Source organism: Geotrypetes seraphini, chromosome 6 (assembly GCF_902459505.1).
Source record: "Geotrypetes seraphini chromosome 6, aGeoSer1.1, whole genome shotgun sequence".
Classification (NCBI taxonomy): domain Eukaryota; kingdom Metazoa; phylum Chordata; class Amphibia; order Gymnophiona; family Dermophiidae; genus Geotrypetes; species Geotrypetes seraphini.
The window spans coordinates 197,734,937-197,807,025 of record NC_047089.1 but is presented as its reverse complement, the minus strand read 5'-3'; positions in this window follow the sequence as shown (position 1 = coordinate 197,807,025).

Below are 72,089 nucleotides of genomic sequence, written 5' to 3'. Positions count from 1 at the left end.
CCCCTCCCACTCCATTATTTAGCATCTCTTCTCCATCCTTTCTCTCCTTCCTTCCACCTGGTCTGGCATCTGCCTCCTCCCCCTCCCCCCTGGCATCTCTCCCCCCCCCTCCATGGTCTGGTAGCTCCTTTCCTTCCTTTACTCCCATGGTCTTGGCATCTCTTTCCTCTCCCTTCCCTGGTGTTCCTTCTCCCCACTCTCTCTTCCCCATTTCCCTTCAGCGTCCTCAGCCCACTCTCTCTCCACTTTCCTTCAGCGCACGCACATAAAAACAAGCAAGTAATTTTATATCATTTTCATTCTATTCATTCATAGAAATTAAAGTCTAAATAATGCCAGTCACATAACAAAACATGATTTTACAAAAATAATTCCCTGCACAGTCAAGCCTGCAAGAATTACTAGATGTCTTTCAGCAGCTCCCCTCCCTCCCTCCCCCTTACCTTTGTGGCCAAGTCAAAATGATCTATCAACAATAAAATTTTAAAAAACATAAAGCACACTGTACGCAGAGAAAATGTTAATTATCATTTATATTCCGTGGGTTTTCAAAGAGGTCAAGGCAGATGACTTTATGCAATGTCACCTCAGTAACAACTATACAAAAATAGACAAATATACCCCCTCCCTTTTTACTAAACTGCGATAGCGGTTTTTAGCGCAGGGAGCTGCACTGAATGCCCCACGCTGATCTCGAGCTCATAGGCTCCCTGCGCTAAAAAACACTATTGTGGTTTAGTAAAAGGGGGCCATAGTGCAAAATTTAGACAGCATATATAAATTCTCAAAATGGACACATTTTGATCACTAAATTGAAAATACAATCAATCATTTTTTTCTACCTTTGTTTGGTAATTTCATCAGTCTCTGGTTGCACTTTATTCTTCTGACTGTGCATCCAATATTTCTACTCTTCTTTCAGGCCTCCTGTATGCTTTCTCTCCTCCAGATCTCATTCCCTCCTCCAACTTTTTCTTTCTTTCACCCTGCCCCCCTTCTTTCTTTCTCTCTCCATGCCCCCTTTCTTTATCTATGTCTGTCTTTCTCTCTCTCCGTGCCCCATTTTTTCTTTCTTTCTTTGTTTCACCCTGCCCCCTTCTTTCTTTCTCTCTCCATGTCCCCTTTCTTTCTCTATGTCTGTTTTTCTCTCCGTGCCCCATTTTTTTTCTTTCTTTCTTTGTTTCACCCTGCCCCCTTTCTTTCTTTCTGGCTCTGTGTCCCCACCCCTCCTTTCTTTCTTTCTCCTTGCCCTCCACCATGCCACTGCCATTGGGAAACATGCTGCCACCGCCGCCGAGAATAGGATGCCACTGCCACCATCGGAAACAGACCGGCGCCGAGTTCTCCCTGTTTCTCTTCCCTGCGGGGCTGATCAACTCTCGCCACCCGATGTCAATTCTAATGTCGGAGAGGACGTTCCGGGCCAGCCAGGCAGCGATTGGCTGGCCCAGAATATCCTCTCCGACGTCAGAATTGACATCAGGTGGCGAGAGTTGGTCGGCCCTGCCGGGAAGAGAAGCAGGGAGATCTGGCCTGTTCTCCAATGGCGGCGGTGGCTTGGGGGAGGGAAGTGAGAAGGGAAGCAGGTTGGGCACCCCTGCTGTAGACGAGCTGCACTCAAGTGGCTAAAGAGCCGCATGTGGCTTGCGAGCCCGACCACTGCCCTAGGGAGAACACTGGAGGGTGGCCAGCTGTGCACCCCCTTGGGGCTTGCACCTGGAGTGGATCTCCCCCCCCGCCCCCCTTGGTACGCCACTGCTAGGTAGTTAATAGTTATCCCCTATTTTACTAACGCGTAGCGTGGGTTCTAGTGCCGGAAGCGACAGTAACTGCTCCGTCACTCATAGAATTCCTATGAGCGTCAGAGCAGTTACTGCTGCTGCCAGCACTAAAACCTGTGCTATGCATCAGTAAAAGAGGGGGTTACTTATTAAATATAACTATATAATCTATATGAACATTACAAGTACTTTATTTTCAAATGAGTTTCTTATTGGCTCTGTGCATTAAAAGCATTTCAAAATGCTCATCAGTTAAACTGTTCCTGCGTGGTGTAAGAATCTGTCTACCAATGCTGAAGAGTCTCTCCATTGGTGCACTTGATGGAAGGCTAATATTCTTTAGAATAAACACTTCCTTCACAGTTGGATAGCACTGAAGACTGGATATATCATGCGCAGCATCATTCAAGAAGAGGTCTAATTCCGACTACACAGTGTTGTTGTCCCCTTTATTTGATTCATAGAAGTAGAAGTTGGTGTCTTCACTGGAAGTTGGTGCTGCATTAGGAGTTGTGTTTGCAGCATCAGCCTGAGCCTGCGTTGCTTGCATCAGCAAGTATATGGCATGAGCTCTGGCAGCATCTGACTGGATCCAGCACAGCTTGAATTGTGGATGTGAAACACTTGCTACTATCAAATCATCCTTTGCTTCAAGTGAACCAAAGCACTTAATGATTCCATTAGAGCATCAACAAGTGGGCTGGCAAATTTGAGTGAAGGCCTGATGCACGCAGAGAAGAAATCAATGGCAGAAGAACTTCCATGAAACACTGGTCTTCAGCCTGTCCAAATTAAAAAAACAAACAAACCAAAAAGGGAATGTGTTGACTCAATGAGAATAAATAATTCCACTCCCTCCCCCCACCTCTGACTGCAAAATAAAAAAAATAATTATCTATTCACAGATTGATTTCGCACTATTTCACTGAGTTAAACAAAACACACATTGTGTACGCTCATGATGGTGTGTAACTGAGGACTGCAATAATGCAGTCTATGACTGTAACATATAAACCTCTGGATGTGGATTATGTCTGGGTTCTCATATCAAGGGTACACATTCACTTAAAATATTTTAGTTAGTCCAGTGAGACTTAAGAATTGTTGCCCAGTATATTAATTTTGCAGTCAGGGGGGAATTATGTATTCTCATTGAGATCTCTTCAACAAAGGTAGTTTATCATGTGCAGTGAGGTGGATGTTTTGCAGCTGCTTCTTAAGATTTGTCGTAGTATTGGTTGCACAGTTGTGAGTCTGCTTAGAAGCTGGCAGACAAAGTTTGCAATGTACATGGATATTTCTGCTGTCTGACCCTACTAGCGCAAAAAATTCAGTGAAGACTGAATACTCAAACTAGCTTGCTTTTTGATTATTATTTTTCTCCATTGTGGGCTTACTGAAGGTTAGGCCACAACCAGCATTCATCCCCTCAAGGGTTGCCCAGAGAGTTTCAGTTTCCCAGGATGCTGACAAGGTGCTTTTCCAGTCCACAGGTCTTTGTCACTGCCTCCTTTTAATCTCAGGGTGAGAGTATCTTATGTTCACAGTAGACCTCCTTGGAGGCTTCTTATGGAAGGGGGGGGACTCCCCCTCCCCTTCTGAGGTTCTTTCCCCAGTGTTTGGGGCCTCTTAGTCACTTCAGAGATCCTTTTTATTACTAATAACAGTACATGCAATGAGTTTGCAAATTAGTCCCTTTAAGTATTCAAAAACAGTCCAGCCCTTTATGAAACAATTCTTTCAGTTCAGTAGAGCCCATTTGGCTGGCTGTCACTATATATAGCCAGAACATGGGTAGTTACTGTAATGCACTGTGGCGAGTCAAGAGAAACGAGTTGAATTGGAGGCTTAATGGGTAAAATAGCATGAATGGAAATTTGTAGTTATTTTGTTCTATAAGCTATGCAAACAGTAACAAAAAGTAACTTGTAAATTTTGTTAATAGTTACTAAAATAAAGTATCTCCCCCAGAAGTATATGCGGCGATTGCAACTAGTTCAAAATGCAGCGGTTAGACTACTTTGTGGATCGAAGAAGTTTGATCATGTGACACCTTCCTACCGACTTCTGCACTGGCTGCCGATGGAAGCACTTGTGAAATTCAAGTTTGGTTGTTTTTGCTTCAAGGTACTTTATGGCTTAGCCCCTAAATACATAACAGACCTTTTCTCTTTCACAACCAACAGACACAAGCGAAGCTCACGCCCAAACTTTGTTTCTCCACTGGTTAGAGGTTATAAATTTAAAAGTCATCACCAACATCTTTTCGCACATCAAACAGCATTATGGGGTAAAGACCTTGAACAATTGCTTGTTCCTACTACCTATAGGGAATTCAGGAATCGCCTAAAAACACATCTGTTCCTGAAATACTTAGGAGACCAACCTATACAATCTTAGTCCTCAACAAACGATCGCTAGAACTGTCAATCATTAAGTCATTCAATCTGTAACATTTCTAATCATTGTAAACCGCATAGAACTTCACGGTCCTGCGTTATATAAACTGTTAATATTATTATTATTAATTTAGTTGATCTAATTAAAAAGTAACTAGTTACTTTGATAGTTGCCTAAAAATATAACTACCCCCCCTTTTACAAAATCACAATAGTGTTTTTTAGTGCAGGCCAGTGCGCTGAATGCTCTGTGCTACTCCCGACTCTCATAGAGATTTTGTAAAAGGGGGGAGTAATTGCAGTAACTAGTGTTACTGTAACTAGTTACTACCCAGCACTGGTGTTGAAGACTTTTCTTGGGTGGGATTAAGGTGGTCTTAGGATTTGGACATTTACAGTGATAATTGAACATTAACAAAATGTCCAGGGTACCATTTTGACATTTGGGGCTAGACATTTTTTAGAAACGAATAAGGGCCAAATAGGCCCAAACTGACCAGATGACCACTGGAGGGCATCACTAGCCGGGGTCCGCAGAAAAGTTGCAGCCCACCCGGCTAGGCAGCATAAACCTTTCTGAGGCATGCTTCCAATATAGGATAGCCCTACAGGGGGTGCTTGGCTCAGAAAACCCCCCACAGTACTGGACAGGAATGACACCCAGCACCCAGAACAGAATACAACTTGAGTCAAAATGGCTTGAATGCAAAAATAATGATTTATTGTCCAGGTCTTTCAAGACAAAGCAAAAGTATTTTTCAGAAAAAGAAAACACAAAAGCAAAACCATAAGCAACTGATAGCTGCAAACTTTCAATAAAAGAAAATGCTTTAAGCACACCACAGCAGGAGAGTTGCCACGCCTTGGCTGGAGTAAAGCCACAGCTGTTTCAAGGCTTTTCCCCCCAAACTCTCAAGCAATGTTCAATGTATTTATTAATGACCTGGAAACAGGGACAAAGTGCGAAGTTATAAAATTTGCGGATGACACCAAACTCTGTAGCAGGGTCCGAACTGTAGGGGAAGTGAAGAATTGCAAAGGGATCTGACCAAACTGGAGGAGTGGGCGAATAAATGGCAGATGAACTTCAATGTGGAGAAATGCAAGGTCATGCATATAGGGAAAAAGAACCCGATGTTCAGCTACACAATGGGGGGGGGGGGGGTTGGTACTGGGGGAAAGCAACCTTGAAAAGGACTTGGGAGTGTTGGTAGATACAACAATGAAACCGATGGCGCAATGCACAGCGGCCTCTTAAGAAAGCAAACAGAATGTTGGGTATTATCAAGAAGGGTATTACATCCAGAATGAAGGATGTTATCCTGCTGCTGTATCGGGCGATGGTGCGCCCGCATCTGGAGTACTGTGTCCAATATTGGTCACCGTACCTTAAGAAGGATATGGCGATACTTGAGAGGGTCCAGAGAAGAGCCACACGAATGATAAAGGGTATGGAAAATCTTTCATATGCTGAGAGGTTAGAGAAACTTGGGCTCTTCTCCTTGGAGAAGCGGAGACTCAGAGGAGACAGGATAGAGACATACAAGATTATGAAAGGCATAGAGAGGGACAGGTTCTTCAGCGTACTGGGAACTACAAGAAGAAGAGGACATCCAGAGAAATTGAAAGGGGGCAGGTTTAGAACCAATGCTAGGAAATTCTTCTTCACACAGAGGATGGTGGATACCTGGAATGCGCTTCCGGAGGATGTAATAGGTCAGACTATATTGTGGGGTTTCAAAGAGGGACTAGATAAATTCCTGAAGGATAAGGGGATTGAAGGTTACAGATAAAGGAAAAAGAAATGGTATAGATAAAAAAGAAAAGGGGTTTGAAGGATATAAAGGAATAGGGAAGAACAGGTTCTAGATAAAAGATCACTTTACAGGTCATGGACCTGATGGGCCGCCACGGGAGCGGACCACTAGGCGCGATGGACCTCTGGTCTGACCCAGCGGAGGCAAATTCTTATGTTCTTATGTTCTTAATAAAGAAAACTAAGTTGCAGTTGCTTCTGATGAGGAAAGAAAACAAATAATCCAAAATTAGTTCACAATAATGTCCCATAAGCTTAGTTCATTGTTCCTTCCAGTTCTCAAAATGGAGAGACAAAATAAACAACAAAAAGAAGCTTTTGAAGCAAAAAGAATAGGCTTCTTGCACAGTTCAAACAGTTCTTGATTCCCTTAATCACCACAGCCCTATGGTTGCTGGAAAAAAACACAGTTCCACTTCCTGATTTAAACTCCCCCCCCCCAAAAAAAAAAATCAACAACCCAACAACAGGTAAGTCCTTTTTAATAAGGCACCCTTTAGACAGCTGGACTAGACTGAGCATTGTTGTAGACCTCCATTTGTTCTGGAAGCTCATTCTCAGAGATAAACTCCTCTGCTATTTCCATACCTTCTATGGTATTAACCAGCTCCAGTTCCGGCCTATAAAAAAAACCTCCAGCTCGAGCATTTCCCAATCCTCACTAGGGTTCAGCTGGGCTCCACTATCAGGCAAAGTTCTCAGGCTCCAGTGTGCCTCTCTCCAAAGACTGGTCTGTTTGCTGTCTCCTCCCCTTCTCCCTCTGCTCAATAAGGAGCTCCTTTATATCGCTAGAAAACCCCTGCCCACACCTAGGTACTGCTGGAATGGGCCAAGTCTCTCTCTGGCTCCCCATCAGGTTAGTCCGAAAATTAGTACTAGTTTTATTCCAAGGGACATATGCCTGAGCTTTCCCTAACACTCCAGAAGGAGATGTGTGTTTGTGTCTCGGCTGTTTCAAAGCGTACAAGGGTTTACTTTGCCAGTGGCTAGATTCTGGCATGCCTGAACTCGGATAGGCAGACTCGCCTCTTTGTGAACCAGGGCCAAAACCCTGGTGAGACTTTTTAACCACTAAGTTCCTACTTTTCCTGCATTGAGCCTGTGACAAGCCAGCAGCGGTACTGGAATTGTTACAAGGAATTTAGGCATGATCCCGTTTACTTTCTCAGTGGCCACAGACCCCCCTCCCATCAGCCATAGATGTGAAAGAAACGGTACATTCTAGCCTGTATGTCAGCTTCAGATGGCCACATAGACACATCTGAGCAGAGCACAGGGGCAATCTAGGGAGTACTGCAGTGAATGGCCCATTAAAAAAAATCCCAGGTACATAACTCATGATAACCTGCTTGTATTGTATGGTGAGCCCTCCACAACCCACCCAGAACCTACTGTACCTACATAAAGATGACACCTGCAGGCATAAAGGTTATTGTTGTGGTGTACAGTTGAGTACAGTAAATTTTGGGTGAATTTTGGAGAGCTCACCATACAATATAAGCAGGTTATGATGAGATATGCACCTGGGATTCTAGTGACATTCACTGCAGTACTCCCTAGAGTGCCCTTCTGCTCTGCTCAGATAAGTCTATGTGGCCAGTCTACTTGCTAAGCATGCTGGCTGCTAATACTGTGTATCTCAATAGCTTATTTGTGTGCATTTTTCTTTTGAAGGGCTTTGTTTTCAAAAATGGTCCTAAAAGAAAAATGCACTGAGCACAAAAACATCTAGAAAATGGTCATTTTCTCTACAGGATACTTGGATGTGTTTCCTGAAACCTCCAAACTCAGATTTAGATGTCTTATCGAAAATGCCCCTGTTTGTGTAGTAAATTAGGGTGATTTTTCATAGGAAACTGATTGCCCAACTGGTGTTTCATAGGGGTCTGCATTATCTGCAATACTGTTCAACATCTTTTTGTTCCCTTTATGTTAATTATTAAGTTGTCTGTGAATGGGTATTTGTGTCTGTATTCTATGCAACAATGCATGAGAGGTAACCACTTGAAGCTAAATGTGACTGAAACTGTTGTTATTGAGCTATTTAGCTAATTATGGGGCCATTTTATTAAGGCACGCTAACCGAGGCATCCTTTATATTCTATGGGCACCTTAGCATTTAGCATGTGCTAATCTTTAGCGTGTGCTAAATTGGTTAGCCCCTCCCCTACCACCGGTTCCACAAAGCTTTACAGAATTTTGATAACACCCCTTTCTCTCCCCTTACCAGGAACATCTGCATCAGTGGATTGGGTGAAGCCAACAAAAGACCTAGCAAATTCCTTCAGAAAATGTTGCACCTGCGGCCACTGAAAGTGCAGAATAAATAACCTTCTATCTCTTCCTTCATCCAAAATCTGCCATTTGTCATTAAATTCCCTAGTCTTTGCACTTGTGCCTCCTGTACCTATCTAAAACTACTAGGATTAAAAATGCCAGGAATTAATTTCTCACTACAGAGCAATGGAGACAAGACACTGCTCCCTGGGGGACCTCCTCAAATGCTTCTCAATATGATCTCCCAAAAACTTAACTTATAAACAATAGCGCCAACTACTGTACAATCACATGAACTACTCTCATATCTGTATATATCAGAATAAGTGGCCACGTCAACAACCTCATATTAAATTGATTCTTAAAGAAATTATTCTTTTAACTTCTACATTCACAGTTTTCAGTGATTCTATCCAGACTTCCTCTTCCCATGATAATATTAATTCTAAGTAAAAACCAAAACTACCGACATATCAGTCTAAGCCAGTGGTCTCAAACTCGCGGTCTGGGGGCCACATGCGGCCTGCCAAGTCCTATTTTGAGGACCTCGGTATGTTTATCATAATCAGAAAAGTAAAATAAAACAGTTTCTTGATCATGTGTCTCTTTAGCTACAAATTACAATATTATTATTAAGACTTAGCCAAAAGGAAAGATTTATAAACTATAAAGAATTTTACCTCATGCAAAATTGTCATTTCTTTAATAAGACATTAACTATTTTTTCTACAGCCCTCCAAGTACCTACAGCTCTAAAATGTGGCCCTGCAAAGAGTTTGAGTTTGAGACCACTGGTCTAAGCTGTAGTCTTGTTAGGTGAAAGACATTAACTCTGGAATTATTAAGGGAATCCATTCCACTCATCCAATAATTGTAGCATATAACAATTTTGCATCCAAAGCAAATATTAGTCAAGATGCCAATAGCACACCATGATCATTTTTAAAAGGACTTTGCTGCCAATGTCTGACTGACAAACGTCATATACTCTGTTTACATTATACCTTATTTCCTGCTCCACTCTACCTGCACTATTTAGTAAACTCTTTTCCAAATTTAAATTATTACTAACTTATTGACACCATCCTTTCCAAGAAAAATCCCTACTTGTCCCATACTTGTATCATTACAATGATTATTGTCTATTGGGACTATTACTCCCTCCACATCAAGACTACATAGAATTACAGTAATCAAAAATGGTTCTTTATATGTTTGCTAAAGATTTCTTATTCCAAACCAGATACACCTTCTATTTCACTATAGTACCGATGCTGCGATTTTGAAATCTCCTTAGCTGAACTAGAAACATGAAATGATCAGTGTGAAAACAAGAGTGGACCAGATTGGTCTGTGGTAATGTGTGATGTTAACATTTGGTCCACTTAATTGCATGGAACTTAGCTACTAATGATATGCCTTAGGGCATTTATGTATTCAATTTTCTATACCGTTCTCCCAAGGGAGCTCAGAACGGTTTACATGAATTTATTCAGGTACTTAAGCATTTTTTCCCTGTCTGTCCCAGTTGACTTACAATCTATCTAATGTACCTGGGGCAATGGGAAATTAAGTGACTCACCCAGAGTCACAAGGAGCAGCATAGGTTTTAAAGGTTTTTTTCAGGATTTCTTGAGCTTTTTTTTCTTTACATTAGTGGAAGTAAATGAGGTTATCTGCTGGTGTGCTCAGGGTGCTGAGACTGTAGCTTTAACCACTGTGCCACACTCTCTGTGTGACCTTCTGTGTCAGAGAGATTGTGGATGGTTTTAGAGCCTTAGTTTCTGGGTTTCAAGATGCTGTTTTGACTGCCAGGCTACATTATCAGCTATGATACTGCATGTCATGCAGTAAGTGCATTTTTGTTCCACACATCTGTTGAGAATCAAATCTGCACTTGAGGGCTATCACCATGAAACTTATAGATATAATCTTCAGATAATCCTCTTTTCCTTTTGTAGGTTAAAAAAGGGACAAATTGAAAGATTTTGTGTAAATGACTGGTTCAACAAGGCAGTCTTAAACAGCAAGGAGACAAATCTGTCTGGAGCAATTTACGTTCATTTTCAATAAAACCTAAACAAGACATTACTGTGAACCACAGAAAGAGGATTAAAGCCACGTTAGAGAAAGATGGAGTGCAAAATGATGTGACTCACCCAGTTCAGCGTGTGTTAAGATAAACAAGCATAATACCCAGAGAAAATGTAATCTTACAGTTCATTTTTCAAAACAAGAATTTCCAAGTGATTTCAGGGCTTATCGTTCTTTTTGCTGTGATAGGAGAGAGTGATAAGGAGAAGGGAATAGAAGCAAACTAGACTAAAATCGATAGATCTGGAGCCGAAAGGTTATAAGTTCAAATCCTGAGATCTTTAGTTGGTGTACTATATAATAAAATTTTCAGGAAAAACATATTGTAATCATTTTTATTTGGAGTCCTGGGGACTAAGATTTCCTAAATTATCCTTTATGAAATATGTGAAACAAATTAAGTCTGGGGTTGTGTGCATGCAGTAAATTTGCCACACAGTTTCACTACTTTACTATCTACTTCCTGCAGTTAATTAAAAAAAAAAAAACTTTGTTAACTGGTTGCCATGGGCAAACTTTTTATCAGATTTTCTTGTATTTTAAGGCAACAGATAGAAAAGGGCATGGCTTATGAGGCATATTCTTTAGTTCTTAATCATCCAAAAAGAAAAGAAAGGAGAGAAGAAAACAATGTCACAGGTCCCCCCTTCTTAAGCCCCTCTGGGAATGGGCTTTTTCATAGGCTTCAGAAAACCAGGTCAGACATCTCGTCCGACCTCTGACCTCTTGCTTTCCTGCTCACCATAATTATGTGATATAGGCCTCTCTCCCTGGCAAATACAATTAAACAATTTGTCACTTCAATTATCTGTCAGTCAACATGGAGGCCCTTTCAACAGGCCAGCACATGTTTCTTGGGAGCTTGTGGGTAAGGGCTGTCTGGCCACATAACCCTGGAAAATAGAACCTTTGTTAAGTCTTTTAAAAAAAAAAAATTAAAGTGAATCCATTCAGTGTTCCCTCTCTCCCTCCAACCTTTAGTTTGGAATTTGCAAAAGGAGCTGAATTGGTCCTCATCCCTAAATAAGTGACCTTAGGATTTGCATGAGGAAGTGGAAATTAATTATTCTTTTCTGCTTTTTTTTCCATTTTTTAAAATTGTCTTTAATTGTGCATTTGCAGAACAGGTTGCTTGCTACGGTATTGTGAAGGTGGGTGGAATATGTTTGCATCCATTTGGCTTTTCAGTTCAACTCTTTTAAGGCTTTTTTTAAGGATTTCTTGAGCTTTTTTTTTTTTTTCTTTACATTAATGGAAGTAAATGAGGTTATCTGCTGGTGTGATGGACAACTTTTGACAGAGTACAATGAGCTTGATAGAAAGGGACTTGCAAAATGTTAATTTCACTTCCTTAGACTGTCAGTGGGCACTGAAGACATCCAAATCTAATTTAACTTAATACATTGTCAGCTCTTTATTGCATACAGGGTGGAGAGATGGGGCATTATTTCTGGTTTTAATATGGGGATGGGGTGTTCTTAACAGCTAATCACTATTGAAAGCATTAATGAAGGGCATTTAAAGAAAAAATACAATTCAGGCTACATCTTCTTTTTCAATAGCTTTGTATTGGAGCAGAAAGCTGTTTTTCAGTGGCAGAACAGAAAAATGGACAGTTTTATATTTCTTTAATAGGGAAGTTCAGTGCGGTAAAAAATTATCTAGTTTCAAAGAGATATTTGTGACTTTTCATTATCTATCCACTTAGGGTCACATGTGGACACATCAGAGAAACACTTCAGTGTATGGTTCGCCTGGTTTACTCTTTCATCTAGGGCACATGTTCATGGCTGACATGAACTAACAGAAATAATGTAGATGCATTTTGTAAACTGCAAAATGTCCACATGCTCTTTCTAGCTAGTAATACTCCTCTCGCCATCCTTTTCTAATCCAGAAAGGTTACATCCTAACAAGTATTTCTTGTTCATATTACAGAGCTTTTACTTTTGCGGTCGGCGATAAAAAAAAAGCCTAATGTGGCTTAAAAAAAAGGGGGGGGGTAGTTTGAGAGACACTGATCTAGAATATAGGTTTCAAAAATAGCAAATTGGAAGGGTTTGGCAAGAAAAACATTCATCTGCCCCTTTATGCCAGTTTTTGGATATTTTTCTTTTTGAAAATAAGTCCCATAGTCAAAGAAATCAAAATTATAAAACTTCATCTTAAATTAAATCAAACTTTTTATCAAGTCTAGTAAAATGTGTTTTTTTAAAGAAAGTTTATTTATCTTCCGATGGATTCAAATGAGTTATGTGAATTAAAAATAATGATATAAATATAATTATCATAATATAATATAAAAACAATGCAGCAAACTACAATACACAATCAATATATAAAAATGCATGATAGAAGTAAAAATAGGAATCATTCATTACACCAAATTTTTCAAACTAACAAAGGATTGCTGATTTGGCATACAAACCGGTACAAATTTAAAAGTCTACGCAATCATACTCAAATCCATATGGGATTCACATAGAGAATGACGTGGTGGCTGTTACCCACGGCTAGCCATGGGTAACCTGTCGAAACGGGGAGAGAAAAATAGTGGTCACCTGCGGGGATGGGGACAAGGCCATTCACCGCCCTGTGGAGCGGTGAATGGTCTTGTCTCTGCAGTGAAGTAAGGGATAGTGCGCGGTCACGGATCGCGTGGTCCAGCAGCCCCCTCCCACCCGATCACCACCGTCCTGCCATCTCCCTCTCTCCCTTCCCCTCAACTTAAGTGGCGAATTTCATTTTTCTTCTTCCAGCGGCACACTTTCAACAAGTCGCATGTGGTTGCTTGAGTTGAATCTTCTCCTCTGACACAACCGGAACAGGAAGTTGCTTCAGAGGAGAAGATTCAAATTAAGCAGCCACACGTGACTTGTTGAAAGCGTGCCGCTGGGAGAAAAAAGATGAAATTCGCCACATAAGGTGAGGGGAAGGGAGGGAGTGAGATGGCGGAACAGCGGCGATTGGGCGGGAGCGGTCTGCTGGACCATGCGATGATTACTAAACTCAGCAACAGTAGTGCACAATGAATAGATCTTAAACTTAAGAAGAAACTCTAGTTTAACTTTGGTAATTAAGTAAACATATTATGAGTCTTTATCCATTTGCAGTAGTAGTTGTGGAATTTGAAGGGAAGGTTTTGAATACAGACAGCTGAAAATCTCCTAATGTATAATTGTTCCACAGTGATATTTAAGAAAATGGAAATAAATACTAGGCATACTAGCCCTCTTGAATACTTAAAAATCAAGTTCAAGAATTGTGTTGCAGGTGATACTTGTGGACCAAATCTCTTGCCTGTTCTCTTGCCTTTACCTCCCTTCAGAGTTGGCAGCCATCAGTAAAAGTGAACACTGGCATATCCTTAAAGTCTGTAAAAATAATTTTCTGTTAATAAAAGGTAACAGAAACAGAGGGGAAATTATGTGCATGGGGGCATAGGGACAGAGACATAAAGGGGAGATACATGGGAATGGTATATGGACACCGGGGGTGGGGGGAAATGCCGGACACAGGACGGAGTATACAGATACAGAAGGAGATATTAGAAATGGGGAAAAAAAAAAACACAGAAGGGAGATGGTTTGTGCAGATGGGATCAGATGGCTCATGGGGACTTGGACCAATCTTGCGGGGACAGGACAGGGACCGATCTCGTGGGGACGGGACGGGGATGGGGACCGAGCTCGTGGGGACAGGACGGGGATGGGGACGAGCTCGCAGGGACGGGATGGGGATGGGGTGAAGACGGGGACAAATTTTTCCCCCGTGTCATTCTCTAGATTCACATATTGGCATAAGACACACAGATATCACAGCTTTTCCTTTTCTTCTCAAGTTAGCAAGAAGGATATGGTAGACTCCCTCTAATATCAATAGAGCAGATACTTAAGTGGCTTTCTGTCACTTGTGCCCTCCCAGTTCACTCCTTGCCCTCAACTTACTAGCATAGTACACGGACTCTGTCCCTGTATGTTTGCAGGGATCAATTTAGGCTCATAGACTAGTACGTAGTCTTCAGTCAGCCATGGATAGAACAGTGGTGGTACCTGACTTGCACCAGGTACATTTTATGGAGCCTACAGCTTGTTCATTCTTCATTGCTGCTCTGTAGCTTTGGAATAATTTACCAGAGTATCTCCATTTCAGTACATCATTGCAGCATTTCAGGAAAGCATTAAAAATGCATCTATTTCTACATGCTTTTCCTGGTGGCTGATTGCACAGCTTAGTAACTGTGTAGGTTGCAGTGGATACTGTGGATGTATGTGGATAGGATTATTTTTTTATTCTACGAGATATTTTAATTATGCATGTGCTTTGTGAGCCACTTTGATAAAAGTGGCATATAAATATGGTAAATAAATAAATGTCTAAGCTTTAGCTTGAAAGCTCTCCCCTGACAGATAAAGTCAGAAGCCAGGGAGGATCAAGCACGAAGGACAGTTAAATCGTAATGAAGATTTTATAGGCAGGGAAGTTTCTTCCTGAATGCAGCCTCTTCTAACTTCCCTTTCTTTCTGGAAAAGGCCAGACTAGTCATTAATGAAGTATTGCTTGACTTGCCTACTGCTGAGGTCAGACGAGGTGAAAATCCTACTGGTTAATGTAGTAGCTTTGGGAATATGTACAGGTTCCTACACTCTTTTTCAATTATGTCCAAAGTTGGTTTATTTCTTAGTTTTATATGTAAGTTTTTATATTTTATTTATTAAATTTTCTTTACTGTTCTCTCAAGGGAGCTCAGAACGATTTACATGAATTTATTCAGGTACTCAAGCATTTTTCCCTGTCTGTCCCAGTGGGCTCATAATCTATCTAATGTACCTGGGGCAATGGGGGATTAAGTCACTCACCTAGGGTCACAAGGAACAGCGTGGGTTTGAACCCACAACCTAAGGGTGCTGAGGCTGTAGCTTTAACTAATGTGCCATACACATTGTGCACTGATGTTTTGTAGGCACCTGAGGAAGGCCGCTTGGGGCCGACGTTGTACTTCTTTTTTCAAAAGCATGTTTGCTGAGCAAAGAAATCATAACTTTCAGATTTTTTCCACATGTAATAAAATGCTACACATTCTCCAACAGATCTTGTTCTAACCTTGTTAGCCTGAATCAAATGAAAATCCTTCCCATAAGCCTTGAGTCCTTGTTCAAAGTTCCTACATTCTTTCTCTGTCCAGACAGACTTCTCTCTAGCAGCTTTTACAAGGGATGTTCAAAAAGTATCAGACTTTAATTTTTCTTGCATAAACAAATAAAGCTAGGGAGGCATGGTTTGGTCCACGTATATAGGAGACCCTAATGCACATGCTTGAATATTTTTCCACCTACAGAAGCTGTCAGTCACCGGCAGACTGCTGATGAGTGAGGAAGTGTAAGTGAGCGCCATCTGATTTTCATTTTTGACAAAATGACAGAAAAAGTGGAACAACGCTACTGCATTAAATTTTATTTAAAGCTTGGTGATTCCCAAGTGGAAATGATCCGCAAGATTCAACAGGCCTCTGGGGACAAAACAATGGGCACCACACAGATAAAGGAGTGGTACAACCGCCCATCAGTGGCGAGTGAAGCTCGTTCTGGTAGGCCCTCAATGAGATCGTCATTGACCAAGTGAGGACCTGGTGATGCAGGATTGTTGAATCATGATCAGAGAACTTGCAGACGAGGCGAGCATCAACGTTCTATTCTGACTGAGGATTTGGGCTTCAGGAGAATTTCAGCAAAGTTTGTGCCAAAGCTGCTAACGATCAAGCAGAGGCAACTTCGTTTGGAGATTGCACAGGATATGCTGGAAACTGTGAATAGTGATGTCAACTTCCTCAGCACAGTGATTACTGGCGATGAGTCCTGGGTTTATGGGTATGACCCAGAAACCAAGTTGATGTCATCACAATGGAAACATTCAACATCCCTGAGGCCCAAAAAAGCAAGGCAAGTCCACAGCAATATCAAAGTCATTCTGACTGTCTTCTTTGACTCCAATGGTGTGGTTCATCACAAGTACGTACCACATGGCACAACCATCACCAAGAGGTACTACCAAGAGGTTCTGTGTCGCCTTTGTAATGCTGTGAGATGCAAACGGCTGGACCTGTGGGCAGCGGGAAATTGTCAGCTCCATCACGATAACACACCAGCCCATTCTTCACATTTGATACGGAGGATGTGATTCTTCAGGCTCCCTACTTTCCCAGCATGGCTCTGTGTGACTTCTGGCTTTTCCCCAAGCTGAAAATGCCCCTGCAAGGGACCAGATTTTAGTCAAGAGAAGACATCAGGCAGAATATGACAGACCAGTTGCAAGCAATCTCAAAAGAGGCATGCCAGCACTGCTTCCGACAGTGGCAGAACCGTTGGAAGAAGTGTGTGGCAGCCCAAGGGGACAACTTTGTTGTATCTGAATACGAGTATTTTTTATGAATAAAGGTCTGATATTTTTTGAACAGCCCTCATACATTAAATCTTAATCTTCTTAGTGCTTCTTCTATGTCAAAATTGCATTTAACCAACTCATATAAGGCCTGTTCATTGTCCTTTATGTAAAAATAAGACTACATCTTTTTTTTGAGATAAAGACCAGAACTGTTGGTCTTTTTATGTCAAAAAAATTGGTCTTTATCATTTTGATTGCTCTTCTTTGAATCTTTTCTAATTCAGGTTTTTGTGTGATAAAGGGGATGGGACTCCTCTCATATAAGGAAAGACTAAAGAGTTTGGGGCTCTAGCTTTGAAAAAAGATGGCTGATGGGGATATAATTGAGGTCTACAAAATCCTGAGTGGTGTAGATATAGAGGTGGTGGAGACAAAGACTGTGTCTGAATTCAAGTAAGTGGGAGACAGTCAAATAGGATCTCTTAGGGAGAGAAGAGGATAGTGGATGCTGCAGATGGTCTTTATCTGCTGTCATATTTCTATGTAGAACGCATTAGAGCAGGGGTGTCAAAGTCCCTCCTTGAGGGCCGCAATCCAGTCAGGTTTTCAGATTTCCCCAATGAATATGCTTGAGATCTATTTGCATGCACTGCTTTCATTGTATGCTAATAGATCTCATGTATTCATTGGGGAAATTCTGAAAACCCCACTGGATTGTGGCCCTTGAGGAGGGACTTTGACACCCCTGCATTAGAGGGATAAATTTTTTTCACCCTTTCAAAAGTACAAAAACCAGGGGACACTCAATGAAATTACATGGAAATACTTTTAAAACAAATAAGAGGAACTATTTTTTTAATTTAAAGAATAGTTAAGCTCCGGAACTCGTTGACAGAGGAGGTGGTTAGTGTGGCTGGGTTTAAGAAAAGTTTGGACAATTCCTGATGGAAAAATCCATAGTCTGCTATTGTGACAGACATGGGGAAGTCACTGCTTGTTCTGTATCAGTAGCATGGAATGTTGCTACTCTTTGGGTTTCTGCCAGGTACTGTGACCTGGATTGGCCACTGTTGGACACAGGAAACTGGGCTAGATGGACTACAGCAGGGGTAGGCAGTTCCGGTCCTCGAGAGCCATAGGCAGGTCAGGTTTTTCAGGATATCCAGAATAAATATGCATGAGATAGATTTGCATCTCAAGCAGGCAGTACATGCAAATCCATCTCATATATATTCATTGTGGATATCTCAAGGACCAGAATTGCCTACCCCTTGACTACAGGTTTGACCCAGTAGTGCTGTTCTTATACATTACCCAATAGGACAGCACTGCCCCTAGTCTGTGCAGTTTCAGTCATGAATTGGCAAAGGCTTTTAGGGGAAAGCATTTTATTGATTAAAACATTAATGTAAACAACCTCCCCGGGGGTAGCAAATTGGCATTGCTTAAGGCATTTTGTTCATTATTTTGAATGCTAAGATGAAAGAACAATTGAAATCACATTGCCTGCCACTTGATTACCAAATATTAAGAATGTTTGATTTGGATCAAGCTCTGTTGAATGTGGCTCTAAAACTTCCCTTTAATTATGCTGGAATTGATGTTGTGGAGTTAGTTAGATTTTGATTCATGGGTCTGAACATGTAAGTGATAAAATTTCTTGTTATCTGCTTACCCATTAAATCAGTGTCTGCCCTATCGTTCTTTTCTGTGTGTTGTTATCTTTTTCTTCACAGAAATAAAGAGGACGGAGAGCAAATTCCTGTTTTGAAAGCACTTGCTGTGGAGTTGCACAGTTTGCATTAAGACACAAAGCTAATATTAAACGTGACCTAATTTGGAAATTTAGGAAATTTAATGCAATCTGAACTATTAGCCTAGCAGAATGATGTGTGTAACGTATATGACACAGCTGATACAGTTTTAAAAGGTGACTAACTCTCCCCCCCCCACACACACTTTTATGAAGGGAATTTTATGAGCATCAGAGCTAACACCACCATGACTGGTGATAAAGCCTAACGTGCTTCATCAAGGGTGGAGGGAGGTAAATTAGCAGATCCAAAAGATTGCGACTGGCTGATTTTCTCAGGTCACGGGTCCAAATGCCGATAATCAAAACAGGTTTTAGATGTATCTAAAAGTAGCTTAGACCTTTTTACTGCTACTGTCTGCCCAGAGTGAAAAGGGGTGTTTTTGAAAGAGTGGTTAGGGTGGGAGGTAGGCGGGATGTGGGCCGACCTACACTTAGTCATCCTGCAGCGATAATCAAAAGTTTAATGAGACTGCCTAGATGGAACTTATACGTTATGAGTTAGGTGATCTAAAAACAGGTATAAGTGCCCAGAAGGTAGCCAAAATAACCAAATAACCACTGCAGGGATAGAGTACAGACCCCAAGTGATCACTGACACCCCTCCCCACCATAAAATTGGAATAAAAAAAAGTAAATACCTGCCTCCAGAACATCAGCACCTGGCATAGGAAAGCCTAGTAGAGCTGCACAGAGGTGGTTTAAATAGTTTGGGGGGTGGGCTAGTGAACCATACAGAGGAGGACCCAAGCCCATAAATCACTCTAACCACTGCATTCATGGTGAAAAATGTGAGTCCACCAATCCCCCCTTCAAACCCTACTGTACTGCCATATAGGTACCACCTGCAGCCATAAGGGCTATTGGGGTGGTAGACAGGTGGGTATAGTAGGTTTTGGGGGTCTCACCATGATCTATAAGGGAGTTGTGGTGAGATGTTTATGTGGCACCCTTTTTGTGAAGTTCACAGCAGTGCCTGTAATGTGCCCCACTACTGTGTTGCCATGTCTGGGTCCAGTCCATCACTTTGCTTACCACTCCCATGTCTAAAAGGTCTTTCTTTTTCTAGGCATTTTAGGCTTGAGTGATTTTTTGGATGAGAATTGATTATAAAGATAGATGACTTAGCAGTCTGGGCGATCAAACGGCTGGAGGTAGAAGTAGACGATTTTTGAAAAAAATATTTTGGACGTACTTTTGAGAATGGACTTTGTACACTGCTGACTTTGGACAACTAGCGACTTAGGCCCAAAACAGACTCTGATAGGGTTCAAGGCTCGTTTAAAAGCCCACCAAGCAAGGACTGTCTATAAATGTCAAAATGTACAATGCTATGTATGCCTTTCAGTGCTATATAAGTGATAAGTAGTAGTAGTAGAATGATATGGTAGAATTGATCTCCAGGTCCTGGGTGACCCTCCACTATCGAGAAAACTGAAGTCAAATTACTAAAGAATGCTACATATAAAATCAAGGTAGCAAAATACTTCAGTCACACATGGCAGGAATAGTGTTAGGGGATTGCAACTAGGGTATCTACTCCCTAGTCAGAGAGAGCCCTAAGCCAGCTGGAAGCTAAAGAAGCTCAACCTGGGTTTTGCAGTCCCCAGTTATGTCTAACACCAGCTCTAGCAGGATACATATTTCAAATCTGATATATTCTAATCACAAAATAGAAAATAATTGTTTTTCTACTTTTTGTTGTCTTCTTCACATCATATTGGTCTTAGGCTCTAGTTTCTGTTTCTGTCTTTCTACTCTTAACTCACTTTCCAGGGTTCCTGACCATTTGTCATGTCTTCTTTCTCCATGCTCACCATTCATCTTCCATCTTTGTGTATGTTTTTCCCCCCACGTTCAGCAAGCATCTCCCTTCTCTGTCTCCTATACTTCCCTTTCTAGTATTTCACTTGTGCTCATCTCCCTGCCTTCATCATCTCACCATTCTATGATCCCCTCCTCCTGTGTACAGAATCACTCCTCTATATCCCTTTGCGCTGCCTGCCCAGCATTTTCCTTCTGCATTCTTCTCCACATGTCTAGCCATTTTCTCCCTGTGTCCATATACCATTTCTAGCATTACCCCTCTGTGTCCATATACCTCCCCCATGCAGATGCAGCATTCCCCTTTTTGTCCCTGTTCCAATGCTCCCATCCATGCCCATCATCTCCCCTCTTTTTGTATATCTCTGTGTCCAGCTTCTCCCCTCTCTTACTCCCTTACACCAATGTAGCCAAACTACTACATGAATACTTCTGCTCAGTCTTTACCTGCGAGACGTCGGGATCCGGTCCACAGTTGCAGTCAAGGGAAAGCTCAGAAGACCCATTTTGAAATTTTGAGTTTACTCCCAGCAGCGTCTACTATGAACTATCCAGACTCAAAGTGAACAAAGCCATGGGACCAGACAAACTACACCCCAGGGTGCTTAGGGAGTTGAGTGATGTCCTGGCGGAACCGTTATCCGCGCTCTTCAATCTTTCCCTAAGTACAGGAAGAGTCCCGTTGGACTGGAAAACAGCTAACATCATTCTACTCCACAAAAAGGGATGCAGGACGGAAGCTGCGAATTACAGACCGGTGAGTCTCACATCGATAGTGAGTAAACTTATGGAAACACTAATCAAATACAAATTAGATACGATCCTGAACGATGAGAATCTACGAGATCCCCATCAAAATGGATTAACAAAGGGAGGGTCCTGCTAATCCAATCTAATCAGCTTCTTTGACTGGGTAACAAAAAAACTGGATATCGGGGAGTCCCTGGACGTCGTGTACTTGGATTTCAGGTTATTGAGCAAGATGATTTCGATGGGATTAGGTGAAACATTAACTGCATGGGTTAAAGACTGACTTAGAGGTAGACTTCAGAGGGTGGTGGTGAACGGTATCCTCTCCGAAACGTTGGAGGTGATCAGTGGAGTGCCGCAGGGCTCGGTCTTGGGCCCGATCCTATTTAACATCTTCGTAAAGGACCTGGCTCAGGGGCTTCAAGGTAAAATTACATTATTCACCGATGACACCAAACTATGCAACATAGTAGGCAAAAGCACAGTGCCCGACAGTATGACTCAGGACCTACTCTTACTGGAATATTGGTCCATGACTTGGCAACTAAGTTTCAATGCCAAAAAGTGTAAGGTCATGCACCTTGGCAGCATAAATCCATGCAGAATTTACACCCTAAATGGTGAGACCATAGCAAGGACTGCAGCAGAACGAGACTTGGGAGTGATCATTAGTGAAGACATGAAGACTGCCAATCAAGTGGAGAAAGCTTCATCCAAGGCTAGACAAATGATGGGTTGTATCCGAAGAAGTTTCGTCAGCCAAAAGCCCGAAGTTATAATGCCGTTGTATAGATCCATGGTGAGACCTCATCTGGAATATTGCGTACAATTCTGGAGGCCACATTATCAAAAAGATGTGCTGAGAGTTCAGTCGGTTCAGCGAATGGCCACCAGGATGGTCTCAGGACTCAAGGATCTCCCGTATGAGGAACGGCTGGGTAAGTTGCAGCTAGACTCACTCGAGGAACGCAGAGAGAGGGGAGACATGATTGAGACGTTCAAATATGTCAAGGGCCGTATCGAGATAGAAGAAGATATCTTTTTTCTTAAAGGACCCACGGCAACAAGAGGGCATCCGTTGAAAATCAGGGTTGGGAAATATTATAGCGACACCAGGAAGTATTTCTTCACCGAAAGGGTGGTTGATCATTGGAATGATCTTCCACTGCAAGTAATTGAGGCCAGCAGCGTGCCAGATAAAAAAAAAAAAAAAAAATGGGATCAGCATGTGGGATCTCTTCATGGAAGAAATTAGGGGGGTGGGTCATTAGAGTGGGCAGACTTGATGGGCCGTGGCCCTTTTCTGCCGTCATTTTCTATGTTTCTATGTTTCTATACTCTCTCTTTCCTCCCTCCAATATTCAATATTTCACTCACTCTTCCTTCATCCTCTTGGTTCAGCTTTTTTATTTATCTTTCTCTTTCCTTCTCTCTCTTTCTCCCTGTAGGTCCTGCACCTCTCTCCCTTCCCTTTAGCCCCCTTTTCATGAGACAAACACCTCTATCCCCTCCCTCCCCTTCAGAGCCCAGGTGTGGTTCTGGCACCTTGCCCTTCCCTCCAGCTTCACTCCACCCAACACAAAGCACCTGTTTCCTCTCCTCAAATCCCCAGACCAGATTCAGCAACTGTCTCCCTTCCCTTCAGCTCCAGCCGATCCACGTCCAGCAGCCCAAGCAACTCCCTCCCCCCTTTGTGGGTAAGCAGCAGCCCCCCTCATGCATCCAGCAGCCCCCCTCCTTGCTATTGTGGGTCCAAAGCTTCCCACCCTTGCACCGTTTCTCCCTCCCGATGGCGTGCAGCAAAAAACAAACAAACCCCAAAACAAAAACCTGTGACTCTCCTGGGTTGGCCCCTTCGTGCCTCCTGAGGTGGGCCTACCAGCCTTAGAAGCTTCCTGCACACAGGGCTGCTTTGACTGGAGCTTTCTTGCTGCCGAGTCCCTCCTGATGTAACTTGCAGCCAGATTGCGAGAGGGGGCTGCTGGATGCATGATCACAACGAGGAGGGCTGCTGACTGGGACGGGTGAGAAGGGAGGTAACTCGCAGCAGATACTTTACTGTGGGGACAAGACCATTCACTGCCCCGTGAGCAATGAATGGCCTTGTTCCCATACCAACCAGTCTTTTTCCCCCATTCCTGGGGATTATCCACCGGTAACAGTCATTGTGTCACTTTCTACCCCACACTCCTAATTTTGATCTCAAGCTTGCTCAGTAAACTGTGTTAAGGGAAAAGAATTGGGACTTGTATACTGTCTTTTTCTTGTTTTGGCATTTCAAAGCCAAGATTCAAAGCGGTGGGCACTGGAGGATTAACTGACTTGCCCACAAGGGTCACAAGGAGCAGCACTGAGATTTGATCTCACAACCTCTGGGTGCAGAGGCAACAGCTCTACCAGTGAGCCACACCTCCCTTCCTTTTTGCTTCAGGGGCATAACTGGGCAAATAGTAGGCATGGAATGCAAATTTCAGTTAGCCTTCTGTGCCTTGAACTAACCCCCAAATGCTGTAAATGGTGCCTAAAACTGTGCGTGTACATCAGTGAGCGTAGTTGATGCACATCCACAATTTAATGGATTAATTGGTCTAACCTGCTGTGATAATTGGCAATAAACACCTCATAATTGATGCTAATTTGGGACTAATTAAAAGTTACATGCAAAACTTGTAAAGCACAATTCTATAAAAAGTATGCACCAGTTGCGCTGCATGAATTTGAAAAAGGGGGCATGACCAAGGGCAGATCATTGGCATTACTAAAAGTTAGGTGCATTGTTATAGAATATGCCTGATGTGTGCACAACAACCAACAGCAGTTCTAAATGCCTGCACTAAATGGGCGTGCCTAAGTTATGTGTCGCACACAGGTGCTAAACGCAATTCTATAAAAAGCATGCACACCTTGTAGACTTGCGTTTAGCACCACACAAGTCAGTGATGGTTTATTAGACGTAATATATAGAATCCTAATGCAAAGCTAACGTGGGACCAGTTACTGCCTCCTAAATAGGAGACCGAGTGCTTCTTTGTTAATTGAGAGTATATACCGCACCTTAATACAAATGTTAATCCATGATCTGCAGAAGGAAATAATGGGAATGTCCTCAATAGGTGTCACGTTAAATTTGCAGCTAGCCATCTCATGGTAAAATCCTGTGTTAAGTCACAGTATCTGCAAATTTTACGGTTTAGTAAAAGGACAACTTAAAGTCATTACCACTTTTTTTTTTTTTCAAATAAATTATTTTTTTAAAATTTACTTCATTTATAGGTCGCCTACAACTAAGCGGCTTACAACAATTCCACATACACAAATATATTATTAAAGTTTCTCCTTTGCTTTATTGTAAGGATCTCTGAGAAAAGCAAAAGTAAAATAAAATACTGTAATAATCTTACTAAGAGACCACCCTCTCCCAAACCAAACCAAAGGCATTTGGCTACTGCAGGCCCTGTGTATCAATAACATCTTGTTTTGATTAAACAGTATAGCTCAACCCTGCCGTGGCTTTTGCAAGCAATGACTCTTCTCTACTAAGGACTTTCTTAAACCCGTGGCCACATGGCACTGATCCTATTATTCGAGCCTGTGCTGTTTCTAGGTCAAATCCATATATTTTGGAATAGGATATGTATATTGGACACTTGCTATTCCATGCTTGTTAAAACAATTGAAAAATAACTGTCAGATGCCCATAAAAGGAGCACAGTTAAAGATGTAAGTTATACGAGGGGTGTTCAATAATTTAACTACCTGAATATGAAAGAAAGTCACAAGCATGTTTAAACAAGTCTGTGCATGTTGTGTTCTGATCTCTCCTGGGAGAGTAGTATATAAAATTAAATAAATAAAATAAAATGTCTCAAGGTTACTCATGCACAGTTGCGGTTCAGTGCGTGTCTAACATTCCAAGAGACAGAATGTCAGGGGAGTCATACAAATCAAGTAAGAAACTGCTAGATTTGGAGCACTGTTCAGTGATAAAATTTCTCACAAAAGAAGGAAAAAGTCAAAGGAGATCCATGAATGCAAGACTGCAGTTTATGGTGAGTCTGTCCCATCATCCTACAAAGTAAACTTTTGAAGCAAGCATTTTAAGTGAGGCAGAGAGTCCATTGAAAATAGCCTCACACTGGATGGCCTGTGGAAGCAACTTCCACAAAAATGTACAAAAAAGTCAAGGATTTAACTTTATCAGACAGATGAATTAAGATTTCCCGAATAGCTGAAGAAATGGGCATCTTGGCAGTTACAATTTTGAAAATAATTAATGAAAAGTTGGGCATGTCCAAGATTAGTGCAAGATGGGATCCAAGAATGCTGACTCATGTCAGAAGGCCACAAGGCTCTAGTGCTGTCAGGAGAACTTAGAGATGCTCCATGAAGACTAAGTGAATTTTTTTTCATCATTTGATGACTGGAAATGAGACTTGGGTCTATCACAGAGATCCTGAGTTCAGATTGAAGTCAATGCAGTGGAAGCACAAGTATATAAAAAATGTTATATACAATTCCACCTCGGGTCCAATCCCTAGTCCTAGGACTTCTAAACTACTGCAACATCCTCTATCTCCCCTGCACCACAGTCATGATAAAACAACTAAAAACAGTACAAAACACAGCCCTGAGACTGATCTATTCGCTGAAGAAATATGACCACATCATCGCCGCATACCTAGACTCCCAATACAAGCAAGAATACAATTCAAATTTTACTGTCTACTATTTAAGGCAATGAATGGAGAAAGCCCAGCATACTTGAACAACCGTCTTATCCAAACTGCCACAACCAGGCTAAGGAGAGCCCAGACACCTTTCACGCACCCCCCAATCAGAGATGTCAAATGCAAAAAAATTTACGATGACCTACTGGCCACGCAGGCAGCGAAACTTGACCATCAACTATCCAATCTACTGATCACGATATCAGACTACAAAACTTTCAGAAAAGAAATAAAAACCCTGCTATTCAAGAAATCCATCAAGACAAACTAACTCCACAGGAAGCATTTCAATCCTCCAAAATAACCCGCTCAACTATGTAACTCTTCTGGAATTGTCCAGATAACATCTTTTGTAATCCTCCTTGAACCGCAAGGTAATGGTGGAATAATGTAATGTAATGTAATGTAATGTAACATTATAGAATGCTCTAGGGTGGCAATTAATTTATGTTAGATGTTCTCCAGATAAATCATGTTTAGTTAATGAAGTAGTTTCTACAACACTAGTCTATCGCTGAATGGAAAAACAACACTCTAGGATGGACATTCGACATATAATAGATTGTGTACAATTGGATGGGAAGAAGGGGATATTCAGCCATTGTTAAATTATAAGAAACAACACTGGATCTTCAGGTTAAATACAGTACAAGGAACAACACTGCATCTTCAGTTTAAATACTGAGCTCAATGTGGAGATTGAATGGTGGTCACTGATATGATGGGAATTCCCAGTGGGGATAACAGCTGAATTTTTCTCCAATCAAAGCCATGTAGTCAGTCACATGAACATTATATAGGTGTTAATGACGCCACCACCATATTTTGGACCATGAAGGATGCAAAAACACATTTAGAATGGAGTGTGAGTTTCTGGGATTTGTGAGACATTTTAATTGGTATTATTATATTTATGATGCTTTGAAACTTAGATATTTTGTATTACTTTATATTTTACAGTGGATTACTTCCCTAATGAAGATCTTGAAACACTGGCAATGTCTTATGAGATATAGATATATAAATATAAAAATAAAAGTATACAAAAAAGAAGACAAGCCCAAATTACAGAATAGTTTGTATGCAAAGTACTTGATGATTTTGAATGTTTTATGAACTTGAATAGGTAGCTGAGATTTAGAAGGCAGGCAACTAATGACAGTTAAGTATGTAAATAACCGTATTCTATAACACTGTGGGGAGTGTGTGGCGCAGTGGTTAAAGCTACAGCCTCAGCACTGTGAGGTTGGGGGTTCAAATGACCCTGGGCAAGTTACTTAATCTCCCCCATTGCCCCAGGTACATTAGATAGATTGTGAGCCCACCGGGACAGACAGGGAAAAATGCTTGAGTACCTGAATAAATTCATGTAAACCGTTCTGAGCTCCCTTGGAAGAATGGTATAGAAAATTGAATAAAAATATATATATATTTTGGGAATGTCCCTGATCCACCCATGCCCCTCCCCTGGTAATACTCCCTTTTTGTGTTATATGTGAGACAATTTAGGTGCACAGTGTTATAGAATAGTGCATCGGCAGAACTACATGTAAGTCCTAATTAGCATCAATTAAGGTCAATAATTGATTGTTAAAGACTTGGGATCTCTGTTAAATCTGTGTTAAAGATTTGGGATCTGTGCTTAAATTTGGGCAACAGTTCTGGAATCCAAGGGATAAGACCTTGAACACTAAGTGTGACAGTTGTAATAAAGTTTATGCTTTGAAATAAAGTGTGTGGCTCTTTCTTAATAAAGAATTTTTTTTATTGTGACTGAAAGTTCAATTTGTGACTCCTTTGTCCAAAAAACATTATTCTAGAAGTCATGTTGGTCATCTAAACACACTTTGGCAAACCTGATATGGCAAGCAATGTTTTGTTTATGGTTTTTTAAAAATAGAAGCAGTGCTTTCTTCCTAGTTATCCTCCCATGAACCCTGCTCTCATTCAGTTATTTCCTGATGGTTGACAAATGAGATGCATCAAGAGAGACCTGAAGATGTTAGTGTGGGGTTCTTTGTGACATTTTGGATGATTTTCCGGGTTGCTGTTCAGGTGGTCTTGACAGGATGTTGACTGGGTACAGTCAGGGAAAATGCAAAGATATTAAATTTCCTAAGCAAAACTTCATGCTCCCCTCCCCTCCTCATCCTTTGTACCAAAGGTGTCAGAATGGGAGGAGGGGCCCACAGGGGCCGTGGCCTCCCCATAAATTGGCACTGCCCCAGCCCCCTTCCCTCACTCCCCTGTCAGGCTCTTCACCCGCAGAATCGGATTTCTTCTGCCGCAGAGCGGCAATGAGCACTGCCCCAGCTCCCTTCCCTCCCAACCCCTGTCAGGCTCTTCATCTGCGGGATCGGGTTTCTTCTGCTGCTGAGCGGCAATGAGCAGGAGCACGCTTTGGCGCTCCTGCTCGGTACTGAGCGGCTTCTTGATTGAGCCCCTCCAAACAAAAAAGTGTTCCGCTGCCTATGCCTTGTACCTCCCATAACCCCCCCACCTCCTACAATGATCAATATTACTCCACCACCACCTTTCATAAAAACACATAATTTACCGTCATGGGGCCAACTTTACAACTGGGCACCTCCATTTAAGTGCCCTGAGGATGCGTGATAGAAGCCTATTCTATAATGACATCTCTTGTCCAAATTTCATTATGGAACATAGCATATAACATAATTCCTTCTCAGTTCAATGCAGTTAACAAAAGAGTATTGGTATTGGTTCAACTTACAATTACACACCTGGAGTTACAACAGACACTGATCTAGAATAACTGTGGCCACATTAAAATAGCAAAATGGTAGAGACTATTATAAAGAACAAAATGACAGAACATATACTTAAATATTGATTAATGAGAGAAGGCCAACATGGATTTAATCAAGGGAAATCTTGCCTTACCAATCTACTGCATTTCTTTGAAGGGGTGGATTATTCATGAAAGACTTCTGAGAAATTAGGTAATGTCCTATTATAGATTAAGAACTGCTTGAAAGAAAACAGAGAGTAGGTTTAAATGATCAATATTCTCAATGGAGAATGGTAAATAGTGGGGTTCCGCAGGGGCCTGTGCTGGGACTGCTGCTTTATAACATATTTAACAATGATCTAGAGATGGGAATAACTAGTGAGATAATTGCATTTGTTAATAACACAAAAGTTGTTCAAAGTTGTTAAATCACAAGAGGATTGTTGTGAAAAATTGCAAGAGTACCTTGTGAGACTGGGCATCAAAATGGCAGTTGACATTTAATGTGAGCAAGTACAAAATGTTGCATGTGGGAAAGAGGAACCCGAACTATAGCTATGTGACGTAAGGTTCCACGTTAGGAGTCACTGCCCAGGAAAATGATCTAGGTGTCATTGTTGAGGATACGTTGAAACCCTTGACTTAATGTGTGGCAGTGGCTAAGAAAGCAAATAGAATGCTAGGAATTATCGGGAAAGGAATGGATAACAAAGATGAAAATATTGTAATGTCCTTGAATCGCTCATTGTATTACGGTATGGCCACACCTCGAATACTGTGTGCGATTCTGGTTGCTGTATCTCAAAAAAGATGTTGTGAAATTAGAAAAGGTACAGAGAAGGGCAACAAAAATGATAAAAGGGATGGGACAGCTTCCCTGTGAGGAAAGGCTAAAGCATCTAGGGTTCTTCAGCTTGGCTCAGAGGTGATATGATTTAGAGGTCTATAAAATACAGAGTGGAGTGGAAAGGATAGATGTAAAACAGTGGCGTACCTAGGGTATGTGGCACCCGGGGCCCATCATTTTTTGACACCCCCCCATGTAAAAAAGTATTTTTTGTAATGACTATGAAACAGAATAAATGGTCAGAATAGAAACAGGCAGTGAAAATTTTTTTTTATTGAATCTCATATATTACATTACATTACAAGCAGCGCTGTTACAAACATATTCTGAAGGTCAATACTAAGGTTAACAAAGTTTCCTTCCTTGGACCAGAAGGAGATACTGACAAACCACTGGAAGAGATCCCAAAACAACTACCCAGAAACAACACCCAAAGACCCATTCAGTGTGTGAACCAGTTGAGTGGAGTGGACTAACTGTGTTAGTTCGGTTTTATGTGTTTTTTGAATAGAAGGGTTTTATTTCTTTTTTGAAGGTTTTGTAGTCTGTGGTCGAGGTCAATAGGTTTTAGAGTTGGGGGTCGAGTGTTGCAGCTCGAATGACTAGGAGGTTGTCGAACAGTTTTTTTCTTTTGACGTTTTTGATTGGAGGGTGTGTGAATGGTACTTGAATTCTCCTGTCTGGTTGAGATAGATTGAATTATTTAGCTGAAGAAATTAGTTACCCCCACCCATTCCACACACATTAATTCTCTTCCATTTTTGTTCCCATTATAAAAAAACACTGATAAGTTCCCAGAAAAAAAATACATTAATATAAGAAGTGCCCCTACAGATGAGAACATAACATAAGAATAGCCTAACTGGGTCAGACCAATAGTCCATTATGCCCAGTAGCCCATTCTCATGGTAGCCAATCCAGGTCACTAATATCTGGTCAAAATCCAAAGAATAGCAACATTCCATGCTACCAATCCAGGGCAAGCAGACACTTCCCCCATGTCTTAATAACAGACTATGGACTTTTCCTCTAGGAATTTGTCCAAATCTTTCTTAAAACCAGCTACACTATCAGCTTTTACCATAACTTCTGGCCACTTCATTTTTAAGTTTAGATCATTCCTTCCAAACAGAGACCTTGCTAGATGTCAAATACAGCACAAGGTAACTTCACACGGACTTAGCTGTGCAGGAAATGTGAATCTCCTCATACACCCACCATATAGTGCAAAAATGTGCAAAGGTCTGTTTTTTTCTTTCGATCACTACATAGCCTAATGCCACACAAGCAGCGCTGTTACAAACATTCTGAAGGTCAATGATAAGGTTAACAAAGTTTCTTTCCTTCAACCACAAGGAGATACTGACAAACTACTGGAAGAGATCCCAAAACAACTACCCAGGCACAACACCCAAAGACCCACTCAGTTTGTGAACCAGTTGAGTGGAGTGGACTAACTGGGAGGTGGAAATGGGCCTGGAGTTTGCTCAGCAGAATTTCCCATACCACCTCTTCCTCTCAACACATTGACATGCTGCCACCACCACTAGGAACACCTCACCGGGTAGGCCAGCAATGCTTATAAATTTTATAAAACACATTATTATATTTTCTTATAAAGCACATATTTTAACTGAACTCTGACATCCTCAGCCTTTCCATTCACAAAAATAGAAGGAAGAAAAGTTCCCATTTCCTGCTATCTTATGTCCCCGGCCTATACAATATTTTTCTTCTGCAGACCCTTCAAAAGTCTGACCAAATCCTCATTTCACTTGCATTATAAAGTACTGAGGATGCTATCTCTCCCCAATCCCAGGTCCTAAAGTCTACGACAATATCACAAACTAGTGTTGCCAGATTCAGGAAAAAAATTTTCGATTCAGCCTATTGAATTGGTTTATCGATTCGATTTTCCTGCCCAATTGGGTGTTTTTTTCAAACATCCTGGTGGGTTTATTTTATAGCTTTTTCACCCCCCTTTGGCTTCTCCTAACCACACTGGTGCTGTGGTGTAAATAAAATAAAGAAACAAAAAGGACTTTTCCTCTCTCTGTTAAATCGTATCTCACGTTTGCGGTCTAACACCAGCTCTGGCAGGATACACATTTCAAATCTGACATATTGTAATCACAAAACAGAAAATAAAATTAGTTTTTCTACCTTTTGTTGTCTGGTTATTTTTCAAATCTTGTTGGTCCAAGGCTCTGGTTGTCTTCTGATAACTTGCTTGCCAGGGTCTCCTTCTTCTTTCTCCGTGCTAACCATCCATCTTCCAACTCTGTCCTCCCCTTCCATTTCCCTTCCCTCCCCCGGATGTCTGGCATCTTTCCTTTTTTTCGTCTCCCTCCACAGATCCACCTTTTCTTAACTACCCTTTCATCCAGCATCTCTTCCTCCTTCCCCACCACCCCAGGGTCCACCATCTCTCTCTTTCTTTTCCCAACTACCCTCCTAACCAGTATCTCTATTCCCCCCCTCCACAACATCCCTTGTGTCCAACTTCTCTCCCTTTCTGTTTCTACCCTCCCTAAAACCCATGGTCCATCATCTCTCTCCCTCTCCTCTATTTTCATACCCATTATTTCTTCCCACCCAAAGTCTGGCATATGCACTTCTCTTTGAACCCCTCCCCCTTCTCTCCGTGTACTTCTACACCAGGGCCCCCCTCCCCTGAAGGCCTGTCCCTCCTTAAAAGTCTGCATCCCTCCCCTGAAGGCCTCTCCCCCCCCTTTAAGGCCTGCACCTCCCCCCGAATGCCTATCCCCCCTTGAAGGCCTGCATGCCTGCCTGTTCCCCTTGAAGACCTGCCCCCCCTTGAAGGCCTGCACCCCCCCGAAGACCTGTCCCTCCCTTGAAGACATGTCCCCCTGAAGGCCTGTCTCCCCCCCAAGGCCTGCCTGCCCGCCCCACCCTGAAGGCCTGCTGCCCCCCCTTAAAGGTCTGCCTCCCACCCCTGAAGGCCTGTCCCCCCCTTGAAGGCCTGCACCCCCCGAAGGCCTGTCCCACCCTTGAAGGCCTGCACCCCCCCTCGAAGGCCTGTCCCCCCCTTGAAGGCGTGCCTGCCTGTCCCCCCCCTTTGAAGGCCTGCCTGCCTGTCCCTCCCTTGAAGGACTGTCCCCCTGAAGGCCTGTTCCCCTGAAGGCCTGTCTCCCTCCCCCCCAAGGCCTGCCTTCCCGCCCGCCCCCCTCCAAAGGACCACTCGCCCCCCACCACCTCGAAGGACCGCTCATCCACCCAGCTTCCCCGCACCATTTACCTGAAGCAGCCTGCAGCAAGATCACGATCCCAGCGATCTTTGCGCTGCTTTGGCTCTGTTTCCTCCGCCGCGGTCCCACCCCTCCTCTGACGTCAGAGGAGGAGGAAACAGCTGAAGTAGCGCAAAGATCGGTGGCATCGCGATCTTGTTGCAGGCTGCTTCAGGTAAATGGTGCGGGGAGGCTGAGGGGGGAGGAATCCAGACATGAGATGTCGGGGCTGAACCGGACGCAGGGGGGGAACTGGACTGGGAGCACCCCCTCAGGGCTTGCACCCAGGGCAGACCTTCCCCCCCCCATTAGTACGCCATTGTTGTAAAATACTAGGACTAGGGAGCATGCGATGAAGCTACTAAGTAGTTTTAAAACAAACTGGAGAAAATATTTCTTCACACAATGTATATTTAAACTCTAGAATTTGTTGCTGGAGAAGGTGGTGAAATCAGTTAGCTTAGCAGCGTTTACAAAAGGTTTGGATAATACCTAAAAGTGAAGCCGATAGGCCATTATTGAGATGGCTTGGGGAAATCCAATGCTTACTCCTATGATAAGCAGCATGGAATCTGATTTGCTACCTAGGATCTAGCTAGGTAATTGGACCTGGGTTGGCCACTGTTGGAAACAGGATACTGGACCTTCATTTGTCTCAGTATGCAATTCTTATGTAACTTTCTGCAACATGGAGCTATCCGATTCTCTAACCCCTTGCATTTACATATATAAGTTAGGCGTTGAGTTGTAGAATAGCACTTAGGTGTCCTGTTAGAATTTATGCAGGTAAGTGTATATTTATGTATATAAGTGCTAGTATTTTATATATTTACCTGCACAAGGGATGAATAAAAGCAGGTACTAGTTGGTAGAATTGCTGTTGCACTTTTTAAATATACAATTTTGCTTAATCTATATTTACTCATGATAGAGTCATTTACCTTGATAAATAGGCAGTTTGAAACTTGTTCATCTCTGCTGTGGATAAAAGTAAGCGCATAGGGCTAAATTCAGTAAATGCCTCTCAAAGTTAGGTGCTGTTATGATTTGCGCTAAAATAGTACTCTGCAAAGGGTGCTCTGGGTGGAACAAACTTTACAGAATAATAGCTTAGCATGCTTTTCACATCTTACTTTGGCTGCAAGCACCTATACCCACCAAAAGCTGGTGCAAATGGTCATTCCCAATTGATTACAGTTAAGCGCACAAATGTAAATATTTTATAACAGGACGTGCAATTTCTCAAAATGCTCTGACATGCTGAAGTCCCTATGATCATGCCCCCGTTTTGGTTGCACACTATGACAATTAGGTGTGCATGTTACCAATTAAAGTGTAGAACAAATCCTCATGTAAGTCCTAAATAATGCAAATGAAGTGTTTGTTAACTCCAGTAATTGATTGCTAGCACTTAATTGACTAATTGACCAAGGCAGGAGAGAGAAAGAGATGGTTTGACAGTGGGAAAGAAATAGCAATGTTGAATATGGCAGTGGAAGGGAAGGCCCAGAGATTCTGGGAAGGAAGCTGAAGATGAGGGCCCAGAAGATAGTGTTCTCAGAGATCCTACCAGTACCGAGGGCAGATGTGAAAAGGCAGGAGGAACTACAATCAATAAATACGTGGATGAGGAGATGGTGTGAGGAAGAAGGATTCCACTTCGTGAGGAACTGGACGGCGTTCTGGGGCAAGAGCAAGCTATACAGGAAAGATGGACTGCACCTGAGCGCAGCAGGAACTAGACTCCTAGCAAACAACGTCAAGAGAGGAATAGAACAGGCTTTAAACTAAGAAGAAGGGGAAAGCCGACAGTTGACAAAGGGTCGACGATTCGGAAGACGGTATCCTGTGAAGATACCGAGGGGAAAAATGGCTGGGAAGGAACAAGGGACAAACTGCAGGAGTCGACTAACCCAGAAGAAGTGGTTACAATGTCTGCAGCAAAAGAGAAGAAAATATGGACCGAAGCACAGGGAAAAGAAAGGAGGACAGCAAAATACCAGGATCTAAAGTGCATATATGCTAATGCAAGGAGCCTAAGAAACAAAATGGGGGAACTAGAAGCCTTGGCCAACGCAGAAGACATCGACATCATTGGAATCTCTGAAACATGGTGGAATGAGGAAAGCAAATGGGATACAGCACTACCGGGATACAAGCTCTATCGCCAGGACAGAACAGGACAAAAAGGAGGTGGAATAGCCCTATACATAAAAGAAGGCATACAATCCACACAAATGGACACAGCAGAGACGGCCAGCAAGCCGGAATCTCTATGGGTTAAAATACCGGGAAGGAAAGGGCCTGAAATAAAGATGGGCCTATTTTATCGCCCACCGGGGCAAACCAGAGATATCGATGAGGAAATGGAAGCCGAGATGAAGCGTGAATGCAAAAGCGGCAACACGGTTATTATGGGAGACTTCAACTACCCTGGGATAGACTGGAGGCTTGGAAGCTCGAAATGCACTAGGGAGACAAAATTCCTGGAAGCTACACAGGATTGTTTCATGGAACAGCTTGTTAGAGAACCGACGAGAGGAAATGCCACTCTGGATCTAATCCTAAATGGGTTAAGGGGACCTGCAAAGGAAGTAGAAGTAGTGGGACCGTTGGGAAACAGCGATCATAATATGATCAAGTTCAAGGTTGAGGTAGGAGTGTCAAAAGGCAAGAGATCCATTGCGACAACTTTTAACTTCAGGAAAGGAAACTACGAAGCAATGAGGGAATTGGTAAGGAAGAAACTTAGGAACACTTCCAAAACATGGCTAACGGTAAATCATGCCTGGTCCTTCTTCAGGGACATGGTGAGCGAGGCGCAAAATCTGTATATCCCCAGATTCAGGAAGGGGTGTAAAAAGAATCGAACAAAAGACCCGGCGTGGATAACCAAAACAGTGAAGGAAGCGATAGGCAATAAGAAAAAATCATTCAAGAAATGGAAAAAGGACAAAACTGAGGGGAACTGGAAAGAGCACAAGAAGCATCAAAAAGAATGTCACCGTGAGGTTCGGAAAGCCAAAAGAGAGTATGAAGAGAGGCTAGCCAGGGAAGCAAGAAATTTCAAACCATTCTTCAGATATGTTAAAGGGAAGCAGCCGGCTAGAGAGGAAGTGGGACCGCTGGACGACGGAGACAGGAAGGGAGTGGTGAAGGAGGAGAAGGTAGTGGCAGAAAGGCTTAACATGTTCTTCTCGTCTGTATTTACAAACGAAAACACGTCCAACATACCGGAACCTGAGCAATTCTTCAACGGAAGTCAGGCAGAAAAATTAACATCCATAGAAGTGAGCCTTGAGGACGTTCGTAGGCAGATAGAAAAACTAAAAACTGACAAATCCCCGGGTCCGGATGGCATACATCCAAGGGTTCTGAAGGAATTAAAGGAGGAGATAGCGGAACTACTGCAGCAAATTTGCAACTTATCCCTGAAAACAGGCGAGATCCCGGAAGATTGGAAGATAGCCAACGTTACGCCCATCTTTAAAAAGGGATCAAGAGGTGACCCGGGAAACTACAGGCCGGTGAGCCTGACTTCGGTTCCGGGGAAAATGGCAGAAGCACTGATAAAAGAAAACATCGATCAACATTTTGAAAAACATGAACTTCTGATAACCAGCCAGCATGGTTTCTGCAAGGGAAGATCGTGCCTAACGAACTTATTGCACTTCTTCGAAGGGATCAACAAACGGATGGACAAAGGAGACCCCATAGACATCATATATCTAGATTTCCAAAAAGCCTTTGACAAGGTGCCCCATGAACGTCTACTCCGGAAACTGAAGAACCATGGGGTGGAAGGAGACGTACATAGATGGATCAGAAACTGGTTGGAGGGTAGAAAACAAAGGGTAGGAGTGAAGGGTCACTACTCCGACTGGAGGAGGGTCACGAGTGGTGTCCCGCAGGGCTCGGTGCTCGGGCCGCTGCTATTTAATATCTTCATAAATGATCTAGAAACAGGAACGAAGTGCGAGATAATAAAATTTGCGGACGACACCAAACTATTTAATGGAGCTCGGACTACAGAGGACTGCGAAAAGTTGCAAAGGGACTTGAACAAATTAGAAGAATGGGCGGCGAAATGGCAGATGAAGTTCAACATTGAAAAATGCAAAGTATTACATGTGGGGAGCAGAAACTCGAGGTACAACTATACAATGGGAGAGATGTTATTGAATAAGAGTACCCAGGAAAGGGACTTGGGGGTAATGGTGGACATGACAATGAAGCCGTCGGCACAGTGTGCAGCGGCCGCTAAGAGAGCGAATAGAATGCTTGGTATAATCAAAAAGGGTATTACAGCCAGAACGAAAGAAGTTATCCTGCCGTTGTATCGGGCGATGGTGCGCCCGCATTTGGAGTACTGCGTCCAATATTGGTCGCCGTATCTTAAGAAGGATATGGCATTAGTCGAGAGGGTTCAAAGGAGAGCAACACGTCTGATAATAGGTATGGAAAACCTGTCATATTCTGAGAGATTGGAGAAGCTGGGTCTCTTTTCCCTGGAGAAGAGGAGACTTAGAGGGGATATGATAGAGACTTACAAGATCATGAAGGGCATAGAGAGAGTAGAGAGGGACAGATTCTTCGAACTTTCGAAAAATAAGAGAACAAGAGGGCATTCGGAAAAGTTGAAAGGGGACAGATTCAAAACAAATGCTAGGAAGTTCTTCTTTACCCAACGGGTGGTGGACACCTGGAATGCGCTTCCAGAGGACGTTATAAGGCAGAGTAAGGTACTGGGGTTCAAGAAAGGATTGGACAAATTCCTACTGGAAATGGGGATAGAGGGGTATAGATAGAAGATTACTGCACAGGTCCTGGACCTGTTGGGCCGCCGCGTGAGCGGACTGCTGGGCACGATGGACCTCGGGTCTGACCCAGCAGAGGCATTTCTTATGTTCTTATGGAAGATGGATGGTGAATATGGAGAAAAAAGAAAATGCCAAATGGGCAGGAAACCCTGGCGAGCGAATTAACAGAAGACAAATAGAAACCAGAGCCTGGGACCAACATGATTTGAATAATAAACTGACCAGACAACAAAAGGTAGAAAAAATCTGCATTTTTTATTTTATGATTACAATATGCCAGAAAACTGTCTATCCTATCAGAGCTGGTGTTAGACAGCAAGCATGAACTGGGATCTGAAAGAGAGAGGAAAAATCTTTTTTTGTTTATTTTGTTTACACCACAGTGCCGACATAGGGTTGGAGAGGTTGTAACCCTATGTAATGTTATGTTGTAACACTGTGAATATTACACTGTAACCCGTTCTGAGCTCTCTGGGGTTCACAGGATATAAAAACTAAATAAATAAATAGTTTATATGAGGATCTGGGAACAGTGCCCAACTTTGAGTGACCTGCATAGAATCTAGAGTTTATGGTTCTTCAAATTTATGTGGCTGTTAGAAACTATTGATTTGCATTCCCAGCAGCTGCTCTTTACCACTCCCAGAATCTGCCACCTCAGTTTTCCTAATATTTGGTACAGTCATTCTTGTCTGCCTACAAGCAGACGGGTAGATCCTCAGATATTTAGAAATGGTTTTGTAATTCTGACTAGAGAGATGAGCATCAGCTATCCTTTTTTATGAAGGTCATCTGCAATTTTGTTTGATCATGCTCTGATGAGTGTCCCACTAACTTTTCTAACAAACACCAAACTTAAAACTTTTTTGGACCTTAATATAGGCCAGAATACTCAAAATCGGTCCTGCTGATTTACTGTTACTTGATACCCAATTATTTTTAATTACCTGATTTTAATTCTGCTAAAGTAATTAAGGGCCAAATTATTACTTCACACACAGATTCTGAATTTGTCTTATTGATCCTTCTCTGTACATTATTACATTTCAAGAAACAGAATTGTTTAATTTATACTCTTTATTGCACTAGGAAAGACTGGTTCCCATTAAACAATGGTATCATGGTAACAGCTTGTAATTTTCATTATCATGTCTAAGATTCACAAACTTCTTTCAACATTGTATATCTTATAGGGACAGAAGGGAACTAGAACGTCAAAGAAGAAGTTTATTTTTACAGCATTGTGAGCCCTAGACTAATAAACCTGATTTGGATTTCCGTACTTATGTTATTTCTCATGTCACATTGGTCAAGCAGTGTATGTGTGTTTGTGTTAATTCCAGCTGGACACAGGTTGGACATAGAAGGTCAGAGAAAGTAGACAGGATGATTATAGCAGCTTAAATACAAACAGCCAATTTCAGAAATCAAGTTCAAGGTCAAGGATATGCTGAGGTCAAAACTAAGAGGTGTAGGGTCCAGATGAAGTCATAAAGTGAAAGTACAGTTTAATTTTTCTCTGGGTGCTCCCCCTTTGCTGGCTGGATTTTTATATTGTCTTGCTGTTTCCATGGGAAAAAGGAAGGGGAAAGTCTAGGAGTCAGATTCAGGAGTACCAGTGCTCCCTAACATGTGGCAGATAACTATCACAAAGTACCAGAGAAAGATGGTATATCAAATCCCTTTACCCTTTTTCTTTTCTTTTCAGTATATTGTGTGATTCCAATGCCAGGCCTACAATGAGTGGTAGCCAGGCTGGATGTAGATTCAGGCTCAGATTCTATACAAGATGCCTAAAGTTAGGCGCCTAGCTCAGTGCGCCTAGGTGATCTAGGCCCCTAACTTAATGATTTAAAAAGCTTAATCGTGCTAATAACAAGCTTAATTGTCTTAAATTAAAATTAATTGCTTTCTAGGTGCCTAACTTGGTAGACACTTATCACTTTCAGGTTGACATCTACCAGACAGTGGGTGTGGTTAAGAGCGGATCATGGACGTGAAAACCTTGGCCTAAATATGGGGCACCTAAGATTTTGATGCCTTAAGTCTACTTTAGGCGCCTCTAGGCGTGATTCTATAAATGGTGTCTAACTCATGATTTACATGCGCTATGCACCACATTCCTCAGTGCTTATGTTCTAGATGCCGTTTATAGAACTGGGGCCTAAGTGCTTAGCCCAGACCTAGGTTTAGCCCCAGTGATCCTGTTCTTGGGATTGATTTTCTTGGAGCTGCTGGAGGTGGCTCTTGCAATTGATGGCAGTATAGCTGCAACTAGGACTGATCTGGTGGTGTTGCAGGAGAAAAGAATAGCCATGTCGTTGTACCTGCTGTCATCTTAGGCATCAGAAATTCAGGTCAATAGTGAAGGGATTGGTTCAGTTCTCTGCATATGAGGAGAAAGTGATGAGGATTGCTGGCAGGGTAAACACAGGAGTTACCAACATTAGACCAATAGTGGCAGTTATTTCTAGATTGTCTTTCCTTGGTCAAGCTTCACTAAATCATCTTGGACTCTATCGAATGTGAGTGGGATCAGGTGAGAGAGTCAACATGGGTTCATCTAATGCAAGTCTTATCTCACCAATTTATTAGATTGTTTTAAAGCAGGGGTGCCCACACTTTTTGGGCTTGCGAGCTACTTTTAAAATGACCAAGTCAAAATGATCTACCAACAATAAAATTTTAAAAAAACACAACGCACACTGTACGCATAGAAAATGTTAATTATCATTCCTATTCCAGGGTTTTTCAAAGAGGTCAAAGCAGATGACTCTATGCACTATCACCTCAGTAACAACCATACAAAAATAGACAAATATACCCCCTCCCTTTTTACTAAACCATGATAGCAGTTTTTAGAGCGCAGGGAGCTGCGCTGAATGCCCAGCGCTGCTCTCGACGCTCATAGGCTCCCTGCGCTAAAAAACTCTATTGCGGTTTAGTAAAAGGGGACCTTAGTGTAAAATATAGACAGCAGATATAAATTCAGACACATTTTGATCACTAAATTTAAAATAAAAATCATTTTTCCTACCTTGTCTGGTGATTTCATGAGTCTCTGGTTGCACTTTCTTCTTCTGACTGTGCATCCAATCTTTCTTCCCTTCTTTTAGCCTGTATGCTTCCTCTCCTCCAGACCTCGTTCCTTCCCCCAACTTTTCCTTCCTCTCTCCCTGCACCTTCTTTCTCTCTGCCTCCCTTTCTTTTTTTTCTGTTTCTCTTCTTTCCTTCTGTCTCCCTGCCTGCCCTTTTTCTTTCTTTCTCCCTGCCCTCCCCCAAACCACTGCCATCGGGGACCAGGACCCAAACCGCCACCAATAACAGGCCCGAAAGCCGACGACGCCCCAAGCTCTCCCTGCTTCGACCGATCAGCATTCCTCTCCCCGACGTCAATTCTGCCGTTGGGGAGAGGAAGGCTGATTGGCCCAAGATCGCGATCGACCTATTGGGGGAAATGCTGCCGGGTCCTGCCTTCGCGGAAACAGAAAGTAGGCAGGACCCGGCAGGAAGAAGAGCAAATGCTTCACTAACCTGTCTCCCGCCTTAGCCCATAGCGAACGCTTGCTTCAGGGCTCTCAACATGTGTGTGCCGGCTTCCCTTCTCCCCCCCCCCCCGGACATAACTTCCAGTTTCAGAGGGAAGAGAAGGGAAGCCGGCACGCACACGTTAGAGCCACGGAGCATAAGTTCGCTACGGGCTGAAATCTCCAAGCCGTTTTTTTTTTGTTTTTTTTAATGTTCAGCAGCGGCGGCAGCAGCAGATGACAGCTGGGTGGACCGCCCAGCTTAAAGGCCCTAGAGAGAACACTGGAGAGGAAGGCTGATCGGCCCGGTAGATAAGGACGGCAACACGAGTCTATCATGGAGCCCGGGATGGGCTCCGCGATCGACTCGCTTTGCCTTCCTGAGCTAGTGGTCGATCGCGATCAACGTGTTGGGCACCCCTGTTTTAAAGAATCAAACAAACAAAATAATACTGAACTGGTTGACAGAATATAGAAATAGGAACTGAAACATCCAGGTCAAGATGTATACAATTCTGGTAGTGTTTTAGAAAAACATCTGCCAATGCAGAGTCTGTCCTAAAATACACACAGGTATGGAGGTGTATGCGCCAATAAAGTGTGGCTGGAGCAATCATTTTACAAGGATGAATTTGGATGACATCAAGGGAGGGACCATGGCTACATAGATGTCTTTGCTTTGTAGCAAGTTCATACAGAGACCTCTGGTCAGCGATTACCTCCGATTTACACAGGCTCATGTTTATTTTTGTTTGCAGTTTAATTTGATATCTTGTCAACTAGGGACCCCTGATGAAGGCGTGTTAACCGAAACACAGACCGTGTCGGGTCCTTTGGTTTGTAAAAAGGTGGTAACATTAACCACAATTAACAGTTGCTATAATAAGCATAGCCTGCATCTTGTACGCTTGTCTGCAGTTTCCTTTGTTTTTGCTTGTGCTGTTTCTACCTCACTGCAGATTGTGTTGGATTTTCTTGTTTGTCTTTCTTTCTGTTGGCATATACCAGGAGTAGGCAGTTCCGGTCCTTGAGAGCCGGAGCCAGGTCAGGTTTTCAGGATCTCCACCATGAATATGTATGAGATGGATTTGCATGCACTGCATCCTTGAGATGCAAATCTATCTCATGCCCGTGGCTCCCCTTCCTGCTTTCCATCTGCCTCTGCCTCAATCCACCTGGGCAGAAACAGGAAGTTGTGTCATTGGCAGACGCAGAAAGCAAGAAGGGGAGCTGCGGGTGACATAGCAGAATCACTGCCGAGGCCAGCAGTTTTTTCAGCTTGACGGAAGGTAAACAGACGAGAAGGCTGGGAACATGCTACAGGGCTACAGGGGCTATCCAGAGCCTTGGGGCTGGGCCTTGACTCCAAGGCCAGGAAGACCCCTGTCATGGCTGGCACTAGCTCCCCCCCCACCCCCCCACACACACTTGGTGCGCCACTGGTGCTGGAAGAATGTAATAATCCTTGTGTAGAGTTTAGAGTTGATAACACAAGTATAAATCTGAGAAGAAGAAATTTCATTAGCAGCAGGGTAGAAAATAAAAATAAAACCATTTATTTTATGGGATGTCCTTGCTATGTTGCTCATAACACTGCTTCTGCTGCTAAAATAGTTCCAGGCTGTTACAAAGTTTGATATAGAAGATATTGCAGTTGATGTTTATAGCGGTTGTAAATGCACCTATTGTGACAATAGTACTTTAAAAAGAGCTTTACAACAAATATTATAAGGTGTGGTTTTTTTCCCTGGAAAACTGGTTGTAGGGGAAGGGGTGGAATAGAACACTTCTATTTAGAAACTGCCTCATCTAGAGAAATACCAGTTTTCTGTTTTTTTAGCTAGTGTGCAATCCACAGAAAGGCCTGGCTTCCCATCCCATGACTCTTTGATTTCCTAAGGAGTGTCTCATAATGGACTTTGTTTCAATAATAAAAGAGAAATCATTAAAAGAAACAACACCAATTAATGTTAAAATATTATATAATACAGTATCAAGTTAGTAGACTTTAACATAAACACATATACTAACTGAACACAATTGGGAAAGTAGGACTATGTACTGTGTTGAGATTCTTTTTCTTCATTATCTCATGACTGCTGTTATTTGAACTATTGGTTATCAGGATCAGTTCCTATACGGGAAGGAGGGAGAGAGGAATCTCTCTGCTAGTTCAGTTGATCCTGGAAGGGGGAAGCCCCATCAGCTGAGCCGGCAGGAATCCTCAAAGTTGGCTCAGCTGATGGGGATTCCCCTGCCATGATCAGATTAAGTAGTTGGGTACATCTACAAAACTTGCTTTTGTGCGTTTTTCATGTGGACGTTTTTATTTTTGAAAATGGCCAAAAAAGATAGACGTCCTAAGGACTTATGCATAGGTCATTTTTGAAAATAAAAGATAGATGGACATTTTTTCTACTGGTTTGGACATCTTGCCCCAAATGCCCAACCTCAGAATTAGACGTCCTATTGAAAATGCCCCTCCTAACCTCTTTAGTCTTTCCTCATATGAGAGGAGTTCCATTTCTTTATCATCTCAGTCACTCTTCTTTGAACCTTTTCTAGTGCTGTTATAAAGAGACCAGAAATGAATGTAATACTCAAGGTGAGGTTGCACCATTGAGTGATACAGAGGCATGATAACATTCTTAGTCTTGTTTACCATCCCTTTTCTAATAATTCCTAGCATATTCTTGGCTTTCTTGGCCACCGCTGCATATGGGACAGAAGGTTTCAGCGTATTGTCCATGATGACACCCAGATCTTTTTCTTGAGTATTGACACCCAAGGTGGACCCTAGCATCCGATAACTATGATTTGGATTATTCTTCCCAATGTGCATCACTTTGCATTTGTCCACATTAAATTTTACCTGCCATTTGGATGCCCAGTCGTTCAATTTCCTAAGGTCTTCCTGCAGTTTTCCACAGTCTGCACGACCCCAAATGAAGTCAGAAAACCCACATTTGGGGTCATGACCTGGGTGGTCTGTTCATAGGTACATCCTTATTCTGTACCTCTGAGGGGATGTCATACAACTTTATTTAACAAAACAGAAAAAGAGTGGGGCAGGGACACAGTCACCCAACTTAAAGGACAATCAAATTATTGAAAACATACAAATAGTTAAAACATATACAAGAAATGATGCAAGCCTAACAGAGAGTCTTTCAATCCTTTTAGTGCTGGACTCCAACATGGTCTGTGTTTCGGCTTAGAAAGTCTTCCTCAGAGGTATATAAATGAAGCCCAGTAGATGGCGCCAAAGTACTTGTTAAAAATGTGGCGTTGTAGGCTTTTGATCACATATTGAGAGGATTCCTTTTTGGTATTTTAACAACCATCTACTGGGCTTCATTTATATACCCCTGAGGAAGGCTTTCGAAGTCAAAACATGGACTGTGTCGGGGTCCAGCACTAAAAGGATTGAAAGACTGTCTGTTTGACTTGCATCATTTCTTGTATATGTTCTAGCTATTTATATGTTTTCAATAAATTGATTGTCCTTTAAGTTGGGTGACTGTCCCTTCCCCACTCTTTTTCTGTTTTGTATTATTATACGTGGGGTTGTGTTTTTCCTTTTTTTTTGTGGCATACAACTTTATTTAGCCATGATCCTGGGGTCAAGGCCGCAAAAGGAATGACAAGCACTGACTTAGGCAGTTAAGTTAGTGAATATTCTTTTCTCCCTTAACTGCAAAAGGGAAAGATGGCTGCACAGAACACCTAGGCATAATGCCGGTGGTGGTCAAAAAAATGCTAACTGCCGAAGACTGAATATTTACCCATGAGTTTTTACCTAGTGCAATGAAAGGTGAATAGTGGGAGTGACCTACGCATACATCCAGCTACCTGCCCTCATCTTGTCCCCAGAGGCAGTAGCACAGTAAGGGCGAGGGGGTAGGGGGATGGACTGCACCTGGTGCCGTCTTTGCGGGGGAACTGGTGCCTCTCCTCTCCAACCCACCCCACTTGAAATGTTTGCCAACACAAGCAACATCTTCTGCCTGCTGCCTGTGCCAGCCTTAGCTGCCTTCTCATGTTACTTCCTGGTCACGGGACCAGGACATGATGTCAGAAGGGAACCAAGGCTGCTGCGAGCAGCAGGCGGAACATTTAAAGAGGTATGGAGGGTGCTTTGGGAGGCGGGAAAGAGCAGGGGGCGCAGCGATGCTGGGCTCCAACCACCCCTGCTACGCCACATGCCTAGAGGTCACACTCCTTCTCAAACTCTATCTCTCTCCTCCACCTCATCAATATGAGGAGAAATTCCTTCTTTTTGGTTGTTGCTCCCTCCCTTTGGAATTCAATGCCTAACCATTTGGGAGAAACGACATCCATGGAGAAATTCAAATCTTTTGTTAAAACATTCCTTTTTAAAGACGCATTCCAAGTTTGATTGTCCTTTTAAGGATTTTATAAAAACTTATTTTCAGCCCACTTAAGTTGGACTGCTACGTGTTACCCTTACCTTTTGTATTTGCCTATACCTCTTTCTTTCCTTTATTTGTATTGTAGTTCTCCCTTTTTTCCATTCGTTTCAGTATGTCCTTTTGTCTTATTTGTATACTGTCTTAATTGATGTCTTTGTTATTATTTGTCCGCCCCCTGATTTTATTGTATAACCACCTTGAAACTATTGATAAGGTGGTATATGACATTTTAAATAAACTTGGAAACTTGGAAACTCATCCCCAGCACTCACAATCTCTCTTCCTTTACCTTTTTGTCCTCAGCTGCCACAGAGAGGCCACAGCATCTGACACATGATACATGAAGTACTATCAGGACATGCTGCTGCATTGCCTATACCAGCGATGGCGAACCTATGGCACGCGTGAAGGCCTTGCAGCTGGCACGCGCAGGGCCGCCATCAGGGCAGTACTACCAGGGGGTGCACAGGAGAGAGAGCTGAACGGGGACGATGGGGGACCCGTGGGGTTAAATATAACTCGAGCCGCGAGGCTCGTCTTCTACTCCGACTGCCCTGCCGCTCACACAGCCGATCGGAAATCTTCCCCGACGTCAGCACTGACGTCGGAGAGAAGGCTTAAGCAAAGCCCGCCCTCCAACGTCAGCGCTGACGTCGGGGAAGATTTCCGATCGGCTATGTGTGCGCGGCGGGACAGGCAGGAAATAGAAGACAAGCCTACGCGGCTCGAGCTACATTTTGCTGAGAAAGTTGATAAGATGGGCTGGGAGACAAACGGGGAACACAAAAGGGGGAGGGAGTGCGTTTTGGACACAAGGCATGAACTTGGGAGAGAGGAAGGGAGGGAAAGAGATGCTGAGGTGGGGGAGGGAATGGGTTTTTGGACACAGAAGGCATGAACTTGGGAGAGAGGAAGGGAGGGAAAGAGATGCTGAGGTGGGGGAGGGAATGGGTTTTTGGACACAGAAGGCATGAACTTGGGAGAGAGGAAGGGAGGGAAAGAGATGCTGAGGTGGGGGATGGAATGGGTTTTTGGACACAGAAAGCATGAATTGGGAGAGAGGAAAGGAGGGAAAGAGATGCTGAGGTGGGGGAGGGAATGGGTTTTTGGACACAGAAGGCATGGACTTGGGAGAGAGGAAGGGAGGGAAATAGATGCTGAGCTGGGGGAGGGAATGGGTTTTTGGACACAAGGCATGGACTTGGGAGAGAGGAAGGGAGGGAAATAGATGCTGAGGTGGGGGAGGGAATGGGTTTTTGGACACAAGGCATGGACTTGGGAGAGAGGAAGGGAGGGAAATAGATGCTGAGGTGTGGGAGGGAATGTGTTTTTGGACACAAGGCATGGACTTGGGAGAGAGGAAGGGAGGGAAAGAGATGCTGAGGTGGGGGAGGGAATGTGTTTTTGGACACAGAAGGCAAGGACTTGGGAGAGAGGAAGGGAGGGAAAGAGATGGCTGTGTACACGGGGAATAGAAGAAAGGAGAATTTTTGGTCATAGGGAGGGAGTGAGGTACAGACAGTGGCATACCAAGGTGGGGGTGGGGGCAGTCTGCCCCGGTTTTACACCCCAAGGGGGTGCACAGCTGGCCACCCTCCAGTGTTCTCCCTAGGCTGGCAAACTGCGTCTCTTTAGCCACTTGAGTGCCACCGCCGCCATTGGGAACAGGCCGGTGCCAAGTTCTCCCTGCTTTTCCCTGTGGGGCCGACCAACTCTCGCCACCCGCGTCAATTCTGATGTCGGAGAGGACGTTCTGGGCCAGCCAATCGCTGCCTGGCTGGCCCAGAACGTCCTCTCCGATGTTAGAATTGACGTCGAGTGGCGAGAGTTGGTCGGCCCCGTGGGGAAGAGAAGCAGGGCGAACTCGGCGCCGGCCTGTTCCCGATAGCGGCAGTGGCAGCCTATTCCCCAGTGGCGGTGGCAGCATTTTCCCAATGGTGGTGGCATAGGGGAGGGCAAGGAGAAAGAAAGAAAGGGGGGGGACAGGGAGCCAAAAAAAAAAAAAGAAAGAGGACTGGGTGAAACAAAGAAAAATGGGGCACGGAGAGAGAGAGAAAGACAGACATACAGAATGAAAGGGGGTATGGAGAGAGAGAAAAAGAAAGAAGGGGACAGGGTGAAACAAAGAAAAAGTTTGGGGAGGGAATGAGGTCTGGAGGAGAGAAAGCATACAGGAGGCTGAAAAAAGGGAAGAAATATTGGATGCACAGTCAGAAGAATAAAGTGCAACCAGAGACTGATGAAATTACCAAAGGTAGGAAAATGATTTTATTTTCAATTTAGTGATCAAAATGTTTCCGTTTTGAGAATTTACATATGCTGTCTATATTTTGCACTATGGCCCCCTTTTAATAAACCGCAATAGTGTTTTTTAGCGCAGGGAGCCTATGAGCTTCAAAAGCAGCGTGGGGCATTCAGCGCAGATCCCTGCGCTAAAAACCGCTATCGTGGTTTAGTAAAAAGGGAGGGGGAATATTTGTCTATTTTAGTATAGTTGTTACTGAGGTGACATTGCATAAAGTCATCTGCCTTGACCTCTTTGAAAACCCGCGGAATATAAATGATAATTAACATTTTCTCTGCGTACAGCGTGCTTTGTGTTTTTAAAATTTTATTGTTGGTAGATCATTTTGACTTGGCCACAAAGGTAAGGGGGAGGGAGGGGAGCTGCTGAAAGAGTCTACCTTGACGTGGTTGCAGGCTTACAAATCTTTTGGTCAAAGAGTGCGGTGACAGAGAAAAGTATGTGTGTATTCGGCCCATGAATGAAATCATTAAAACATTATAAATTGCCAATAAATTGAAATGAAAACCAAAGGATTGTGAATCAAATTGATTCTCTGACAATACAAAGATTCCAACCTTTAAAAATGATGTTACATAGTTCAGGCAACTTTATAAAGAGTTTTTAGATACTAAAATCTTGTTATTAAGGTTTAATTGACGTGCTGGCACTTTGAGGAAATTCTTTGGTTTTGTGCGGCAGTTTGGGCACTCGGGCTCAAAAAGGTTAGCCATCACTGGCCTATACCATGACATTCACATGTATACAAATTACAGTTCTATACAAACCACTTTTCTTTGGTTCCATAGGACATCTGTGATAAATAGATAAGTAAAACTTTAACGAAAAATGATGGAAACAAATTGCTAAGTGGCTATTCTGAAAATATTTTGAAATATAATATTTAATATTGACAAAACTCTGAATAATGTTTTCTGTATATACTTCCCATGGTCTCACAGGCCATATAAAGTTGAAAGGTGGGTTGCAGGTTGCCCACCCTTTCTCTAAGCAGCATAGGCGCATAAAATAAACATGCAGTCATAAAGCTGTATAGACAAAACATGCTTTTTCTTGTTCCCTGGTGTGCACCTTACATATCCTTTATTTTTTTTGCAAAATATATATTTACATTTACCATCATGCTGGTCCAGTGTGCAGTACCATGAGTCATATGTTTATGTTAGAACTCCAGGCTGCATAATTAAAAATGCTATAATTTTTGCTGCATATAAACAGCATTACAAAGTTGTTGATTTTTTTTTATTTATTACAAAATATGAGTTACTTTCTTTATTCTATGGACAACCATCTGACCTGAGAAAAACCATCTCCCCCCCACCCTTTCTTTGGGTGCCATTTCATTTCATTAGGTAGCAAATTGCCTTGAGCTGCCCCTGTCTTAGCTTTTGCTGTTGTCTCAAAATCTTTACCAGCTTGCTTCTTGCCAAAATCTGTCTTTGGTGCTCCATTCTTTTTCTCATTTTCCTTCTCCATTTTGTTAGTTAAACCTAGGAGACCTAGGGAAATACCATTGCTCCTCCTATTAGTCCAAAAGTGCTACTGTAAGAGGACTTCCAGAGAGAGAGAGTTATTTCCTAGGAATTTGTTTCTAAACTTGGCGAAAGGTAGACTTAGAGTTAAATAATCTCAGTGTCTTTATTTTAATTTACTTTTCTTATTTAGCAAAGGTAATTTAAGGAATAGTTTCTTTATTTAGTATTTAAAGTCTCTATTACAGTTTCATAGGCCAGTATTAAAGGGACTATTTCTATCATACATCAGTGTAGAGCACAGCTGATAGTCAGAGGAAACCTCAGTCATGGATAAGACGATGGTGCAAGGAAGAGCGTTTTAGATTTGTTAGGAACTGGGCAACATTCTGGGGAAGGGGGAACCTCTTCCAGAAACTTTACATTAACAAGGGTGGAACCAGGTTACTGGCATCAACATTTGAAAAGATAGAGCAGTTTTTAAACCAACTGTCACTCCAAAGCACATGATTTGGAACAAGGTATTTTTGAAGGATATCACTAAAGCAGGGAAGATAGAGCATCCCGATAGTTAGGTTGCAAGAGCAGACAGACTTGAAAATGTGTTAGTTGACAGCACTCCAGGTTCTCCTGATGCAGCAGTAGCGAAACAGGGCCCGTGTCGGGAACCCAGAATTGATGTTGGCTTCTTCAGATATATTTCTCAACATTTGGATTATTGCATATTTTCAACAAATATACAAGAGAAAACAAAAAAAAAAAACAACTCTGTGGAGCGACGATGTTACATTACATTACATTAGTGATTTCTATTCCGCCAATACCTTGCGGTTCAAGGTGGATTACATAAAAGTTTTCAGAGATTATATAAAAGTTTACAGGAATAGCATAAGAGATGACATAAGAGTTACATAAGAATTACCTAAGAGTTGTCGAGATCCTAAGGTGATAAATGTTGGGTAATAAGAATTACCAAAGAGTTGTTGAGATCTTAAAGTGGTAAGTGTTGGGTAAATAGAGGCATTTTAGCATTAGTTGGGTTGTTAGAAGCATATTACAGTATATTAAGGGTGTAGAGTGGGTAGTTAGGGTTTAGGTAGGAACTGGTCGTATTAGATAGGTTTTATGCATTTTTTGAAGAGTAGGGTTTTAGTATCTTTCTTGAAAGTTTTGTAGTCTGTGGTCGATGACAACAGAATGGTGATTTGTCTGTCCAGTTTAGCTGTTTTGGTGGCTATTAGGTTATCATATAGCTCGTTTGACATTTTTGGATGGTGGGTGTGTGAAAAGTGAGTGGGTTCTCCTGTGCCTGGATGAGGAGGATTGAGTTAGTCGGTTATTCCAGTAGGTTGGGCTATAAAGGTGAATACGTGGGAAACAATTGTGTGGTGAGCCGGAAGTGAGACACTGCGTTTGCAATAGAAACGCAAGCAGTGTCTCACAGCTCACCACACAATTGTTTCCCACGCATTCACCTTTATAGGACCCCTGAAGAAGACTTTTTGTCGAAACGGGACCGTGTAGGATCCTGTATCCCTAGCGGACTAGGTCCTTTAAGGCTTTTATGTGGATAACCTATTTTTATGTGGATTAATTAATTTTTATGCAGATTAATTTATTTTATGTGGATGATGTCAGTGTACCTTTGGAACTTTGACACTTTCAAATAAAGTCCATTTAGGAACATCGTCACTCCACTGAGTTTTTTTGGTTTGCTCTGGATTTTCTTCTCTGTGGATATTTTGGGGTCAATTCCTTTTGTTTTCAACAAATATACAATACACCAAATTAAATAAATATAACAATAGCTGCATTAATAATATAGATTGCAAACGAATACATAACAACCTCGAGAATTAACAAGGTTAATGAGTACAATAAGAGGGGCATAATAAAAACCCCCGTCTAAGTCCCCTTTTGGCCTAAGGCCCTAAACATTGAAAGTAGAAGCTGGGAAAATGTCCATTCTCAAAAAAAACATCCAAAAGGAGGTTTTTTTTGATAATGGCCTGCCTCTACGTTCAGTTGTTTAAACGCCCAGACTACCACTACGTCTACACTTAAGATATCTAATAAACCAAAAAAAAGCCTAAGTCCCAAACGCCCAAGGTGAAAGAGGAGCCAGTCCTTTGCCTAAAAGCTGGATTCTGTAACCGGTGTCTTTCAAAAACAACACCGGCTACAGAATCCACACACCTCCCCCCCCCCCAGCAACGATCACTGCAGGAGAGATGGCACTTGGGATCGCTATCATGGCAGGAGAGATGAGCCATCTCTCCTGCCGCAATCCACCCCTTCCCCCGGACACAATCGGGCAGGAGGGAGCCCAAGCCCTCCTGCCCCAGGGACCCCCCCCCCGACTCGATCCAGGCAGGAGGGAGCCCAAGCTCTCCTGCCCCAGCGACCCCCCAACTCGATCTGGGCAGGAGGGAGCCCAAGCCCTCCTGCCCCAGCAAAACCCCCTACCCCCACCAAGATATGGGCAGAAGGGATCCCAGGCTCTTCTGCCCTCGGCGCCCCCCCCACGATTGCCCCCCAAACCCCTGATCGGCCCCCCACCCGCCAACTCCATGACCCCCATGTCGACCCCTCAACACCACCCCCACCATAGATACCCCCCATACCTCAAAAGAGTTGGCCGGATGAATGGGTCCCAAGCTGCGATCAGCTCAGCGGCCTCTTTTTTGTCACTTATACCTGTTTTGACTTGGTCTAAGTCAAAATGTATAAGTGCCGACTAGGCAACCTGCCTAAATCTTTGGTTATACCTGCTGTAGGTCGGCCCACCTCCCGCCGTTTCCCCTCCTCTAAATATGCCCCGTTTCGCTCTATGCGTTTAGAGGCAGGGGAAAGGCCTAAGCTGGTTAAAGATATGTCTAAAACCAGCTTTGGTTATGGGTACTTAGATGGTCAGGCTTTTTGATCGTGCAAGTACCCATTTAGGCCACTTTTTAGAAGTTTTTTGTTTTGATTATGAGCCCCTAAGTGTCTAAGATGTTTCAGAGATTAAGGGCTCCTTTTACAAAGGTGCGTTAGGGCCTTAATATGTGGAATAGCACATGCTAAAATGCCACGCGCGCTAGCTGCTACCGCCTCCTCTTGAGCAGGCGGTAGTTTTTCGGCTATCGCGCGCTAATCCGGTGCATGCGCTAAAAACACTAGCTCACCTTTGTAAAAGGAGCCCCTTCTGTAATTGCTCTCCCTTTCACTCTCTCCTGAATGCGAAAACAGAAAGGAAACTCAGGCTGTATGACAGCTTCAGGTATTATAGGCATTCTAACCCAAACAAGAAGCAAGTGTGAGGAGTAGCCTAGTGGTTAGTGCAGTGGACTTTAAACTAAGGGACCCTGGTTCACTTTAACTTAATTTAATTTTTATGGTAATCCCTCCAGAAGCAGGAAAATACCTACTGTGCCTAAACATATATGCCCTAGTTCTGCCCAAAACACAAGTTTATGCACGATAAATATTTAAGTGGTTTATGCACATCTCAAATATGAATACGGTACTCTTCTAGAATGACAGCTACAGTCTCTCAGAAAATTTATGGGTAGGACTTAAGATACAAATCTGGATAGTAGCTGCCATTAGCCAGATAACTATTTGAATAAGTGCTTTTGAATATTGGTGCATAGACTTTGGGCTAGATTCACTAAGCCCACGGATCAAGTCCCGACCCGATTTTCCTCCGACCCGATTCACTAACCTGCATCCCGATCATCCTCCGATCCATGCATGCAAATGAGGGGGAACGGCATTCAAATGTAGGCAGGCAGCGATTCACTAAACAAATCTGGAACACCGACTGGACTGGCCGATCAACAAAAGAAGCGACTGCTGAGAACCAGTTGCTCACTGCTTTCCGACCGCATTTCCTGCTCTCTACCTGGATTCTCCTGCTCTCCTGCCCCGACTCTCCTCTCACTGCCCTGCTCTCTGCCCTGAATCTCTCCTGCCACCACGAATCTCTCCTGCCGCCCTGCTCTTGCCCCAAATCTCTCTTGCCACACTGCTCTCACCCCGAATCTCTCCTGTCACCCTGAATCTCCTCCTTTTGCTGCCCCGACTCTCCTGCCTTTCCTCGCATGGGCTCGTGAAGAAAAAGAAAAGTAAAAAAAGTAAAAAATAATAAATAAAATGTCGCTGCTCTTTAAGCATGCGCAGACCATCTATAGATGGTCTGCGCATGCATGGGGATCATTATTCAGCGATCCCTGCATTTGGTTGGGGACATTTGAAAGCTTGGCTTTTCTCTAAAATGTAACCACTTCCTCCCTCTCCATTATATTAAGTCCCCTCTTTCTTTTTTACTAAGCCCTTCTTCTTTCCATTGGAGTTCCTTTCTATATTAATTCCTGTAAACCGTGTCGAGCTCCATTTCTGTGGAGATGATGCGGTATACAAACTTAAGGTTTAGTTTAGTTTAGACATGATTCCGAGTGTCCTCATTTGCATGAGGACGTGTCGTGATTCAGCCCCCCCAGACCCGGATCGGATTGGTAGGTCCGTTTAGTGAATCTAGGCCAATATATATACAGATGCACACAGTCTCAAATGCCTTAAACAAGACAACTCCACAAATAGTAGACTCAATTTCCCCAGTCCCTTAAATGTTTCTGTTTCATGCTGCCAGTAACTCCCCTGCTCTCAGCATTATGCATTATGAATGGACTATTGGAGCGGTGGTTGTTTGATTTGAAGAACTTGTATGTTTTGTAATGATGTTAATTATGCTAAATAATTTGTTCTATGTGCACTCACATTTTGTATTGCTAATATATTATGAATGGTTATATTCTTGCTGATGTTGCTTGCTATACATTGCAAACTGTGATACAGAAATCCAAATAAATATGGTACTCTTAGAAAGAAAGGATTTATATGCTGGAAAGATCCAAAATGGTTGTGTGACTTCCCTTTGCAAAGGTAATAGAAAGTTTTAAATGCTGGTAAAGTGTGTGTGACTGTGTCTACTGTATGTGTGAGTCTTCAGTTCTTTTGCAGATTTGTTTTCTCAGAACCTCAGGTGGGAACTGAGGAGAAGTACCCTTAGCCAAAAGCAATACCAAAGACCTCTCTCTGAATACTTTTCACTTGCTCTTATCTTTTGTTCATTTTCCTCTTGTGTGCTCTTTAGATTTCCTAAAAGTCTGGAAGGCTTGTTTGTTCAAGTCCAAGCCATTAGGGGTTTATTAGTCTTCATTATGGAGTGTGATATAGGCTAATTAGTCCAGGCTGCTGCCTGCAGAGTGGGGGATGGAACAAAGAGAGAACTAAAGGGGTTGGGGGAAGGTTGGGGTGAGGGGCATATTAACTGCTGCTGATTTTTAGTTTCCCAGGCTAAGACTTACTTAATGCTTTGTTAAGTCTTTGTTGGATTATCTGCTAACATATCAAATTAGGCTTTTCATTACATTTACAAAGCCTTTAGCACAGAGGCTAACTAGGAAAGGGTTGGAGGAATTGTGTTTTGGGAAGCTGGAAATGTAAAGAGTCCACCTTTTTCTTTGATAATGTTTTAATTGTAGAGCAGACCTCTGTACTTGGTACTCCTACTTGGTCTAAAAGGAACACTGTAGGTTGTGATTTTTTTTGTTGGGTCAATGTCACAATTACACGAAGATGCTGAACATGGATTTTCAAGCCCACATTAGTCCGGTAGATTGAATCACCAATGCAAGGGGCCGCTGAAAAGTTCTCAGCCAAACCAAGAAGAGAATGATGTGGAGCTATGAAACTTACAAGTTATTCTATACTTTTTCTTGACACTTTTCATTTCATTTCATATCATCAAAATGAAAAGTGTCAAGAAAAGTGTGGAATAACTTGTAAGTTTCATGGGATCACTGCAATAAAATGTGGTAGACTTAGTGCAGAGCTAAGCATGAGTTCTGAGCAGTTTTTGGCACTGTTATGACCTCTGCATTGACACTGCTCCTTTACAGCAGGCTCTTATTACTGCCTGGGAGCAGGTGTAAATGTTGATGTCTGTCTAGTTTTTTGGAGAATCAAGTTATTTCCACTACTACTTTACTATTTATTACTTATATAGCGCTGAAAGGCATACGCGGCGCTGTACATTCTGACATTTATAGACGGTCCCTGCTTGGAAGAGCTTACAATCTAACTTGAAAAGACAGACATGACACATAGGGTTGGGGATGCAGAACCCAAGGTGAGAGGATTTAGGAATCGAAAGCACTCTCGAAGAGGTGGGCTTTTAACTGGGCCTTGAACACTGCCAGAGACATCCTGCCTTTTCTTTTTTCAGGCTGCAGCTTGCTCAGTTCCCTCTCTCACTCCAATTGCAGTTCTGTCTCCCTCTTCATCTCACCCTTCTCACTCACACCCTGAATCTCCTCCCTGGCCCTCATGATCTGGCATCTCTTCCCCCCTCTTTCCACCTTTTCTGGTCTGGGTCACATTCTTCCTCTACCATCTCCCTCTCACCACTTTTGGATTTAGTATCTATGTCCCCTCACCCAACAGCACCTCTCTCACTCACCGCCTGAATCCCCTCCCCGCTCCTTCTCTCCACTGGCATCTCTCCCTCTCTCCACTGGCCAAGCATTTCTTCCTTCCTACTCCCCTTTCTGATCTGGGTCACTCACTCCTCCACCCAGCTTGCAGGCCCAGCATTCATATCCCTCTGCTCTTCCAGGTGGGTCCAGCCTCTCTCCAACAGAAACACCCCTCCTGTGTGGATCTGGCATCTCCCCTACCAGGAGGCCCTTCCAAACCAGCAGCAGTGGCTGACCAGCAGAGGCAGTGCTGTGAACAGATAGCTTCTGACTAGGCAAGCCCCACCAGGGCCTATCCTCTTTTGTGGAATGGGAAATTCATATTGTTATGTTAAGCCCACAAACCACTCCTTCCACGCTTCCTGGAAATTTTTACATGGTGAGCCTCACCACATATACTATAAATATGCCTGTTTGAAAAAAATGACTTTTACTGTATATGTGTATGCCAGTTCACAAGTGTAGAACCTACTATTTAAACATGAGGATGCATCTGAAATATGGGCCTGAGGCACTTTTATTAACCATGAGCTACTGCTCAGATGTGTTGTTTTTTTTACCATAACTTGTACCAGCCCTCCCATCGTATAGCTGTGCATCGGTTTCTGTTTCCCACATGCAAGACTTTACATTTCTCTACATTAAAGTTCATCTGCCATTTATCTGTCCACTCTCCCAGTTTGTTCAGGTCCCTTTGTAAATCTTCGCAGTCCTCTTTAGTCCTAACTCCACTAAATAGTTTGGTGTCGACTGCAAATTTTATAACTTCGCACTTCGTCCCTGTTTCTAGATCATTTATAAATACATTGAACAACAGCGGCCCGAGTACCAACCCCTGAGGGACACCACTCATGACCCTCCTCCAGTTCGAGTAGTGGCCCTTCACTCCTACCCTTTGCTTTCTACCCACCAACCAATTTTTGATCCATCTATGTACATCTCCTTCCACCCCATGGTTCTTCAGTTTCCGTAGTAGGCATTCATGGGGTACCTTGTCAAAGGCTTTTTGGAAATCCAAGTATACGATGTCTTTGTCCATTTGTTTGTTAATTCCTTCGAAGAAGTGCAATAAGTTTGTTAGGCACGATCTTCCCTTGCAGAAGTCATGTTGACTTGTTTTCATTAGTTTATTCCTTTCTAGATGCTCATCGATGTTGTCTATTATCAGTGCTTCCGCCATCTTCCCCGGGACCGAAGTCAGACTTACTGGCCTGTAATTCCCCAGATCACCTCTTAACCCTTTTTTAAAGATGGGCGTAACATTTGCTATCTTCCAATCCTCCGGGATCTCCCCTGTTTTCAGGGATAGATTACAGATCTACTGCAGTAATTCTGCTATTTCCTCTTTTAGTTCTTTCAATACCCTAGGGTGGATTCCGTCCGGGCCCGGAGATTTGCCAGTTTTTAATCTATATATCTACTTGAGTACATCTTCGAGGCTTACCTCCATGGATGTTAATTTTTCTGCTTGATTTCCTTTGAAGATCTTTTCAGGTTCCGGCACACTGGATGTGTCCTCTCTTGTAAATACTGATAAAAAGAACATGTTTAGTCTATCCGCCACTTCTTTTTCCTCCTTCACCACTCCCTTCCTATCTTCTTCATCCAGCGGTCCCACTTCTTCCCTTGCCGGCTGCTTCCCTTTAACATATCTGAAGAACGGTTTGAAATTTTGTGCTTCCCTGGCTAGCCTCTCCTCGTATTCTCTTTTTGCTCTTCTAACCACGCTGTGACATTCTTTTTAATGCTTCCTGTGCTCTTTCCAGTTTTCCCCGTTTTTATCCTTTTTCCACATCTGGAATGATTTTTTCTTATCTCCTGTCACTTTCTTCACTTCTTTAGTTATCCATGCCGGGTCTTTTGTTCGGTTCTTTTTGCATCCTTTTCTAAATCTGGGGATATATAGATTTTGTGCTTCGTTTACCGTGTCCTTGAATAGAGACTAGGCTTGCTCCACAGTCTGCGATTTCTTTGAACTGTTCCTAAGTTTCTTTCTTACCATTTTTCTCATCGCTTCGTAGTTGCCTTTCTTGAAGTTGAAGGTTGTCGCTGTTGTTCTCTTCCCCTTTGATATTCCTACTTCAACTTTGAACTGGATCATATTGTGATCGCTGTTTCCTAACGGTCCCTCTACTTCCACTTCCTTTGCAGGTCCTCTTAGTGATTGAGGATCAGGTCCAGAGTGGCATTCCCTCTCGTCGGCTCTCTGATAAGCTGCTCCATGAAGCAGTCTTATATAGTCTCCAGGAATCCGGTTTCCCTAGCGCATTTTGAGTATCCAAGACTCCAATCTATCCCAGGATAGTTGAAGTCTCCCATAACAATGGTGTTACCGTTTTTGCATTCCCGCCTCATCTCGGCTTCCATTTCTTCATCGTTTACTTTGTTTTGCCCAGGTGGACGATAGTACAGGCCCATCTTTATCTCTGGCCCATTTCTTCCTGGAATTTTAACCCATAGTGATTCCAATTTGTCGGTCGTCATCACTGGTCGAGTCTATGTTATCCTTTATATATAGGGCTATTCCGCCTCCTTTCTGATCTGACCTGTCTTTGCGATAGAGCTTGCACCCCGGCAGTACTGTGCCCATTTGTTTTCTTCATTCCACCATGTTTCAAAGACCCCAATGATGTCTAGGTTCTATTTTTTGGCCATGACTTCTAATTCTCCCATTTTGTTCCTTAGACTCCTTGCATTAGTATACATGCAATTTAAGTCCTGATATTTTCTTGTCTTCATTTTCTTTTCCATGCAATTTAAGTCCTGGTATTTTCTTGTCTTCATTTTCTTTTCCTGTGCTACGTTCTTCCTATCATCCTCTTCTTGACCTGTCAACTTTTGGTTTTTGCCCATTTTGTCTTCCCCCTGTGCTAAGTTGAGGGGCCCAGTGAGTAGGGTTGCCAGATTTTACTATAGTAAAATCTGGACTCCTAGACCCGCCCCCCAGGCCTGCCCAGTTCCACCCATGACCCATAATGTCATTGCCATCCATGCATGATATCACGTGCATGCACAGCAGGGTCTTAGACTGAGGCCCGAGCTCAGGCAGAGTTCCCTGTTGCCCAGTGAGCCTCCAGCAGCTTGGAAATGAGTCATAGCCTCTGGATCAGTGGCACCCATATTGGGACCTTGAGAACCATGCCCCCTCCCATGGGTGACCCTCAATGCCTCCTTCAACACTAGTATCCCCCCTCCCTCACTGAGGTAAAAAAAAAATTATTTAACCACAGGTTACACCAGCTTCTAGGCACAGATGGCTGTTAAGGAAAATACAGACTTGCTGTGTATGCCAAGCCTTTGGGGGGACACACTTTTGGGGGACACACTGGCTGAGAACCACTATTTTAGACTATATACCACCTTGCCCTGCACATCAGATAAGGGGGTGTAGTAATGCTCAATGGAAAAAAACAACCTACAATACAGAACAAATCTAAAAACCTTACATTGTAGCATGCATCCCCAATCTAAGCAAAGTGTCCCCTATACAAATCCCCCAGCCCAAAGCTTCATGGTAGCCCTTTAAAAACCATACTATTTCATCTCTTTTGCCATATGCTAGAGCAAATATGTCAAAAGAAATAAATATACAAAAAAATCCCAAACAATTAATTAACTCTTAATGTGGCTGCATTTATGACCACTGGGATGCAAAGAACTACACTGTTACTCCAAGATTTATGCATTCCTCTCACCATCTTCTTGCAGGGCATTCATTAGTGGTTTTATAAGGCATTTCTGAAGGCAAAACAACACATTAGACACAGAAATAGGCTTTTATTAAATTGTCTGAGGTATATGTACATAAAAATGCTTATGCTCTCTAAGTCATATATGCTTTCACGTGATCTACAGGGTTCCTGGGGCAGAGCTGGAGGTGGAGTTGTAACTCAGACATATTGGAGTAAATTCTATATGTGGCGCTGAAAAATCAGTGTAAAAAAAAATACACACTACAAGCGTTATTCTGTAAATGATGCACTGAGTTGGGTACCAATTATAGAATATGCTTAAAACTGGGAACTGCAGCAAAGTTTTAGGCATGGGGATTTATACCAACTGAAACTTGGTGCAATCATTGGAACACCCATGCAGTGGCATAATAAGGGGGGCAGGGGGGTGGTCTGTCCCGAGCGCCATCTTAGTGAGGGTACTGGCACCCGTTCTCCTTTCTGCCCTCCCCCCATTGCTGTGTGTGCTTGCCACTTCCTTTTCTCCGTATCTCTGTAACGTTCCTGGTGCGAATAGCAACCCCCCAAACTGCTGTTGCGCCAGTGTCAGCTCTTCCTTTGATGTCACTTCCTGGACCCGCACATAGGGAATGACATCAGAGGAAGATCCAACGCTGGCGCAACAGCAGCTTTGGGGTTGTTGCTCGCATCAGAAAATGTTACAGAGGTACAGGGGTAGGGAAGCAGTAGGCGCATGATAGGAAGGGGCGGGGAAGGAGCGTATGGAGGTAGGGGGGGCAGAGAAGAGGGCTGAGGAGGCCTGGGCGCCCTGGGCGCCTCTCACGCTTGCTACGCCACTGCCTTCATTGCATCAGCTATAAAATTAGATTGTGAGTCCTCCAGGGACAGGGAAATACCTAGTGTACCTGAATGTTAACTCACAAGAGCTACTAGTGAAAAAGGTGCCCGCAAAATCCCCCCCAAAATACATCTAGATTATTTGTTCTTTAAACAGAATTGCCATATGCTCATCCCACCCACCTAGGAAGTATCTATTAGGTGTACTTTCACTAAAGTATGTGAAGCTGTTAATGTGCGAATTAGGATCAATTAACTGCTACTGCAGAAATGTGCTAACAGATATTGCAGTGGCATTAAGGTTTGTCTGCATTTATTCACACATTAACAGCAAATTGTATTGAGGGCAGGAACTAGGTGGGTCATGGGTGTGGACGAAAACAAGAGAATTGACCTAATGATCTCCACAGCCAAATCCAAGAAGAAACCAAAAAACAATGTGGAGAAATGATGTTCCTGAGATGGACTTTATTTAATATTAAAACTTGTTATGTGCTTTGTCAAGTTTTAATATTATTTTAATATTAATAAAGTCCATCTCAGGAACATCATTTCTCCACAGTGTTTTCTGTTTCTTCGTGGCTGTGGACTGCGTAATATGGTGAGCACACGGTAATGAACATACACTGACTTTCATGTGTGCAATTAGCTGAGCTTCACTTTGAGCAAAGGTGGGCAACCTTTGTCCTTGAAGGCTGTAACCCAGTCAGATTTTCAGGATTTCCCCAATGAACAACATGACATTGATTTGCATACATTGCCTCCTTTTGTATGAAAATAGATCTCATGCATATTCATTGGGGAAATACTGAAAACTTGACTGTTTTTTGGCATATTGTTCAAATTGAGACTGTTTAGGAGGTCGAAAGTTTACTTGTCATCACAGAATTTTCAATCAGTTCTACAGGCACTCATACAGCCTTACAAGAGTGCTTACTTGTCTTCCACGATCCTATTACATGTCTCCTGTATTAAATGAGTTATGTTGGCACCTGGTTTCTTTTTGAGTTCAATGAAGGCACTGAATAACGAAGCACCTTTGGATCTTGCAGTCACTCTTAAAATATATAGACCTACTCATGCATTGAAATGACAAAATCTCTCAAAACCTTCCTAGGTAAGGGTAGTCTCTGGGTATTAGAGAATGACACGGAGACAAATATTTCCCTGTCTCCGCAGGAACTCACTTTCCCCATCCCGTCCCCTTGAGTTTCATCGCTGTCCCTGCTCCATTCCTGTAAGCTCTGCCTTAAACGCACAAGCCTCAAACACTTATGATTTTAAAGTGTTTCAGGCTTGAGCAGATGAGGACAGAGCTTAGGCATTGGTGGAATGCGGCATTATGACATCACAGTCTGAGCTTTAGAATGTTGCCACTTATGACTTTAAAGTGTTTGAGGCTTGTGCAGATGAGGACAGAGCTTAGGCATTGGTGGAATGCAGCATTATGACATCACAGTCTGAGCTCTAGAATGTTGCCACTTATGACTTTAAAGTGTTTGAGGCTTGTGCAGATGAGGACAGAGCTTAGGCATTGGTGGAATGCGGCATTATGACATCACAGTCTGAGCTCTAGAATGTTGCCACTTATGACTTTAAAGTGTTTGAGGCTTGAGCAGATGAGGACAGAGCTTAGGCATTGGTGGAATGCGGTGTTATGACATCACAGTCTGAGCTCTAGAATGTTGCCAGTTATGACTTTAAAGTGTTTGAGGCTTGTGCAGATGAGGACAGAGCTTAGGCACTGGTGGAATGTGGCATTATGATATCACAGTCTGAGCTCTAGAATGTTGCCACTTAAGACTTTAAAGTGTTTGAGGCTTGAGCAGATGAGGACAGAGCTTAGGCATTGGTGGAATGCGGCATTATGACATCACAGTCTGAGCTCTAGAATGTTGCCACTTATGACTTTAAAGTGTTTGAGGCTTGAGCAGATGAGGACAGAGCTTGCAGAAATGGGGCAGGGACAGGAAAAGGATTTGCGGGGATGGGACAGGAAAATGAGTTCCCGCAGGGACGGGGAAAAGTTTGTTCCCGTGTCATTCTCTACTGGGGTATACGCTCATGGTCACAGGGCTGAATGGAGGATGTCAGCAGTCCCACACAAGTGCAAATTATTCCACCTAATAACTGATTCCACTTGTTTCTACTTAATTTGAAAGAACCCCTTTTTGCCCCAGGTAGCAACAATGAGTTGATAGATTTCCCAAGGGTAGAGAGATGGCATCAGGATAAAATAGTCTGAAGTCTGTCTGCCGAAAAAAAGTGATAAGTTATTTGAATTTTCTCTTCCTTATTTGTGTTTGAATGATATGAAATGTTTTTGAAGGGCTCCTCTCCTGAGGACTTTTATTGCCACAGAATCACTAGGGCAGGTGCTCCTACTTTCAGTATGTAGCATTCCTATAATGCTCCTTGACGTTTGCAGCGCTGTATAGATACAAATCAGAGACCCTGGCACTCCAGGTCTAGAATTTCACCAGCTGAATCTCCAGACCTCTAGAAGCTAAAGTCCCTCCTCGAGTGCCGGAATCCAGTCGAGTTTTCTGGATTTCCCCAATGAATATGCATTGAAAGCAGTGCATGCAAATAGATCTCATGCAGATTCATTGGGGAAATCCTGAAAACCCGACTGGATTCTGGCCCTCGAGGACCGACTTTGACACCTGTGACTGCTACAGGCACATTACAGCATGCTCTTCTGTTGAGTATTTCCTTTTCCTACTGTCTAATTGTGTTATTTAAATAGTACTTTAATAAAGATTTTAGAGTAACATTTCAGAGCACTGGTATGGCTGAGCTATAACCCTTTGGATGCATAGAACTGGTGGAAGTCAAAACACACTCATTCATACAAAATCTTTCATTTCTATAGTTTTAGTAGTTTGAACATTTTTTTTTTTTTCATTTTGGGTCCAATTGGCTGTTCCTTAATGTGTCCTTGTCTCAGCTTTATCGGACAGTACACTTTTTTAATAAGTTTTTGCTTTGCAGGTCATTATAGCTTTTGTAGTGCCAAGGCATAAGCATGATGACCACACATGTAGAGCAAAATGACAGGAACCAAACCCTTTATTTTGAACTTTTTTGGGGAGGGGGAGGGGGAGGGGGAATGTATCTCACAATTTCTCCATTATCCAGCAGTACTTTTCATATGTAGAAGATGTGGGTGACTTTCAGAATATCCATATGGAGGATAAAACACATATGTGTTTTGCTTTTTCAACCAATTTACAAAGGGAAAGTGCATATGTTGCTTAAAAGTAGAATTTTGCTGGGAACATACTCATTTTGAAATTGTAATTTATTCACATACTTTTTGTCCAGCAATTGAAATACATCTCACTGAATTTCTCCACTTAACATGGATAAAAGCTGTCAAACAATAAATGGACTTTTCACCACAATATTTCAAGAAAAAGCTCAAGACTATTCTTTTCCTTTGTGCCTATGGGGTCTTCATGAGTGTACTCACTCTCTAACCATCTTGGTTTGATGTTTTTATTAATTATATCACTGACCTCCCCTTTTATGAAGCCACGGTAGGGTTTTTTTTTAATCACTGGCCTTGGTAGTAAAAGCTCCAATGCTCATAGGAATTCTATGAGCTTCAGAGCTTTTACCGCCATGGCCTGCATTAAAAGACCCTAACGTGACTTCATAAAAGGTGTGTGTGTGTGTGGGGGGGAAGATAACTGTTCATTGTCTATTATTTTATTTAATGCTGTGTATGTTATTTTATTTAATGCTGTTTATATCCATTGTAATCTGCCAAGAACTTTGGGCAGTGCAGAATAGCAATGTAGAAAATAAAAATAAATAAAAAATTAACCCCCTCTTTTACAAAGCCACGCTAGCGTTTTTAGTGCCAGCAGTGAGAATTCTATGAGCATTGGAGCTATTACCACGGTGGCCAGCACTAAAAATGCTAGTGTGTCTTTGTAAAGGAGGGGGTACATAAAAAGAATAAGGTGAGGGGGATTTTCAACCAGCAAATCTCGCATGTAGCTAAAATGTTTTGGGTTTTTTTTTTTTTTTTTAAACCTGTGAAAATTACCCTAATAAAAAAGTACTTAAAACCAGGCACTGCTACCCTGGTTCCAGGGAAGAAGCTCGACCTTGCTCTGGAATGCATTCAGAACCCTTGTATATTGTCCAGGTGCTCCCAGTAGCTAAGTGGGTTTAATCCATGTGTCTGGCTTTAGCCTGTCTGTCAGCCTCTGTCAATAGCAGCAGCAGTGACAAACCAATGCATCATTTCACCCTAAGGTTACATGTTTTCATTTTCCAGAAGTCTGAAGTTCAGAGAAAACTGTTCTCTACCCCCTCAAAAAGAAAAAAAAAATTACAGCAAGTAAGACTAATGGAGTGTTTTATGAATTATCCATTTGCTCTCACTGATACCTTTTCAAAGGAACAATATATCTAATACTAATCTCTTTACCTTCAAAAAAGGCTTTGCTTCCTTAGAAAGGCATATCAAAATAGAAAAGAGAGGCAGATTCTCTTTATTCCAATCTTTTTAACTTTATGTGCATTTGATCAAAACCCTTCATTGAACATCAGGCACTAGCAGAGTCATATTTAATAGTATTATATAAAATCTCATCTTGCCAATTTCTTGGCTCTGCCTCTTGCTATTAGGTGTCTCTTCTCTCCTGTACCATGATTCTTGCCTTTTGTCCTTGGAGTATATTTGTTTTTTTATGATTACATTAAAAAAAACCTTTTTAAAAATATAACCATCATGTCTTAATTAAATATCTCCTCCCCAGAGGGAGATTTTTCAGCTATTTCAATTACATTTCTTTTTTTGCATTTAAAAATCTTCTTACTAGAGAACAAGAAAGGAAAATGAATAGGGTCCAGAGAAATTACATACACAGAAACATTAATACAAGCAATTAAACAAGAACATATTCAGATAAAGCACATTACCCCCTAATTCTAAATGGTTGTGTGACCAAATTTCTGATTAGCATGCAAATCTGCATGTGCAACTTGTAGGTTGTGCACGTAACTTAATGAATTAATTAGCCACTAATTGGCCTTACCAGTTGTTGGATATTGTTGGTGTTAATTGTTGCTAACTAGTCTGTATTCTTCAAGTTGCACGAAAGTCCAGAGCGCAGAACTTCAAGTAAGGCATGAACCTAGGAGGGGCAAAGGTGGATCAGGAGTGTGTCAGATAGTTACATGTGTTGGTTATAGAATACTAAATCATAACAACAACCAGAGAACTAAAGCTACAATACATACCAAAATAGGTTTAAATTAGTAGATGACCTCAGATTAAAACATAGACTCAGCTGCTGTATACATATGCTCACCTATGTATACAGCAGCTGAATAACTAACTCTGTCTTAAAGGTGATAGTCCGAGCTTTCTTTTTTTCGTTTATTAGACTCAGCTCCATATGTGAGCTGTGTCTTTGTGTGCAATATTAAATCATAGGGGGGAGAGTGTGGTGCAGTGGTTAAAGCTACAGCCTTAGCACCCTGAGGTTGTGGGTTCAAACCCATGCTGCTCCTTGTGACCCTGAGCAAGTCACTTAATCCCCCCCCATTGCCCCAGGTACGTTAGATAAATTATGAGCCCGCCGGGACAGAGAGGGAAAACTGAGTACCTGAATAAATGCATGTAAACCATTCTGAGCTCCTCTGGGAGAACGGTATAGAAAATTGAATAAAATAACTAAAAAATAAAATAATAGTGTTTCAAATGTGCTCCACATAAAAAATACTGTTCACTAAAAGTAACACAGGACTTTAAGATTGCTCTCTATGATTGCATTTTGCTCATTGGCCGACGCCTGATGCAGGAGTTGTACACTGAAACTTGGCTTGTGTTCATTGAAGTCCCATGTCCTATTTTGATTTCTTCATTTTATCTAAAATGGGGTTGCATATCAACTGCTGGAAGTAAGTTTTTTAAGATTATATTTTAAAGTAAAACTCAGTTTTCAAATTCTGTCTTTTCTAAGATATTTCTGGACTTCAGACGTTACAGGAGTTTTGCCATGTAGAAGAGCATTTTTGATATGATGTCTAATTCTGAGTTTGGATGTTTTGTGGAAAACGTTCAAAAATAAAGTAGCGAACATGAATATTTTCAAAACAGGAAAATGTCTATCTTATGTTTCAAACATAGCCTCTCATATGAGGAAAAAACAGTTAGGGCTTTTCAGCTTGGAAAAGAGACAGCTGAGGTCAGATATGATTCTAATTTCTAATTTTTATTGATTTTATATAATAACTTATATGAAGTGCAAGAAAATATCATAATAAAATCAAACAAACAGCAGTTTCATACTACATCAAATTCTTAAAACAACCCAAACTTCCTCCCATCCATTCCCCCTACCCCTCCTGGATGTGTATAAAGAATATGAATAATACAATAAATAATATGATTAAAAGCAAAGAAACCATCATATACCGCCATAGTCTTTAACAAACATATCCAATGGGCTCCAGATGTCATTAAATGCCCGGAACTGACCATTTTGCTCCGCTAACATTCGTTCATACCGATAATACAAACACAGTGACTCCCACCAGAATGTAAAGTTTAGATGATCCCAATTTTTCCAGTTTCTTGTGATTAACTGCAACCCAACTCCAGACATTACCAAGAGAAGCTTATCTTTGTGAATATCAAGCGGACTCTCAGGCATAATTGAAGTTCCAAATAAAATGGTCCCATATGATAATGGAATAGGAATACCAAGAATTGAAGTAATTTTGCCCCATATGGATTTCCAAAAGGCTTTAATTAACGGGCAATGAAATAACAAATGATCTAATGTGCCTGGCTCAAGCTGACAATGCCAGCATTTATTGGAGCAATTTTTATCTACTTTTTGTAACCTCACTGGAGTCCAGAATACTCTGTACAGCAAAAAGTACAGAGTTTGCCTCATTGCAGCAAGTGGATCGATTTTTCACTCCGTCAAAAATTAGAGACTGGGGGGACACTCGATGAAGTTACAGGGAAATACTTTTAAAACCAATAGGAAGAAATTTTTTTTCACTCAGAGAATAGTTAAGCTCTGGAATGCATTGCCAGAGGTTGTAGTAAGAGCGGATAGCGCAGCTGGTTTTAAGAAAGGTTTGGACAAGTTCCTGGAGGAAAAGTCCATAGTCTGTTATTGAGAAAGACATGGGAGAAGCCACTGCTTGCCCTGGATCGGTAGCATGGAATATTGCTACCCCTTGGGTTTTGGCCAGGTACTAATGACCTGGATTGACCACTGTGAGAACGGGCTACTGGGCTTGATGGACCATTGGTCTGACCCAGTAAGGCTATTCTTATATTCTAATATTAGATGTGTTTGTACAAAGTGCAACATTTTTTTTAAACCATTAAAAAAATCCTAAAAAACAACTCACAAAACAAGCCTTTGGGATATAGGAGGGGCCAGCATTCTTGGTAGACTGGCTACATGTACATCCCAGCAGAACAGTGGGGCACTCTAGAGGGAATTGAAGTGAACTCCACATAAAAAGTCCCAGGTATACATCCCACCATAACCGTCTTTTATTATATGGTGAATACTGGACCCAACTGTATACAATACCAATAGCTTTTATACCTGCAGGTGTCATCTATATGTAGGTACAATAGGTTTTGGGTGGGTTTTGGAGGGCTTGCATGTGTAGTAGTTAGAATGTGTAGTAGTTACAAGTGTAGTAGTTAGAATGGGATATAGGCCTGGGTCCCATCTCTATAGTCCACTGCACTGATCACTAGGCTACTCCAAGAACCTGCTTGCTAACCTCTGAAGCTGTCCTACAGGTTGCTATGTACTGTTTCATTCACATCTTTTGGAAGGGATCAGTGGCCACTGAGAGAGTGTGGGGGGTGGGGGGATGGTGGAGGGGAGTCATGCCTCCATCCCTCAAGTAGCCATCTGCTAAGTTTGAATACTTTTTGACACTTATTTGTTATTAAATCAGGTCTAGCCTGAATCATAACAATTTTGCCTTGAAGATTTTCTAAAATGTTCCATTATTACAGAAAAATTTGCAAATCATAAGCCTGCCCTGGTTCTATTCAAAATCATGCCTCCAACATGCCCTCCTGAGGTTTAGATGCACCGCAGATCAACAACATAGAAAACTGTCTACAAAATGAGTTTGAAAAATAGTGATTTGGATGCTTTGTGCAATAAAAATGTCCATATGCCCCTTTATGCCAATTTTTGGATACTTTTCTGTTTTGAAAACGAACTACTTTGGACATAAAACACTCAGACACATACACACTGGGTCCATATTAGTAATTTCTCCATACATACTTCTGCATTAGCAACTACGACTTGCAAATATGTTACAAATCAGCAGGCTTGCATGATTTTGGAAGAGCACAGAGTTTTTCTATTACATAAAATCTGGGGTTGCTAAATAAAAAATGCATGCAAAAAGGCCATAAAAGGCCCATTAATGTTGCAAGGGCAGTAGTACAGATCATTAATAACAGATTAGTTACTCTGACTTAGCATGAATACAAGTGGCTTCTAAGAGAGGGTTGCCAGCAGATCCTGCGTTAATGCTACCTCCTTATTATGTACAGACCTGTAGGATTTACAGTATTTTCCTAAGGATGACAGTACTGTGCATGTATGCCATTGGATAAAACCAGGACTGGATCAACCAGTTGCTAATATCTGGAGCCAGAAGGATATCCTACCCTTAGGAGTTGGTGAGGTACATTAGATAGATTATGAGCCCACTGGGACAGATAGGGGAAAAATACTTGAGTATCTAAATAAATTCATGTAAACAGTTCTGAGCTCCCCTGGGAGAATGGTATAGAAAAGTGAATGAATGAATAGATAGATAGATAGATGTGAACCCCTCCTGTTATTCATGTAATGAAGTAATAAGTCCTGGATCTATGTGCCCCTTGCTTGTGTAAATGCCAGCACTTACAGGTGTACAGTAGTTATACACTTATACATACCAGAAGGGCACCTAAATGCTATTCTGTAAATACTCACTTAATATACATTGCGTGTATTTGCAATGAGTGGGGTACACATGGGCAGAGCAGGGTGAAAAGGGGCAGGGCTCCCAATTATGTGTGTAACTTACAGAATATTGTAAGTTACATATGTCCCCTGCCACATTTATGCACCCAGTTCCATAGGATTAAATATATGCTGGGTCTATGGCTGTGGACATGTAAACTTAGGTGTGCTGATACCGGGTTATGCTAGTATTCTCTGAAATAACCCGAGTAAAAACATGGGGCTGGATTTAGTAAATGGCACTCCAAAATGAGCGCTGGAAAAAAATATATATCATCATTCATGACTGTTCTATAAAGAGTGATCCAGGCTGAACCCCTTTATAGAATAATATGTAACGTTGTATCCCATGGCAAAATTTGAGAGACCCGACATGCCTGCTGAAACTAGGTGTAATTCCTGATGCCCAGTTTGGGTGTGTATTCTCTAGTATTCTGCAATACCGCATGCAAAGTCCCTGACCCACTCATAGCCACACCCCCTTTTGGGTTGCAAGCTATGGGATTTATGTGCCCAGTATTATAGAATAGTGTGCAGACAGATGCACACCAAATCCTTATTGGTGTCATTAATTGGCTTGTTAACCAATTAAGTTACAAACCATCCCAGGATTAGGCTCAAATTTCGGCATGCAAATTTGGATGATTTTTATAGAATCTGGAGGATGATGTCCACTAATGTGCTTTTGCGGGGTTGTATTTTCAGGTGTGACGGGGAGTGATCATCATTGCCGAATTTTATTCTCAACATCTTGGGGAGGAAGAAACTTGCAGCCTTTGACATAATTGAGAGGAAGCTCAAGGTTCACCTTCAGTCCTAATACCTTTACACCAGTCCTAATGTAGTCTCAGATGTGTAATCTCTTATTTCTCAGGTGGCCCTGCTCTTTTGCCCCACAGATCATGAGATCTCTCTATCCACTGATATCGTTAAAATTTAGCAGGGTTACTATTTTCTCAGCAAGAGACACAGCTGCCAAATTTCAAGCATGTTGGCTACACACATAGCAACAGCAAGAGATACATCACAGTGGGCCAGAGGTGTTAAGTAAGTCTTATAGCCACGAGAACATTTTAGTACAGAAGGTTCATTTTGCCAGAGATTTTAAGAAGTTGGTGCTACTGTAATTGTCTGCTTAGACTGTAAGCTCTTTCGAGCAGGGACTGTCTCCTTCGTGACTCTATACAGTGCTGCGTACGTTTGGTAACACTCTAGAAATAATTAATAGTAGTAGGAGTGGGCAGTGTGTGGTACAGTGGTAAGAACTACAGCCTCAGCACCCTGAGGTTATGGGTTCAAACCCATGCTGCTCCTTGTGACCCTGGGCAAGTCACTTAATCCCCCATTGCCCCAGGTGGGATCCGGAAGGTTCGCCCCCCACATTTCGCCCCCAGCAATTCGCCCCTCACATTTCGCCCCCCACATTTCGCCCCCAGACACATTTCGCCCCCACACATTTCGCCCCCACACATTTCGCCCCCCGGATGTTTCGCCCCCGCACATTTCGCCCCCGCACATTTCGCCCCTGATTATGTGTACTGCACATTTCGCCCCTGAGCGTTCCTCCGTTCTCTCTCTCTCACTCTTTATGGAGCGAATACCCAAACCACCCTCCATCCCCTTATTTTAATTCTGGCATCTTCCCTTGCTGGATGCAGCTATCTCTATAGCGGCAGAGCAGTGCACAAGGCTGCCTGCCTGGTCCCGCGCCTCTTCTGTTCTCGCGGGAAGTGGCACGGGACCAGGCAGGTAGCCTTCTGCGCCGCTCTGCTGCTAGAGAAGGGGAGACAGCCGCGTCAGCCAACCAGGCAGGCAGCCTTGTGTGCCACTCTGCCGCTAGAGAGGCAGCAGGAGACAGCGAGTCTTGCTTCCCCCATCTTCTTTCTTCCTCCCTCCCCCCCCCCCAACGCGGGACCTGGCCTGCCCCGGAACTCTTCCTGCAACAGCAACTTCATGGCCGAGGTTAGAAGTCTCCTCCGATGGATACAGTGGCTGCCATAACATTTAAAATAATAGTGATCGGGGGGGGGGGGGGAGAGAGCAGGTGTGGGGAAGTCCGGAGCTGCAGGGCCGACATTAGAGGCAGTGAGAACAGCCAGCTGTGCACTTTGAATTTGTAGCCTGCCGTCGTGTCGGCAAAGAAATCGCCTGCGAGAGGAATAGTCTGACACTCAGGGGCGAAATGTGCGGGGGCGAAATGTGTGGGGGCGAAACATCCGGGGGGCGAAATGTGCGGGGGCGAAATGTGTGGGGGCGAAACATCCGGGGGGCGAAATGTGCGGGGGCGAAATGTGAGGGGCGAATTGCTGGGGGCGAAATGTGGGGGGCGAAACTTCCGTGAACCGCCCCAGGTACATTAGATAGAGTGTGAGCCCACCAGGACAGACAGGGAAAAATGCTTGAGTACCTAAAAGTAAACCACTTAGTCTATAAGTGATATATAAATAAATAAAATAGTAGTAATGCAAACCCAGGCATTTCCCTACAGAAGCCAGTTTCTTCCTTTTTTGGGTAAACGAGATCATCTCTTTCTAAATATGACCCAAAACATTTAATAGAAGAAACAGACTTCTAGCCTCAGAGAGTTGATCTGCATTTTTGTCACACTAAAGAAACGGATGAAGCACAAAATGAAGGGAGCAGGCATTTTATATATTTTTAGCCTGTATACAGTAACTTGATGGATGCAAATCAGAAGTTTGGGATTATTTACAGGATCTTAAATATTCTCCCCCCCC